The 72,089-nt window shown below is 38.4% G+C and overlaps 2 protein-coding genes across 2 annotated transcripts; both read left to right on the top strand.

Moving 5' to 3' along the window:
* Positions 1-16,012: 16,012 nt before the first annotated feature.
* Positions 16,013-20,652, top strand: LOC133804755 (acyl-coenzyme A oxidase, peroxisomal). The gene is made up of 7 exons (XM_062242904.1): positions 16,013-16,538; positions 17,635-17,750; positions 18,323-19,203; positions 19,492-19,671; positions 19,747-19,913; positions 20,001-20,124; positions 20,325-20,652. The coding sequence occupies exons 1-7, from the start codon at positions 16,084-16,086 to the stop codon at positions 20,478-20,480; spliced, it is 2,079 nt and encodes a 692-aa protein (XP_062098888.1). The 5' UTR covers positions 16,013-16,083; the 3' UTR covers positions 20,481-20,652.
* A 47,805-nt stretch (positions 20,653-68,457) lies between these two features.
* LOC133831793 (uncharacterized) lies at positions 68,458-71,857 on the top strand. The gene is made up of 9 exons (XM_062262208.1): positions 68,458-68,813; positions 69,002-69,077; positions 69,386-69,823; positions 70,014-70,602; positions 70,684-70,779; positions 70,909-71,014; positions 71,093-71,198; positions 71,286-71,734; positions 71,848-71,857. The coding sequence occupies exons 1-9, from the start codon at positions 68,458-68,460 to the stop codon at positions 71,855-71,857; spliced, it is 2,226 nt and encodes a 741-aa protein (XP_062118192.1).
* Positions 71,858-72,089: the final 232 nt, after the last annotated feature.

Here is a 72,089-nt window from a genome sequence, read left to right as displayed (position 1 = left end):
AGAGATCGCCTAAATGGGCACAAAGATCCCCTACGAAGGCGCGAGCCTGGAATTGTGATCAATGATAGCCAATTTCAGGCCAGACCCCATGCAGACCCGGTTCAAGAAAGAATTGATCAGATGGAAAGGGCATTTAGGCTCTTGCAGAATGAGCGAGGTCGGAGTCGGGATGAGGATTCTGATGAGGAGCTCGAACCATTCGCTCCCCATATTTCCAACACTCCGTTTCCTCAAGGGTTTCAGATTCCTCATGTCCCTCCTTTTGAAGGGAAATCCGACCCGTACAGTCATTTGAGTACATTTAACACCATAATGAGAGCAAGTAATGTAGGTTACGAGCTCAGATGCATGTTATTTCCAGCATCGCTTACAGGACCAGAAAAAAACTGGTTTGAAAAATATATGAGACATTCAATCACTTCTTTGGATTAGCTATCAAAGGATTTCAAGAAGCAGTTTAGAGCCATGATCGGGGTAAGACCCGAAGCATCGACCCTGACCAACGTTCGACAGCAGCCGGGTGAAACGTTGAAGAGCTACCTAACAAGATTTAATCTGGAAGTCGCCCGAGCTCAGGATGTAGACGACAGCGGTCATCTAATGGCCATCCAAGCTGGGGTAATGCCGGGAAGTCCCCTCTGGGATGATATGCAGAGAAAACTTGTGAGGTCCTTAACCGAGTTTAATAGGCGAGCTCAGAGGTTTGTCAATGTAGAAGAGGCGAGGTCAACACTGAATATGACCTCTCAGCCCGTAACTACAATGATAAATATAAACTCTGCCTCGGCCTCGGCAGACCCACCAGCCTCAAAACCTCCTGCAGAAAACCCTTCCAAAAGGAAGAAGAACGAAGGAAGTAACCCCGAGGCGGAAGGGGGAAAGAAGAAGAAAGGGGAAAGGTATTTTTCCGTGTACAAAGTGTACACTGAGCTCAACGAGTTTCGGGAGAATATATACCTGGCTAATGAAAACCAGGTCCCTTTCAGGCGTCCAGACCCCATGAGAAATCAGAAATCCAAGAGGGACTCCAGTGTCGATTTCACAGAGATACTAGGCACACTACTGATGAATGCAGGTAGTTGAAGGACGAGATCGAAGGACTGATCTCGAGAGGATACTTCAGACAATATATCAAGAACTAGAATAATAATCAGGCTTCTACTAGCCAGAGGGCAGCTGCGCCACAGCCTGCTCAAAACAATAATTCCCGAGCTAGAGAAGAGGATAGGCCCCCTCCGATTGATGGAGAAGATGTGATAACCATCTTGGGCGGGCCTCATCTCCCAGGGACGGGCAAGAATGCCCAAAAGCGATATGTGAACGAGCTAAAAACTGGGGATAGGTCCCCCTACGAACCTGAACCTAGAGCTCCAAAGTGCCAAAAGATTGAATCTCAACCGATAACCTTTACTGAGGACGATGCGTCCCATGTTTAGTTTCCCCACAATGACCCACTGGTCATCACTCTCCAGCTCGCGAATAAGAGAGTTCACCGAGTTCTCATTGATAATGGGAGCTCAGTGAACATTCTCTATAAGACCACCTTAGAAAATATGGGACTCGCGCTTCAAGACCTGAAAGCTTGTGCAACAACCTTGTACGGTTTTTCAGGAGAGGGGATTGCTTGTATGGGGTCCATTGAACTCCCTGTAACCTTGGGAGACTATCCAGTCTCAGCAACAAAGATGATGGAGTTTATAGTAGTGGACCTGCCATTGACCTACAACGTGCTGCTCGGGAAACCCGCCCTAGTAGGGTTGGGGGCAGTCTCGTCTGTAAGGCATTTGTCCATCAAGTTCCTGACTTCTAGTGGCATCGGGACGTTGAAGGGAGACCAGTTGGCCGAGAGGGAATGCTATAACATTTCCATAAGAGGAAAGAAGCAGGTAAGCGCACAAACGTTCGTCATTATTCAGAATAAAGACGGGACGATCTTGGAGATAGATGAAGAAATCGACCCAAGAATGGAGGAAAGAGCTGATCTCGAACCATTAAAAGAGCTCGAAGAATTAGACCCCACGAAAATGGTAAAGGTCGGGAAAAACCTCCATGAAGAAACTAAATAGCAATTAATTTCCTTTTTGAAGAAAAACCAGGATGTTTTCGCGTGGTCACATTCGGACATGGTAGGAATAAGCCCAAATATAGTGAGCCACGCGCTAAATATCGATAAAAGCTTCCCGCTGAAGCAACAAAAGCGAAGACAACTGGATGACGATAGGAAAAAGGCCCTAAAAGAGGAAGTCGACCGGTTAAAGGCAAACTGATTCATTAGGGATGCTTTTTACCTCGATTGGGTAGCCAATCCGGTACTGGTCCCGAAGCCTAATGGAACGTGGCGAACCTGCATTGACTACTCGGACCTCAACAAGGCTTGTCCTAAGGATTGCTTTCCTTTACCACGAATTGACCAGCTCGTGGACGCCATGGCAGGGCATGGACTAATGTCATTTATGGATGCCTATTCTGGATATAACCAGATTACCATGCATGCCCCTGACCAGGAACATGTGAGCTTCATAACAGATAAAGGGTTATATTGTTATAACGTCATGCCATTCAGGCTCAAAAATGCTGGAGCCACTTACCACCGGCTCGTGAACATGATGTTCTCCGAGCAAATAGAGAACAACATGGAAGTTTATGTTGACGATATGTTAGTCAAATCTCAACTTAACAATAACCATGTTGATGATCTCGAAGAATGCTTTGCCGTGCTCCGGAAATATAACATGAAACTTAACCCTCAGAAGTGCTCTTTCAGAGTATCTTCAGGGAAATTCCTGGGTTTCATTGTAAATGCTCGAGGAATAAAGGCTAATCCGGATAAGATCCAGGCCCTGATCGATATGCCTTCACCTCGAAAACATAAAGATGTCCAGAGTTTGATAGGCAGGATGGCGGCACTAAGTAGGTTTATATCAAAATCTACAGACGGTTGTCTTTCATTTTTCAACCTGTTGAGGGGAGGCAAGAAATTTGAATGGACAGAGGAATGCAAGTTGGCTTTTCAGGAACTCAAGAAACACCTCGCAGAACCCCCTATCTTGTCAAAACCTATTACAGGAGAAGTTCTGTACTTATATCTTGCTACGACCGAGCACGCCATAAGTGCAGTACTCGTACGAGAGGAAGAAAAGGTACAAAGGCCCGTGTATTACGTCAGTAAAAGGTTACTGGGGGTAGAATCAAGATATCCCTTGATAGAGAAGCTAGCTCTCAGCTTAATTCACTCATCTCGAAAACTTCGACCCTATTTTCAAGCGCACCCTATCCATGTACTAACTGATCAACCACTAAGACAAGTCTTGTCCAAGTCGGAAACTTCAGGTCGGCTTCTTAAATGGGCCGTTGAACTCGGGCAATTCGAGATCACCTATCATCCAAGAACGACCATTAGGGCGCAAGCCTTAGCAGACTTCATAGTGGAGTGTACTGGCATGACCAACGATGAAGTTATAACCCCGGCCCACGAGCTGTGGAAACTTTACGTTGATGGGTCATCTAATGAAAATGGATCGGGGGCAGGAGTAACTTTGATCACTCCTGCAGGAAGCAGATTTCACTCTGCCTTGAGATTTGACTTCAACGCGTCAAATAACGAGGCCGAGTACGAGGCTTTACTGGCGGGACTTCATATAGCAAAAGAGCTCAAAGTTAAAGCAATACATTGCTACAGCGACTCCCAGCTAGTGGTTAACCAGATCTTGGGAGAGTACCAGGCTCGTGGTACGAGAATGGCAGCGTACTTAGAAAAGGCAAAATTAGCATTGGAACATTTCGAGTTCTATGCGATAGAGCAGGTCCCTCGAGAGCAGAACTCGAATGCGGACGCCTTAGCCAGGCTCGCTAACTCTATAAAAAATGAAGAATTGAGTGTCGTGCCAATTGAACATCTCTCGGCACCTAGTATTGACGAGCTAGAGCATGAGGACGTGTGTATGATCAACTTCGAGCCTACCTGGATGACTCCGATAGTTGAATATCTCGAGACCGGCATCCTTCCGAAAGAATGGACCAAGGCTTGAAAGTTGATGTATCAAATCCCTCGTTATACCATTATAGATGGAAGGCTGTATAGAAGAGGATATTCCATGCCATTACTTCGGTGTGTGACTCCACCCGAAGCTAAGGAAATCATAGAAGAAATTCATGAAGGGTTCTGTGGAGACCATACTGGGGGGCATAGCCTGTCCAAGAAAATCATACGCCAAGGTTACTTCTGGCCTACCATCAAATCAGACTCGTTTGATTACATAAAAAAGTGTGATAAGTGCCAGCGATTCGCCACAATTCCTCGAGCTCCACCATTCGAGCTAACTATGATGACCTCCCCATGGCCATTTGCGGTATGGGGAATCGACCTCATAGGCTCTCTTCCGACTGGCAAGGGCAGAGTAAAGTACACGGTAGTTGCCGTAAATTACTTCACAAAATGGACAGAAGCTGAACCTTTGGCGACAATAACCTCCAAAAAAGTCCTTGACCTTGTGGTGAAAAACATCATATGTCGATATGGGATGCCGAGGAAGATTGTGTCCGATAACGGAACCCAGTTCGACAGCGATCTGTTTACAAACTTTTGCGAAAAAAAATGGAATAATAAAGAGCTTCTCGTCAGTGGCCCATCCCCAGGCGAATGGCCAGGTCAAAGTTGTAAACAAGTGTTGACGGTGAGAACTCGTCAACGAAGTTAAGTTGGAAAAATTATCAAATTAAGATCACTAATCGGAAAGCTGTAAAAACTTGAACAATAACTCAAGAACAATGATAGAACAATAATGGAGAATTCAGTCTTTCATTCACACTCAAACCTCTGCTACAGTAAAATTTCCAACCCCCTTTCAGGTGGTCTTAGAGTTCATTTTATAGTAGGCTCTAATGGCCTTAGATACATGGTGGTCCAGGAGACCAAGTGGTACATATGTACTGTGTCAGGGGAGTGGCTTCAGAGGTTGTGGTCGTACATCCCGTACAGGAGCAGATGTCAGGAGGATGTCTCCACTACTTGTCTGTACCCGTGTCTGATGAGTAGTGGCAGGTGTAGTGGCGCAGGAGGTAGTGGTTTCGATTCTGTCCTCTTTCCTAATGCTCCAACTACTCGTCTATCAAGGGTGTCAGGATCATGCGTACGGTCTTAACGGTCGTACCCCGTACAAGATTGTACCAACATGATCCTTTTGAATTATTCTTAGGCCTTTCCCTCTAAATATTGAAGTCATGGTTGACCCTTAGAGGAGACGTCCACTTGAAGTGTTAGGGGCGAAGAATAGGCGTGTGCGTGACGCCATCTCGTGAGGCCACTTGGTGCTGGACCTCATGCGCGCGGCCGAGGCATGGTTGGGGCACCATTTCGCGAGGTGCCTCATCAGCAAGGCCACCACCAGAGAGGCCACCACCAGCGAGGCCACCATCAGCGTGGCCACCATGTGCAGCGAGGCCACCACCAGCGAGGCCACCATCAGCGTGGCCACCATTCAGTGAGGCCACCACCAGCGAGACCACTAGCAGCGTGGCCACCGTCAGCGAGGCCACCACTAGCGAGGCCACCATCAGCGAGGCCACCGTGTGCAGCGAGGCCACCATCAGCGTGGCCACCATCAGCGAGGCCACCACCAGCGAGGCCACCGTGTGCAGCGAGGCCACCATCAGCGTGGCCACCATCAGCGAGGCCACCACCAGCGAGGCCACCACCAGCGAGGCCACCATCAGCGTGGCCACCATGTGCAGCGAGGCCACACCAGCGAGGCCACCACCAGCGAGGCCATCAGGTGCAACTAAGGCGTGGCTTCGCTAGGCACGTGGTTGGTGCGGGACAATGGGAGCCCGAGGGCATCGCGGCTCCATCACGTAATTAAGTGCTTATGGGGCCTTAGTGCGTGCCTTTGATCCTTCAAGGGTGTGGAATTTTGAGCCTTAACAACAAGACTCTAAAAAGTTCGCTGAAGAAAAAGTTGGAAGAAGCTAAAGGAAGATGGCCCAAAGAATTGCCCCAAGTCCTATGGGGATATAGGACTACGGCCCGTACATCGACAAGACATACCATGTTCTCTCTGGCGTACGGTTGCGAGGCTATGTTGCCAATTGAGGTCGAAATTCCCACAATTCGAGCCCTCACTTATGATCAACCCTCGAACCACTCTCAGCTTGAAGAAGCTCTTGACCTGATCGAAGAAAGAAGGAACGAAGCTCAATTAAAAAATGTTGCATACCAACAGTGAGCTACCCGGTACTTCAACAAAAGAGTTCGGGATCGAAAATTCGGTATGGGAGATTTGGTGCTAAGGCATGTATTCTTGGCAACGTGGGATCCAGCAGCTGGCGTGCTCGGGCCAAATTGGGAAGGACCCTACCAGATAGAGTCAGTCATCCGACCCGGTGTTTACAAGTTGGCGAGATTGGATGGAAGTCTAGTACCGCGAGCATGGAATGGCGAACACCTACGACCTTACTATCAATAGTATAGGAAGGATGTTGCCTGTAACCATGCTTGTTTATCTGTACTGTTTTTCTATTTTTGGATTTTTTTCAAATAAAGATTGATTTCATTTAATATGCTGTATTTTTTGCAATCTCTCTTAATTTAATAACCTATGTTCTCACTCATAGGATATTAAGGGGGCATCCGTGGCACATATACCACCTGCTTGAAAAAATAAAACAGCATATACGAAACACATATAAGTATTTGGACGTAACCAAATACGCGAGTGATAACTCTACAAAATAGAGTTATTTTACCACTTTTTATGTGCTAATTGTTGCTTAATTCTTGAGTTTTTAAGTAATTTATTAAGTTTTTAAGTAATTTTGAATTTATTAGTCTTATCATGATTTTATATACTTTTGTGTGTTTTTATAGTTATTTTGTTGTAAAATGTTGTAGTTAATTATTTGAATTATTATTGTTAAGTTAGTGGTAAAAAAATGTTGTATTATTGAACTTAAATGTAAAATATAAATTAAGTTATAATTAATATTTTCAAAGAATTAAATTGATTTATTTTATAGTTGAAAATATTGTATTATGATTTATTTTATATTTATTTTGTAAGGAATTTATGCTCTTGAAAAGTAAGGAAAAGAAGGAAGAAAGGTGGTATTTTTGAGAGAAAAAAAAAAGAAATGAAAAGTTGGTATTTTTGAAGACCACCAGCCCCTGGGCCCATGCCTGCCCAAGCCCAACAGCTCCTTCAACAGCCACTTGGGACTCCTTCAGCAAACCAGGCCCACGCCCAGAAGCCCACCTGCCTGCCTTCCCACGTTGACTCCACCTCTCCAGCAGCTTCCACCAACACATTGATGCACCCAGCAGCTTGCCACCAAATCCTTGTCTCACCCAGCCTTCACGCCTAACACTTCCGCCCAACACTCCTTCGGCCCAAGACTGCCATGAGCAGCCCACAATCCCAGCCAGCTGCCACAAAGCTGCCACTTCCCTATTTTTTTTCCTTGAGCCCAACAAAAAAATGCTTTTGTACCATTTGTCCCCTATGACAAAAATGCCAATTTTTCACCACACTTTCTACATATTTTACCCCAAAACATTATAATTATACCCTATAATTTACATCTATTTGCCATATTATAATTAATTAAATTAATTTAATCAATTTAATTACTTTAAATTGATTATTTTAATTCCCATTTTTTGGCTATAATTAAGGGGATTTGGTGTCCATTTTCTGGGGGAGGTTACTATACCATAATTTCTACACATTCAAAACCTCTCAATTCTTCTTCTTCTTCTTTTTGGTTACTTTCTATGTATTTTTAGAGGAAAAATTTGGGGGTTTCTCCTCTAAATTTTTCTATTTATGTTTGTAATTTTTAGTGTGTATTTGCTATTATAGTTATGAGTTTCTAATCTTTTTAAGATTATTAAGGTGATGATGAAACAATTTGTAACTAAATAGTATTTATTTTGTATGTTGATTTCTCATTTTGTGCAACAAAGTTTATGGAATTTTCTTCTTCAAATATCTTCTTTCATCTTAAATATCATGTATTTTGGATTGTTAGCACATATTTACACTTTGTTCTTCATTAGTGCAAAAACATAATATTCTTTGTATAAGATGTGTCATTAAATTGTACACATCCATGCTTAGAACAAAAATATTATGTTTTGCCTTATAAATAATGTTCATTGATTTATTTGTTATTTCATTAGATTGATTTACACTAAATGCTTTGAAATTATAATTTTGAAAAGTGAAGAAAAATCTTATCTTTTTAGAAGTAATTTGTGCTTAAAATTATAAATCTATTTGGAAAATGATAGTTTGATTTATTTTAACTATCACTAAAACTTGGGAATCAATGTACTTATAAATATTATTGAACTTGTATTTTGTGGATTCTAATCCTTAATAATCTTTCTTTTACTATCTTGATTTTTACTTTTAATTTATATTTATATATACTGTCTTTAATTTTTATATTATTGTATTTTATTGTATTTTCATTATTCAAAAATCTCTTCAATCTTTGGAGCTAGGTTAGAATTTGTTAATTTTGGTTTAAAATAGTTTCTTTTTCGATTTTAGACAACTCATTTGGGTTCGACATCCTTGCTTACACGATCACTATTCTATATGAACGATTCGTGCGCTTGCGATTTATAAATTTTTAAACATACCCATTTTGGGTCCATCAGCGAGCTAAGACAGTCTGGATATAACCAAACTGTCAAAAGTACACAAGTATGTAGAAATAACCAAATGTGCGAAATGAGGTAAGTTTGGATATAACCAAGCTGGCAAAAAGATAAAAATGTTTGGCTGTAACCAAATGTGCAAACTAGATTAAAATGTAAGTGTATGGATTACAAACCTAACATGACCTTAATAGGTTTGGAACAAACCAGCTAAGACTAATCGGCAGTAAGTTGGACCATAACCCACTTCGTATAAGCCGAGGTCGAGGCTGGAGTATCTTACAAAAACAATAGTTTCGACCTCATAACCTCGGAAAGCTAACCGAGGACGAGAAAAAGTTACTAAAAAGTAAGATATAACCAAACTATTTGCATTACACACCATATAAGTACCATCGGGTGCATGGTAAAAGTAATATCCGACCTTGACAGATAACGAAATCGGAAGCGGATAATTCGAGCAAACTGTGCATGAATGCATTGAACCTCGAGCTTAAAATCCAAACTATGTTTGTGTGATTAAACAGGCATATATGGCGCTTTAATATAAAAAAAATGCAAAATATTTCAACCCAAGAAATGTAAGGCATAAATATTAAAATGAAGTCAAAAGATTGTATCAGCCCCATGGGCATAAATTAAAAGAAAATTACAAAAAATAAAGGGACGCAGCCCCGAGATATCATCTAAAGAGAAGGAGCAATCTCCTTGGCCTTCTTAGCATCCTCCCGGGCCTTCTCAGCATCGGCGTCCTCCCCGGCTCCCTTTGCGCCATCACGAGCAGCCTCCTCCTCCTCAAGTCGAGCCTGCCATTTGGCTACGAGTTTCACCTCAAGATGGCCTAAGAAGCTGATATCAAGGTCGACGTTGTTGGTCCAGATTCTGTACATGGCCAAGTCGACCACTGGATCCTTTTTCTCCTTAAACTCTTCAAGAAGACGAGCCTTTTCTTCCTCAATAATCTCGAAGGTGGCTGACTTCTCTTCTTCAAGCTTGGCATTGACCTCCTTGACCCGAGCATTCTCCCTCTCAAGCTCTGCGAGCTTGGCACTCTGTGATTCAAGCTCGGATATCTTGATCTTAAGCTCCTCAGCTCCTGCTTCCACCTTTGCTTTTGTGGCCTTGAGCTCGTCACTCAGTTTAAGCTGGAGGTCCTTTGCCTCCTGAGCAAGAGTCATGCTCGAGTGAACTTCGTTGTTCAGCTTATAATTAAGCTGAGCATCGACAGCAAGAGCCTGGCATACAAAGAAAAACCAAATTAGCATATGGACTAAGTGTAAATGCAACTCACTAGTGGGAGAAGAAAGATTACTGCAGCGTGGAGCTCAACACTCTTCTCGTAGAGAGTGTTGCAGTCCTTGGCATTATTCAGAAACTGCCAGTGAGGAGCGTCGAAGCTCCCAAAGCTTTGGCCCACCTGAGACAGGATGTCCGAGCCTAGTGTTGCCCAGTGGGATCCGGCAGCATTGTCGATCACATACTCATCAACATGAGTAGAGATCGAGAGCAGTGGTGTCTTCGAGGATGAGGGTTTCTTCGGAGGCGGGCCAACTGGGGGATTGACTTGGGATGCAAGAGGAGAGCAGGAGGTAGGGTCGACGAGGAAGTCTCGACCTGGGCAGATGGACTTAGGACCGAGCTCGGAGCAACCGGAGCTGAGGGAGGTGGTGTCTTCTCAGTCCTCTTAAGGACCTTGGCAGGACGCTCAGATTTCCGTGAGCCTCTTGGGCGTTTGCTTCTTTTGGCCCCGCCACTCTCTAGGATGTTGTCAAGATCAAACTCCATCTCACCTGTACAGTTACACCACAATATGAGTTATCAAAAAATAAAGTAACTCAGCATAATGCAAACATCCATGTGATAAAAAGATGAGTGGAGAGAAACCTAACTGGAACTCTCCCTTGAGCTTGTGCTCGGCGATCACGAAATTCCCCCATCTTCAGAAGAGGCGGGGGGAGTACCTTCCCTATAGGTGGACATAAACCTCGAAAGGTCCCTATAGTCGTTGGTCCCATATTGGACGATTATTACGTTCCATACCTCGTTCAGGCTATACATGATGTCATACTTCCTGAGCCAGCTATCGAACCTATGAACTCGTTCATCTACCCAAGACCATACATAAAAATGGTTCCTATCCTCCTCACACAATACTAACCTATCGGGTTTATGCTTTAGTAGGGAAGGGGACCACATATTCGAGCTAAGGATGACTGTACCTTGCTCATCCGAGCCTGAGCTTGAGGCCTCGTCGTTGGCCTCGTTCCCTGATTGTGGACTCCTATGACGAACTGGAGGCGGAGGCCTCGCCTCTCTCCTTGGGGGGAGGTTTCTCGTTGGCAGAGGCACGAGCTCCCACTAGCCGTATTTTTTATTGGACCAGTCCGATGTAGACTGATCCTCTCCTAAGAGCCCACAAGCCCGAAGCTTGTCTTCATGCAGGAGATAGGAAAGGGATCTCCTGCCGTAAGGAAGTTGGAGCAGAGTCTCTCTGTGCTCCTTCATCTCATCAGTGGGAGTAGGGCGATGATAGTTGGCTGGAAAGTTAAGCACATTTTAGCTAAGCACGAGCCTAAAGCAAAGTTCGGGCACAAAAGAAGGAGGTTGAAATACTTATGGATCCGTCTGAATGAATAGAATCGAGACGGGGCTAGGCCATCTGTCAATAAGAAGGCCTTCTTGAAGTCAGGAGGATGATTGGGAAGATCTTCAAACATCTTCTTCTCCTTTGGATAGCTCGAAAGATAGTAGAAGTCGTCCCCTCCCCGAGCTCGGGAGGGATTTCTTTTCAAACAAAAGAGATACATGATCTCCTTTGGCGATGGTCTTTTCCACTTTAGCTCGTGGTATAACGACCTCAGGGCAGACAGAACCCTGTAAGAATTGGTGTTGAGCTGGAAGGCGGCCAACCCAACAAAGTCTGTGAAGTCCTTGAAAAAAGACTACAAGGACAGTACCGCCCCTGCCTTCATGTGTTCCTGGCTCCAAGCTGCGTATCTCAGCTTGCTGTCAGGATTTCCATCTTCTGGAGCGCGGTAGCTTCGCTCATGGGAGGTCGGGGCTCGACACCTTAGCGAGCCTGATAATCCCATACCATGAAGGGTCAGGATATCAGTTATCTGGCCTAATGACGTAATCGAGCTCCAATAATGCTCGGCCTCGAAAAATTCCCTCATTGGCTGTGAGGTAGAGGGTTCCCCCATCAGTGAAAACTGAAGATCACCTGGCTTGAAGGCGACTGTCATTTTAAGCGAAGGGTCGAGTGGAATCGGTCTAGGCTCAGTATCCGGATCTGGATGAAGGGCGACCCTTAGTCTTTTTCTTTTCCCTTCTTTGACCTTGTCTATCTAACGTCGGAAGTGATCTCGAGTGTCCTCTTGCTCACGCCTCAGTTCGTGTTCCCAAAGTAAACGTTGATTCCGAGTGAAAGGAGATTCCGAGCTTGGAGTTACTGGCGAATATGGGATTGCGAACTTTGACCCCCACCACTTTCCCGGATTCTACGGCATCTAACAAGAAAGTAAAAGGGTGAGGGCCAAGCAAGCAAGAAGTACAGAGATAAATAGTACCTAAGCTCAAATGATCGAGGCTACAAGGCAAGCTCGATCCAAAAGATACGAGACCAGTCCCAGAGCGTGTGTTCCACCGAAGGATAGGAAGGTGGATTTGTCATGGGAAATCCAAAAATATTAGGAAAGAAAGGTGGCGGTTATTAAAAAGGTGATATTTTTGGGAATCGTGCATTCCTTAAAGGCAAACCCTAATTTTGTACCCGATATCTTCGTGTGCAAGATACGGTTTCTAAAATTTTAAAACCCAAAAAAGGAACCATTTTTGGACCCTTTTTCGCAGAAGCTGGGTTTGAATCTAATCCTAGTGCAATTAAACTAGTGAATTGATAAATGGGACGAGAATAAAATGCCCATGGTGTAACAGAAGCATAAGCATGCATAAAGAAAAAAAATGTATATACGTAACGCAAAGAAACCATAGACTGAAAACTTACACAATATAATCGGTGGAAACAGAGAAATTGATGATTGAACGAGTGGTTGCAGATACGATTTCACTGAATCAAAAAGTCCAATCGTGCTTTGTCTTCTCGGCTTGGAGAACATGCAAGAACCAGGCGAAGAACTGTCTGGTTTTTTCTCTGGGATGTTGAGTATGAAGGAAAAATGAAGAAGACAAATGGTGATATATTTATAGACCCTCAGAGATTGTAAAAAGTTGAATTAATCTGAGCCATTGGCCAGATTCCGTATCAAATCTGATGGCCAGGGACAAGTGACATGATGGTACCATAAAGTTGGCAAGCGAACAATCGTGGGCAGAGTCTCAAGGCACTCGAGTACCTTGAGTAAGCAACATCCAGCTGACGCGTGTCCAGACTCAAGTGTGCGATGGAACGGTTCCTGAAGAAAGTAGTTCAAAAGTTTCATTCTCATAGGATTCGAACTAATACTTTTGAGGGGGCAAAATGTTACACCTAGATTTCGAGACCTGAGGTTGTGACCTCGAAAGCTGGATTCGTCAGGTGTGAGCTTGCGATTGCTAAAGTGCATGTTCGTGATCTAGATGCCAAACCCTCGAAAACATGTGGCAACCTCGAAGATAGGTAGCCTCGAATTCCTTTCTAAGTTCGAAAGACATAACATTGGGGTATATCCATTGTTGGGTGTCTTTGGATCAAGTAGCCCGAGCTTGGCATGGGTGTGAGCTCGAAATGAAGCGGCCTCGGTGGTATTTACCCGCTCCAAGCTGGTCTTGGGGAAAGTTATACAACTCGTAATTTACCTAGAGACCTGGAATGATATGATGCTGATTGTTGACCTCGAACGGCTTAGTGGGTCATCTGATGAGACGCAGTCCATGCATTCAAAAGATATTTATTGTTGTAACTTCCCTACATTAAAGGGATATTAACTAGTCCATTACATGTCTCCTGGTCTTCAAGAAACGTTTCCTTGAATATAGGAGTTACAGAATTTAATGTCATTATTCCCATCAATGAAGAGGGTATCTTCCCGAAATATGTAGGAACGAACTCTGAAAACTCTCTATAAATAGAGATGTCATGAACACTTGAAAGGGACAGAATTTTGTGATTTGAGAGAATTTATAGAGAATTCATCCCTGAAGGATTTCCAGAAAACTCCAAAGTCCTAATAATAAAGACTCGTGGACTAGGCAAAGTTAACTGCTGAACCACGTAAAAAATCATCATTGTTCTACTGTACTATTCTTCTTTGCCATAGTTTTTGTTGTTTACGTGCTCTACATTTTAAGTTGACGAAAAACGGCGTCAACATATAATATTAATATTATAGATGAATTTTAAATTTAAGTTCGTTGCTAGTTTTTTTTTTTTTAAAAAAAGTTTGTTTCTAGTTGATAGTAGATTATATTATGTTATATGTTTAATATGATATTATTCTAATACGTGAAGTGTAAGTTTAAGTTTAATTAAATTTTATTTAAGTTATAAAAAATATGATTTTATTATTTTTACATAATTCTCATTGTAAAATATCTCAAAAATATCATATTTTAATTAATTAATTTATTTAATTTGATTTAAGTTTAAATCATGTTTACAATCTACTGTTAAATATAAGAATATTCTGTTAAAGTTAACGAAAAAAATAAAAAACCGTTAAAACAAAGAATTTCCGTTATCTACACACTTTTTATATAGAAGAGATATAGATTTTCTAAAAAAATATATCTAATCTTAAAAGATTCTCATTATTCTATATATTTTTTTAGATTAAATAGAAAAAAAAAGATAATACATTCAACTAAAATTCATAAAATGAATAAAAAAATAAATTAAAGAAGAAAATAAAAAGAGTGTTTTGAAGAGATTTTAGAGTGTCACATTATCTCAATAAAACTCCCATATATATATATACATATATATATATATATCTTCTATATAAAAAATGTGTAGATAACGAAAATTCTTGGATTTAACGGTTTTTATTTATTTTCCGTTAATTTTAACGGAATATTCTTATTTTTAATAGAATATTATTATATTTAACGGTAGATTGTACATATGACTTAAACTTAAATAAATGAATAATTAAACAAATTAAAATATGATATTTTTGAGATATTTTACAATGATAATTATTTAAAAATAGTAAAACCATATATTTTATAACTTAAATAAAATTTAATTAAACTTAAACTTAATATTATATGAAATATATAATATATAATATTTTGTTGTCACTGTCAAATTCAAAAATTAGGACAAATATAAACTTAAACAAAAATAAAATAAAATAAAATATTTTATGATAATTTAATTAATTAAATCATATTTATTTAAAAATAATAAAGACATACCTATCACTTTTTTATCTTATAAATTTGTGTGATAGTTTATTTTTTATCAAGTGATTGTAACTCTTTTTCTTCATCGAATTTACCAAAGGACATTGTGACATATATTAGAAACTAAAAGTAGTTAATGCATGTATACTACTGTCTACATTATGACTTTTTCTATTCTTATTCTATTTCTATTATTAATTTCTTTTTAAATATTATTGTATTTTATATATATGTCATGTAGCCAAGTAAATATATATGTATGTCAACAGTGTATTTAGATGTCATATATGTAGAAATTATTGATATAAATATTTATATATACTATAGAACTATAATTCATTATATTGTATATAGTTAAAATAACAATGAACAAATTTTTATTAAAATTATTGATAATATTTACAACTTTAAAACTAAGATCAATGTTAATCATTGGATTAAAATAAATGATTCATATTTATAGTTGTTAATTAATATTTCTAAAAATAAATTTTGATTTTTTTAAATTTTTAGAATTGTTACCTCATGAAAAATGTGTATTTATTTTGAGAATATAATATTTGTAAAGTTTTCATTTTTTAAATATATGTCAATTTTTAAATATAATTAGTATGTTTTATTAGTTGAAAATACTATTAATTATAGTAAAAAAAATTAAATTCAAAATTAATGTAATATAGTAATACCAAATCACTATATTGAGACGTAATCTTGATAGTATCCATTTATATATTCTTTCTCTATTTTACTAAATGTTGACAAGAAATTTGAATTAATATAGAAACAAAAATATCGTCATAAGAGAACTAAAATAAATATAAATAACATATATTTATCGTCAATCCCATCCATATTGGAATGCGCGCCAAAACTAAATACCAAACTTCACACCAATTAAAATACGCCACGTCAGCACCACACCAATTAAAATACGCCACGTCAGCACCAGTTAGGGAGCCACGTCATCATCAGTTCCGTATAAGTAAAGTTTGCGATAAATTCCTTATTCAATTCTCCCCCCACCTCTCCCATTTCCCGTCGGATCCGTCTAGCTGCGTCTAATACTTCAACTAAAAAAAATGGAAAGCCCCGATCAAGATCGAACGGCCGAGAGTGAGTCTCAGCCCATCGCTAGGCGAATCGAACGGCTCTCGCTTCACCTGAGCCCCGTACCGCGTCCCTTTTCCGGTACCGACGACGACAGCCAGCTTGAGGTGCTGAAGTGCTCCAGAGGAGCGCCGAAGATTAGCGTGGACACGGAAAATCTGTCGAATTACATGAGAGGAAAGCACCGAGAGATTCAGGAGCGAGTTTTCAACTACTTCAACTCCAGGCCGGAGCTCCAGACCCCGATTGAGATCTCCAAAGACGATCACCGCGAGCTCTGCATGAGCCAGCTTCGTGGGCTGGTCCTGGAGGCCGGAGTTCGGCCATTTCGCGCCTTGCTCGAAGACCCGGCTCAATACTTTGCCATTCTCGAAGCCGTTGGGAGCATCGACATGTCGCTTGGAATTAAGACTGGGGTTCAATTCAGGTAGCTAATCTTTATTCGTATTTCGTCTTTTTACTTATTTATTTTTTGTTGTGGAGTATTTCTGAAAATGATATGGAGTTTTGAACTTATGGAGTGTTCTATTGAAAAATTTAGAGGGGGTTTTGCGATATGATGTTTCCGGGAATTTGACGGATAGGATTACCCTTTCAATTTTTAACTTGTGTATATTCCAAAACTAAACATCCCGATTTAAATTTTATGTTTCATCCCATCTGAAATGGTGCTAAAGTCTACTCTATCCAATTTGTATAAATTTTCGATTACAGTTGATTGGCTCACACAGAAATTTCTTATTTTGGATTCTGAGAGCTAACATTGTTGTATCTATTTTTCGCTTTTTTTTTTGTTGGTTTTTTAAGGGTAAATTATGCTGGTAGAAGTTAGGTGGGTGGGTGACGTTTGGTTTTGTGGAGTGATGGGTATCTATTATTAGAGTAAGTGGAACATAATAACAGTATTATAAAACTAATAACGACCACCATGAAAAACTAACAGAAAAACATAGAGAAATTAAGATCTGTGTTTAAAATGCTACCGATTTTTTTTACAGTTTCCAAGTGGATGAGGTACAACTATAATGGATAATAAAGTCAAAGAGATGCCTCTCAAGCCGCAACTATTTTAATAATGTATAGCTCACTGGAAATTATTTAATTTAAAAGTATATGGAAGTCCAGGTTGTGAGATTTGCTGTAGTTATGTTGAGGTAGGGAGTATTTTTATGGTTATGAGACTTTCAAATTTACTATAGTAAAGACAAAAAAAAAAAAGACAAAATTGAAAGCAAGAATACGCATTCCAAACTTTGCAACTGCGAAGCTCCATTTGCTTTTCTGATAGTTCAAGATTACGGACATTATGTGGTTAATCATTGCTCCTTACAATCCCTTGTATTCCAAAAAGTACGTTTTTCATACTTAAACTTTGGTATGTTTGAACTTGAAAAATGTAATTATTTTGGTGTTTGTATATAAAATTATTAGGTCTCTGTATCTAAGCTTTGCTTATTCTACTTTATTTCTACAACTCTTATTATTTTATCTTGCATTAACTTTTTCTTTTCCATTTTGGGCAGCCTTTGGGGAGGATCTGTAATAAATTTAGGAACCAAGAAGCACAGGGATAAGTACTTCGATGGTATTGACAGTTTGGAATATTTAGGCTGTTTTGCTATGACTGAGCTCCATCATGGTAAGTCATAGTATTAAGAATTGAAAGTTTATTGACCTGGCATCTCTAGTATCTTCTAGTCTGTTTCTTTGGGTTAGTTAAATTTTCTGGTGGAATCTTTCCTAGCTCAAGCTTTTTATAAAGAAGAGCTACCCTGTTTGCAGTATTGGCTGATTAATGTAGTTTAAGTGGAAACTTCATACAAATATTCTCTTTAGGAAACCTTGCTATACAATGGCTCGAAATATTATGACATTGACTCTTAGGAGGGTTATCCTGTTGCAGCTGAAGTTACTTCTTTTCATGTGCTTGAGTAGGCACCTATTAAGTCCTGTAAATAGAGTCAGAATTATAGGAAAGCAGTCATAATAATTTGATTATATTTTAAAGGTTAAAGGTTGAATGGTTGAGAACAGTTTATGGATGACTTTGCTTTTTTTTTTTTGTTATGTTCGTCATTTATGCAAGTGCTTTAATTTTTTCCTTTTTGTATGTTATATTTCTCATGTTTCTGTCGCATGCTGTTGTTAAGCATAAAATCTGCGTTTATGCTTGAACTAACACCCTTTTCTTTACTATGAGATTGATAAAAGGTTCAAATGTTCAAGGCCTCCAAACAACAGCAACATTTGATCCATTCACAGATGAGTTTATAATCAACACCCCAAATGATGGGGCCATCAAATGGTGGATTGGTAACGCTGCTGTCCATGGAAAGTTTGCTTCTGTTTTTGCTAAGCTGATGTTGCCAACTCATGATTCGAAAGGAGTTTCAGATATGGGTGTCCATGCCTTCATTGTGCCAATAAGGGATTTGAAGACCCACCAAACTCTTCCTGGTATTGAAATACATGATTGTGGTCATAAGGTTGGTCTTAATGGTGTAGATAATGGAGCACTTAGATTCCGTTCAGTCAGGATTCCTCGTGACAATCTTCTTAATCGATTTGGAGATGTCTCTAGGGATGGTAAATACACAAGTAGCCTCCCCACAATAAACAAAAGATTTGCTGCAACATTAGGTGAACTTGTTGGTGGGAGAGTTGGCCTGGCATATTCTTCTGTAAGTGTCCTCAAGCTTGCTTCCACAATTGCAATACGGTATTCATTACTTCGCCAGCAGTTTGGTCCTCCCAAGCAGCCTGAAGTCAGTATACTTGATTACCAATCTCACCAGCATAAGCTTATGCCAATGCTCGCTTCGACATATGCATTCCATTTCTCAACAGTATATTTGGTGGAAAAGTATGCAGAGATGAAAAAGTCCCATGATGAGCAATTGAATGCTGATGTCCATGCACTTTCAGCAGGCCTCAAGGCATATGTGACATCATACACGGCAAAGTCATTGAGCATCTGTAGGGAAGCTTGTGGAGGCCATGGGTATGCTGCTGTTAACCGCTTTGGTATGCTGAGGAATGATCACGACATTTTCCAGACATTTGAAGGGGACAATACAGTGCTACTGCAACAGGTTTGCAACAGATTTTTGTTGATCATTCTTCTAATTTTGTTGTATAAATGACGAGTTCTAGTATGCTCACACTAGAGGAGGGAAGGTAGGAATAGAAAACAAAAAACTTGTCTTCAGTGGCACTGGCAATTCTAGTTTATGGAAACAATGCCTGTGAGTAATCCGAAGTGCAGCAAGTGTGAACTACCTGAAGTCTTGTCAATATTCATATTATGATTATTATTGAAAAAGATAGGTGTTGGAAAAATCTATTATACAAATTGTGAACAAAATTTATTTGTTACACAGGTGGCAGGTGATCTGTTGAAGCAATACCAGGAGAAGTTCCAAGGTGGCACTTTCACAGTTACATGGAACTACCTGAAAGAGTCCATGAACACATACCTATCTCAGCCAAATCCTGTAACTGCTCGGTGGGAAAGTTCAGACCATTTGCGAGATCCTAAGTTTCAGTTAGATGCATTTAGAGTGAGTATTATATTATATTAACTAAGTAATGTATTCAGGTATGCGAGTACTTTTCTCTAATATATATTGTTCCAGTATCGAACATCACGGTTGCTTCAAAGTGTTGCTGTGCGACTGCGTAAGCACTCTAAAACTCTAGGGGGTTTTGGTGCTTGGAATAGATGCTTAAATCACCTTTTAACACTGGCGGAATCCCATGTAGAAACTGTCATCCTTGCTAAGTTTATTGATGCCGTGGAAAGGTACTTCCTTAACTCAGTCTAGGAAGTTTTTTGCTGTTCTAGCATTTTGGCTTCAAGATTTTTATAAGTTTCCCAACTCTGTATCAGCTGTCCTGTTCCAAGTTCTCGGGCTGCTTTGAAACTCGTCTGTGATCTGTATGCCTTGGACCGAATCTGGAAGGACATAGGAACCTACCGAAATGTTGACTACGTAGCTCCCAACAAAGCTAAGGTACGCCTAAATTAATACTTCAATTGCAAAACATAAAGATCAAGATTGGTTGAAACGAATACATATAGTTCTCGTAATCAACAGTTTTGTTTTAGTTAATACTAAAAGTTTGAATATTAATCATTGCATTATATTTGTTGTGGACGCTTTGAAACTTGTATTTCAGGATTTTGACGCATAAAACTTGTATGTTTATTCAGGCAATTCACAAACTGTCAGAGTACCTGAGCTTCCAAGTGAGAAATATTGCAAAGGAACTTGTAGACGCGTTTGATCTTCCGGATGAGGTCACAAGGGCCCCAATAGCAATGAAGTCAGACGCCTATGCTCATTACACCCAATATGCGGGGTTCTAAGCCCCAAAATACAAAACATACAGCACCAAAGTAGATGTTTAAAATAACCAAATTTGGTGAAAACTTGCAACTTGGGAGATGATGTTATTTCTCATTCTCCCATTAAAGATGTGAACACTTTCTTATTTTTTATTTTTTTTGTTTCCAGATATATATTTATAACTTTCATTAACCACCACTGTTACACAATTAGATGAGGTAAATCAGCGATTGCAGCTGACATATCAAAAGAAGCTAACAAATGAGCAGGGACATCATCCCCCTTTTAATATGAGAAAAACCTCTTAACAGACTATTACAACGTTAAACTTTTAAACGAAAAGACACTAAGAATGGAAAATAGAATGGAGTAAGAATGGAAAATAGAATGGAGTGCATGATAAGAAGTATAAAGTTCTATTTCAAAATCAATTAGTGATAAATAGTATAACCATGCTATTATAAATGGCATAATGATCACACTCTTTTATGTGGGATTATCTAACTAGTCTCAATGCCAATCTCTCCTTTTCCCTTTGTCTATAGTCGCATCCCTGTTGATTATGACATAATCATACATGGGCAGCATCCAATTGATATTGTCATCTTCATTAACCTCCTTTTTAATGCCGGTAGCAGCTCAAAATTCCATCAAATAATCCTCTACCTTGTCAACAAGGTTCAAAATAGATGGAGTTGTTTTGTCACGAAGAATATCATTTCTCACATGCCAAAGTAGCCAAGACAGTTAAAAATTGCGCAAAATCCAGAACATATAAAGCTTGAGAAACTTGATATGTGTACCAATAAATTAGACTAGGTGCCCACTTTTAGATAACTATTTTAATTTTTACCTATTTATTAATTTTCTTACTTTTATATCCAGATCTATAATGAATGTTTTCATTATACCATTTCTCTACACAAGGTGTCCACGCATGTTATAAAAAAAATTGTATCAATTGTAGTTGCCAAGAGTCGAACACATGCCCACTGGATAAATAAATTATATTCAAGAAAGAAAAGGGGAAAGAAACCAAGCAAATTTGTTTGTTGGCAATTGTTTTGGCTTTGTCCAATGAACGAAGAAAAAACTCATAAGGGTCCTCCGTAATGATGGTTTTAATTTGATTACTCGATGGTTACACTTTTAGTAGACTTAATTTCTTAATTTTATAAATAAAATTGTATTTTAAATATAATTTTTTTGAATTAATCATAAAAGTGTCACTCATTGAAGATATGCCTCCGCACGTTGTTGTGTGCATTGAAGGCAGCCTGAGACTCACATGCATTTAATGAGTAACAGTGCAACAATTGAGCAATGTTGGGGAATGGTAAATTGCGGATAAAATACTCAATATTTTTAAAATGTTGTACTTTTATATTAATTTTTTTCGACGGTAAATGTACTTAGTATATTCAAAATGTTGCACTTTTATACCCATTTTCTTTTGCGGTAAATATACTCAATATTTTTAAAATGTTGCACTTTTATACTTACTTTATTTTATTATTTTGAGAAACAATAAGAAAGTTAAGGAAAAATATAGATTTTAAATTATTTTTAAATTTAAAATTATTTTCTCTTTCTTATTATTCCTTAAAATAACTATTTTAAATTAAAAATTAATAAATATTTTATTAAAATTAATAAAAAAAATGATTTAAACAATTAAAAAAGTGTTTTCCCATCAATTTAAAATATGTTTTAATTATTTTGATTAATTTTAAAATCTTAAATGATTTTTTTTATTATTTTGAGAAAGAATAAGGAAGTGAAAATAATTTAAAATTTAAAATATAATTAAAACTCTATATTTTTCTTTAACTTTCTTATTATTTCTCAAAAATAATAAAAAAAGGTAGGTATAAAAGAGCAACATTTTAAAAACATTGAGTATAATTACCAAACAAAAAAAATTTGGGTATAAAAGTGCAACATTTTGAAGACACCGAGTATATTTACTACCGAAAAAAAAGATTGAATATAAAAGTGCAACATTTTGAAAATATTAGATATTTTAGTCACAATTTAAAAACTATAACGGTCAAATTTTTAACCGTTGTAGAAAAAAAATTTAAGTGGATTTTATTTAATTTAATTTTTATGTTTTTCTTCTATAAATACTAATACATCTTATTCTTTTTCAACACAATTTCATTTAATCTCTTTTAATTTTTTTTTTAATATCACTTATAATTTCTCTTCTTCAATAAATTCTAAATATTCTCCCAAATCTACATGTACAAAACCCCCCAAAATCTGAATTTTCAATTAACCCAAGTTTCTTGAAATTCCTGAAATTCTCTCCATACAAAGGTCTAATTTTTAATATGCTCAAGTTCACCAATTTTTTTAAAATTCTGAAAATTATCCTTGTTTTCTCATTCCCTTACCTAAAATTTGGCTCTTTTGAGATACCCTAACATGTTTCATTCTTCATACTTGGGAGTTCACAAGCATAAGTCTTTCATACGCTTTCCCCACACCAACCTGAAATAGTTTCAAATTTTTTTAGATCAAGTGTGGAAAAGTCTAGTAATGATTTAGATCTTTAAATGTCATCCAAACCCATCTCCAAATCCCAACCTACACAAAGTGAAGAAGGGTTGGAAAATGTGGTTCTAATAAGTGGATGACTTAATAAATCTAAGAATGCCATCATTGGGAATGACCAAACTTCTACAAGTTTATGGAATCGAATTACTGAATACTTCAACACCAACCACAAAGGTGGGGAAAAAGATTAGAAAGACAATGCAACAAGCACACCATAGCAGTGGAATACATGTTGGGGTTTTTAAAACTCAATTTCTTTGTAATCTCATTTATTATCAATAAAAGAATAGAAATAATTTTTTTGACTTGGTCAATCACTTTGCTCACATGTTTTATTTTCATGATTATTTGTTTAATATAAACTTCTATTAAATCCCGAGCATATAGCTCATCGTATTTATAGTGACGTAATCACAGTGGAATATAAATATGATTATATGTTTAAAATAAGTTAGTTCTAAGATTAGTTAGTGACTTGCCAATCTACGATATGATCTACTTACACACCGTAGTGTTATGTTCTTTCCAGAACATTAGCAAAGTAGATAAGATCGGATGTATTTGTTACATTGGACTAGACCGATATTGACAGTAGATAGGATAAGTAAACATACCATTATTATCTATTCTAGTCAAATCATATAGTTGACCATAGGTCATTTCAATCTCAATTCTGAGTGGTTAATATTCTAACTGATTGTATTATTTGAGTTCTTTGACTTGTTCGTTACCAGCTTACCCTACGGATTAGCCCATACTTACATCTTGGGAACTCAGTAGTATAATTGAGTGGGAGTGTTAATCATAGATATGAACATCTATAGCTTCTAATGAAGAAGTGAAATGATAGTTTCCTTTTAGTTTGGTTCAAGGTGCTAAATGATCGAGATCTCATTTCAGTAATTAATATTAGTTTATTGAAATATCATTTACAAGGAACTAAGTGTTTTAAGGATAAAATACAATGAGAGGTAAAACAGTATTTTAGTCCAATCTCATTGTAGATCGTCTATAGAGGATTGAATGACAATTATGGTTGTAACAATGGATAATTAATAATGTATCTATATTGCTTATAGAGCATTCTATGAATTCAAGAGTGCGATTTCGAGTCTTTAGTGGAGTCACGAGAAATTAATAAGTTAGTAAATTTATTTGTTAGATTTATGATAACTTATTGGAGCTTGATTTCATAGGCCCATGGTCCCCACTCTACCTTGGATAAAATAATCTAGATAGTCTCAATTAATTTATTTAATTATCAATTAGAATTATCAAAGTTGACCAGGTCAATTTTGGATAGTTTTACAAAGTTATGTAATTTAGAGAAGAAAAGAGAAATTAGGACAGATTTATTAATTAAGATAAATTGGTATCTAAATTAATAAATAAGTTTAAATCAAGGTTCAAATTATAAATAATTAATTTGATAAATGTTTAAATAATTAAATCAATAGAAAATAATACATGCTTTGATTTTAAGTTCAACAGGCTTATAATTAAATAAGAAATTTCATGTGCCTAAAGCCCATGATAATTTTGACCCAGGGCTAATATTATCTATTATTTTATTAATTTTTTTAATTAAATTAAATATCCTAATTGAGTCTATAAAAGGAGTGCTAAGTGAGAGATGATAGACACAAGTTTCTAAGAAGATCAGAAGATCTATTAGGTTTTAGATTCTCTCTACTAGGGGTGTTTGTGGTGCGGGTGGTGCGGTTTTTCTCTAATTTTTTGGACCGCACCGCATATGCGGTTTGAATAATTTTCCAAACCGCAACCCACACCGCATAGACCTCAAACCGCATAAACCACATCGCAAAAATGCGGTGTGGTGCGGTGCGGTGTGGGCGGTTTATACCTATCGCCAAATAATTTAACAATTAAATATTATAGTTAAGAAAGATTCATAATAAATCTCATAACCATAGAGTGTTTAAAAAAATAATTAAATGTACAACAAGCTAATAAACTTTAAGCAAAACAATAAAAATATAACAAACTAATAACAAAGAAAAAATGTAATTTAAAAGTAAATATGTGTTAGCATCCTATGAAACATTATATTTTTTTTCGAGATAATGTGTATATTATATTATACTATATAAATATTTATGCATTAACTTTAAATGTAGTAAAATTAAAAAAAATAATATATAATGATGCGGTGCGGTGTGGTTTGAACCGCATTTATAAAATTTAAAACCGCAAACCGCACTGCACCGCGCGGTTTGGCAAAAATACAAACCGCAACCGCACTGTGAAGGGTTCTAAACTGCAAATTGCGGTGCGGTGTGGTGCGGTGTAGGCGGTTTGTGCGGTGTGGGAGGTTTTATGAACACCCCTACTATCCTTTCTAAGCCTCATTATTATTTTATCTTCTTCTCTCTGTATCTATCTCATGTGTTGAGAATTGCCCACCCTAGTCTAGGTGATTCTACGGATACTTTGGAAGGCTGTGAAGAAAATTGAAGATCGGTTTGGTTTCTTGGTGACACTCTGCGACAGAAAGGATACAAGGGTTAGAGAAACTGAAGGAAGGACTCTATCATTCCGCTGCGTATAATGTAAGTGTTCTTATCATTATCTCTGTATGAATTCAATTTTAGAAACATGTTTTAAGTTTTCTTATATTAATTCGTTTAATATAAGATCTACATGAAAATAAACAAGATATTGTATAAGTTTTCCCAACAATACAATGTACCAACCAGAGGGTGCAAAGAGAACAAAGGTGTCAGAATTAGGGATGTAAACTTCATCGTCCAATTCAAACATGAGTGATGTGTTGGCCATGGTGCCCTTAAAGCAATGAAAATAGTTTGTTAATTATGAAATTTATAAAAGAAATATTTTTATATAATTAATGTGTATTATTATTGAATAATATTTAGATAAATATAAAAAAAAATTTAATTCATTAATGTATCTATAATCTTGTATGCATGCGAGAGGATTAAGATTATATATAATGAATCAAATAGTCTGCAGTTTATATTAAAGTTATGGAATCTCTAATCAAATATTGCTAGTACGGGTCCACTGGTATTATGAATACATGTGATCTAGATTCAGATCACTGATGTAGATAAACATCTCGGCAGATGTGCTTTATATAATAATGATTATATAGAACTAGACTCGTTGTGTATTTAACTATTTACTAAATACCATTATTTTCATATCAATTGTTGATATGCAAAACCTTAAAGAGTTATAATCATATCACTCAATGACCATATGCAAAACGATCAAAATCCTGAAGTTATCATGAACTCCTATTTATGTTATTTGGGTCATTTGATTCACTTGTTAGGGTTTGTTAGAATGATAAGGCTAAATTTTTTTGTTTTGGGGGCTCATTGATGTAGATGGTCGGGGACATGATTTACAAATATGAAATCCAAGCCTTCTTCATAAGAAGATTAAATAATAGTTCCCTTAAGTATTGTTGACACGGTTTGCCAACGGTTGATTAAGAAATCTAATAGGGATATTAGTGCTAAATTGTAAACCATAACAAAATAATAAGAACCCTCTCGTACACACACAATTTTTACGTGGTTCAGTTGTTAAAATCCACCTAGTCCACGAGACAGTATTATTGCTTTTCTCTCACAATTTTTGTAGAGGTTTAGTAATACAAAAAGGCAGTCCCATTCTCTGTCCATTATCCCTGATATTTATAGGGGAATTTTCTAGACAGGTTTGGGTAACCGCGTGAATAAATAAGATATACATTTAATACAGATTATTCTCATTTACATTGGGATATGATTTGATAACAGAATATAATATACTCCTGCTATCTCAGATAATAAATGATAGATATGCAATACAACTTGGGCATTAATGAGCGTATAAGGAGCCTTCGAATCTCTTGGGATCCTTCAATATGCGTTCTGACCTGGTTTCCACGAGCTGGATATCTCACCCGAGATGGTGTTTAAAGACTATCTGAACTTTGGTTTGTATTAAACTCAGAGCGTCCAAATGTGGATTTGGCCACTATAAGTCTCGAGCTGGATTGTTATCCTAAGAGGCGGTCTGATAGCAACCTGTACACCGTGTACGAACTGGATTGAGTTTCGAGCTGCTCACATCATTGTTAACCATATATCTTACATGGATATTTTTCCACATATTCATCTGTCAGCTGTACCTGAGCTGAGTAATTGAACTCGTGCTAATTTTAGGGTACAATATTTGCCCCCCAAGCTCCTGCTCGTGCTTGATGACGTCACTTTCTGACATGGACTAAAGTTTCTAAAGAGATCACTATCGAACTGAGTTCCGTTGTCTGACACGATCTTTTTCGGGAGTCCAAATCGACGTATGATATTTTTTACAACAAAATCCAGGGCTCTCTTCGAGTTGATGGTTGTCAAAGTTTCAACCTCTACCCACTTCGTGAAATAATCAATGGCGACTACTGCATACCGAACTCCTCCTTTTCCTATTGGCAGAGAACCAATTAAGTCAATTCCCCATGCTGCAAACAGCCAAAGGGATGAGATCATTGTTAGCTCGATGGGCACAACTCAGGGAACTATGGAAAAGCGTTGGCATTTGTCACACTTCTGCACATACGAGATCGAGTCCTTCGTCAGAGTGGGCCAAAAATAGCCCTATCTCAATATCTTTAGAGCTAGGTTTTGCCCCCAGCGTGGTCCCCACATAAGCCTTCATGTATTTCTTGCAAGATAGTCTGTGCCTCCTCGGGCAAAACACATCACAAGAGGGGCAATGAATTCCCTCGTCGATATAGAACTCCTTCAACCATAACATACCGCAAAGCTTGGTATAGTAGCTTTCTTGCATCCTTTTGATCGTCAGGTAGCTTTCCAGTTGTGAGGTACTCCACTATGGGGGTCATCCAGGTCGGTTTTGTGTCAATCATTCAAACCTCAACCGTTTCTGTTGCTAAGAACTCCATCGGAACTACATTCAATGTATCTGCCTATTTGGTGGTAGCAAGTCGAGCCAGAGCATCAGTGTTGGATTTATGCTCGTGGGGTACTTTCTCGATGGAGCTAAACTCGAACTCAGACAACTCGCCCTTTACCTTAGGAAAATAGGCCGCCATCTTGATGCGTCAAGCTTGATATTCCCCCAATATCTAATTGGCCATGAGCTAAGAATCACTATAACATTGGATGGCTTTTGCCTTTATCTCCTTCGCCACTTAACCCTACTAGTAGGGCCTCATATTCCGCTTCATTGTTGGATGCTTCAAACTCGAACTTGAGAGATGTATGAAATCGATGTCCTTCAGGTGAGATTAAGATTATCCCAGCTCCCGATCCATTTTCGTTAGACGATCCATCAACGAAGATTTTCCATAATTCCTACACCGGCTCCCTTATCAGCTCGTCCTGAAAACCTGTGCACTCAGCCACAAAATCAGCAAGGGCTTGGCTCTTGATTGCCGTCCATGGCATATATAATATCTCGAACTGGCTGAGTTCGATGGCCCATTTCAATAAACGTCCAGACGTTTCAGGTTTTTGCGAAACCTGCCTTAAAGGTTGGTTGGTTAAGACTGAATAGAATGGAATTGGAAGTATGGCCTGAGCTTCCTTTAAGCCAAAATGAGACAAAATGCAAGCTTTTCTATCAATGGGTACCGTGATTCAGCTCCGAGAAGCCTCTTACTTACATAATATATGAGTTTCTGCGCTCGATTTTCTTCTCGAACTAACACAACACTGACTTCATTTTCTGTCATGGTTAGGTAAAGAAACAGGCATTCTCTGGATGTTTTTGACAGTATGGGGGGTTCAGCTAGGTGCGTTTTCAGGTCGCGAAATGCCTGTTTGCATTCTTTGGTACATTCATCTTTCTTGTTTCCTTTGAGAAAGTTGTAGAATGGTAGACACTTGTCAGTGGATTTTGAAACGAAGCGGTTTAAAGCCGCCACCTTTCCAGTTAGGATTTGTACTTCCTTACGCGACCTGGGCGAAGACATTTCTAACAACGATTTGATTTTTTCTAGATTCGCCTTGATCCCCCTGGTGTTGACATTAAACCCCAGAAATTTTCCCGACGCAACACCGAAAGTGCACTTTTGGGGATTTAGCTTCATGTCGTACTTTCTCAATATGCCAAAACATTCTTCTAGGTCGGATACGTGGTTACTGGAAGTCTTTGATTTAATGAGCATATCATCGACATACACTTCCATGTTTCTCCTGATCTAGTTAGCGAACATTTTGTTGACAAACCGTTGGTATATAGCTCCAGCGTTTTCAGCCCGAAGGGTATAACTTTGAGCAATATACGTTATGTGCGGTCATGAAGTTGGTATGCTCTTGGTCTGTAGGGTTCATCACGATCTGGTTATATCCAGAATACGCATCCATGAAAGACATGAGCTCATGACTGACCGTGGCGTGTACCAACTGATCAATTCTTGGTAATGGGAAACAATCCTTGGGAAAAGCCTTGTTGAGGTCGAAGAAATCAATACAAGTTCTCCACTTTTCGTTTGGCTTCGGGACCAGCACGGGGTTAGCAACCCAGATCGGGTATTTTGCTTCCCTGATAAATTTGCATTTAAGTAGGCGAGCTACTTCTTCTACTAACACTTCAGATCATACTGTCCCCAAAAGCCTCAATTTTTGGGACTTTACAGGCACATTCTTGTCCAAGTTTAAAGTATGCATTATCACACTCGGACTGATTCCCACCATATCCTTATGCGACCAGGCGAAGACATCCAAATTCTTCTTTAAGAATTAGACCAGCTCCTTCCTTCCGGTTTCAATATTTTTTTTCCAATTTTGACAACTCTTGAAGGTACTTCTAGGTTGATGTTTATTTCCTCAAGCTCTTTTATTAAATCCTCTAACATATATAAATATTAAATTACATATAAATAGATCAGGGATTACCTCTTGTAGCCTATCAAGTGTCCTTTAGTCTTTTTGTATAAATTAACGATCTTCTGATCCAGTGTTTTGAGATCTCACACCCTGATCTTCCAGGCCAATCCTCAAACACACAAGGTCGTGTGTGAGCACGTAAGATTCAAAATGTTGATTTATGTGACTTCCTAGATGAACTCAACACATGAGATCTAGAGAGTTTTAGCAGAGAAAGTTTATAATAGTTTTCAGGTTTATAGAAAACTATCGCTTTAGAGAGAGAGTCTGATTAACCATCATTATCTGAATATCACATATATCATATTTATAAATATATTTAATCTAATTAAATAATCTTTATTTTATTAAAATATAAATCAAATTAAAATTGATTAGACATTTTCATTTAATTATCTATTTAAATCATATTTAAAAAGAATAATTAAATAACTGATTAAACAAATTTATTTGAAATTCAAAATTCAAATCCCAGGGATAAAAACCCTGATGCTAGGCGCCACTATACAGTGTGTGTCGCCCAGCCCTATTAGGGTTGCCCTAATTTTCTCATTTGTTTATTTAATCAACTTTTAAGACAAGATATTTATTCCAACATAAATATCAGTTAATTTAAAATTAACTTTATCTTAAAATATAGATTTAAATTAAATAAATAAATATGATATTTATTATTTTCTCTCTTTATATTAATCCAAAAAAGATTCATATTAATTTTAACCTATAGTTTTTCAAAATAAAAACTATATAGTTAAATAATTAATTAATTCACAATTAATCAATTACCCATAATTATCAAATAATTATTTCATTGCCCTAGAAAATTAATTCCTTTTCAATTTAGTCATTTCTCTTAACAAATCTTTCTTTTGACATCCTTACCCTTGACAATGTAGGATAGAGGTGATATGGAGACCATGGACCTAATACGAAGCTCCAATAAACCTGATTATTAATTAAACTATTTAATCTAATAATCTTATTTATTAATTCCATGATTACTCCACTATAAATATGTAATTGCACTCTAAGTATTTATAGAATTATATTTACAGAGTTTTTTCTAGTAGTCAATATATTTAGTTATGTCCTCCATTTATTGGTTTGTTAATTAGAGTTGTTAAAAATTACTGTTTTACCCTTCTAATTACCTCTTGATCCTTAAGTACCATTAATTCACTAGCGAATAATTAATCTATAATCTAATTATAGATTTGAGCTCAATAACTATTCAGTCCAAAATCAACCCTTAAGGGAACCAATATTCGACCCGTTAGGAAAGCATGGATTCCAATATTGTAATTCATGTTCCCAACCATCCATGATATTGAATCTCCAAAACAAAAGTCATTAGCCTCATTATTCTAAGAGACCTTAACGAGTGAATCAAAAGATCCAATAAACATAAACAGGAGTTCATGAATACTCAGGATTTAGACTGATCTACAAATGATCATCTATTATGATAAGAATTAAATCTTTATGTCAAACGACAAGTTTATAAAGATAATTAATTCTCATCGGCCCTGGCATATATAATCTCTATTATATACAACACCTTTAATAAGATGTTTATCCACATCAGTAATCCGAATCTAGATCACTTGCATCTCGTATGCTTAGCAAACCGTACTAGTAACCATTCATTAAAGATTCATTACTTTAATATGTTACTGACCATTTTATTCATTATATATGATCTTAATTCTCTCGTACTAATACAAGATCATATCCCATGAATGAATAGGGAATTTTCTTGATATTGTTATATAATTAATTCAAACAATAATTGTAACATTCAAATATAATAAAATTGTACTTTTATTTAAAACCAATAAAATGTCTTTACATGCTTTTAGGGCATTAATCCTAACATGCATATTGCCGAGGTTGAGGGGAATTTCATTGCCAGGTGTCAGATCGAGGTGATGGCTTCAAAAGCCATCAGTGCGGGTCATCCCAAAATTGCGTTATACGTGGCTGGACAATCAATTACCACGAACTCAAGTATTTTAGAGACAGTTTGCGACTCTTCTCCCAATGTAACAACCAGTCCGATCATCCCTATGGCCGCCGTTCCTTCACCAGAAAATCCATATAGAGTCATTGAGGTCGCCTTCAAATCGGTTACGAACAATCTTATCTTTTCTAGGGTAGACCTGAAAATAACATTTACGGAACTTCCATTGTCCACCAGTATCCTCCGCACCCTTCAGTTAGCGATCTACACGGTTACCACCGGTGGGTTATTATGCAGGAATTGAACATGACTATCGTCCTCTTTTGTGAAAGTGATTGGTTGTTTTTCATACCGCTGTTGTTTTGATAACTGTTGTTTCGATATACATCTTTTGGGCCCCGCTGCTCGTGCCCGCCAAATGAGGTCCTTCAGCAATTGTAGTTATATCTCCTCCTACTATCGGGGAGGGTTGACTTGATTCTTCTGAGCACCAGGCTGACTTGTCGGGGCTTTTGAAGCTGGATGAGGATTTTGCTAGGCAGATTGATTGGGAACTACCTGATTTTGGGCGTACTGGGCTAATGGTCAAGCCTGAATAAGAGTCTCACTCTCATCCTTCAGCTGTCAGCAATCATTGGTGTTATGACTGATGCCATTGTGGAATCAACAAAACTTTGAAGGATCTCTCTTTGCCCTCTGATGCCTTAAAGGCTCTGGTTTCTTCCACGGGAGGTGATTACAATTTGCCAAGAAGATATGTTCCCAGGTATCCATTTGGTCAGTGTAGGTGGCATAAACAGGCTTGAATTTCTCCACAGACTTGTTCTTCATCGTGTTGTTCTGGTCGCCCTCACCATTTCCCTTCCTCTTGTTGTTTCTCGCTTGGTTATTCTGGGTAATAGGTTGAGTCGTAGCTCTAAGATCTATCACCGCTCCAGCGGGTTGGATAGGGGCATGGCTGGTTCCTGCGACAGCAGATTGCGCCTCTTTCAGGTTTATCCATTCCTGAGCTTGGGCCAAGAATTCATCTACACTTTTAACTCCATTACGTTGGAGTTCTTGCCATAGGTCGCCTCCCACCCGGATTCATGTCCTCATCTCCATGAGCTTGGAGCTATCATTAGCTTCCCTAGCTCGTGCTGTAATATTGGCAAATCTGCTCAGATCTACTTTCAATGATTCACCAGGTTGCTGTTTTACATTGGCCAATGAATCAGCCTCTACACGAGTTGCAGATAAAGCTCAGAGTGCTCTCTTAAACTTGGAAGAGAACTTCTTCAACAAGCTTATCGAATGCATCTTGTATTGTTTAAACCACTGTCTGGAATGTCCGACCAGAGTCACAGGGAATAACATACAACTTAGGTCGAGCCCGACATTGTGGGTCATCATCATTGTGTTGAACATCCCGAGGTGATCAGATGGATCTGTGTTTCCATAAAATGTCAGATGGATCCCTGGAAATCACCTAGGGAGTGTGGTGGTCGGCCCATGATTGGAACCCTAAGGTGCTCAATCCATGATGGGGTATATAAGCCTGGAAGTCGCATAAGGCAAGGGAAATTCAACAGAAGTCCTAGAGGTGGTCAGCCCATGATGGAAGCCCTAGGGGTGGTAGGCCCATGATGGAATTTATATCCCTGGAAATCGCCTATGCCTGGATTTGAAACCCTGAAAATCTCCCAACCTTAATGTTTATAAGCCTGGAAATCGCCAGGCCAAGGGAACTTAAGGGTGGTTAGCCTAAGGTTCTATAAGCCTAGAAATCAGCAGACCAAGGGAACCTAAGAGTGGTCGGCCTAGGCCAGAGTTTTACAAGCCTTAAAATCACCTATGCTAGGGGTTGGAACACTGGAAATCGCTAGGCTAGTGAATCTCAAAGAAGTGGTCGACCTAGGGTTTTACAAACATGAAATCGCCTATGCTAGGGTTTGGAACCCTAGAAATCATCCAGGCTAAGGAAATCATAGGCTTGATTCAAACAAGTCAATTATTTTGGATCAAAATAAAACAAAACAAGGAGATTCAGATAGATTCCTCAAAGATTCAAAGTATTTCTTCTAAATCTAAGCACATTTAAATTAAATGATGTAAATATTAGGAGAAAATACTTACCCAAGTAAAGATCTGAGTTTGATGAAGAATTGAAGAAATCACACTTGGAGAACCTTACAGCTTAGGCGCATAGAGCAAAGAACTAAGAAGTGTATACCATACTTATAGCCTCTCAGGTTAACCATATATTTTTAGGAATTCAAAATCCTTGAAAAATATATGGTATGGTTAAAAATTCAAATTCCTTGAAAAATATCTTATATTTTTAGGAATTCAAATTCCTTAGAAAATATTTTGTACTTTTAGGAATTAATATCCTTGAAATATATATTATATTTTTAGGACTTCAAAACTCCTTGAAAAATATATTATATTTTTAGGACTTCAAATTTCCTTACAAAATATACTAGATTTTTAGGAAATTAATTTTCCTTGAAAAATCTAATTATTTTTAGGAATTACAATTATCCTTGAAAAATTCGTGCTGAGCAAATTATCGATAGTTGATAAAAGTACTACGTAATGTCCCGTGGACTTTGCTGTTAAAGTACTGCTACGCTATGTTTCTCGGGCCAGATCAAGTTTACTGTAATGTTGAACACATTACGATAAACTTGGGGGGCAAATGTTATCCCTCAAAAATCCAGAGATGACATGGCGAATGAGAAAGCGACACGTGGCATCACAAATCAGGGAAAAACGAAGAAGTATTGAAAAAAGGCCAATGGGCAAACAAGATAGGTCCAGGACCTATAAAAAGTCAACCAGGCCTAAACCCCATAGGGGTGGTTGGACTGGAATTGGCCCCTAGGGGTGGTCGGCCTGACCCCAACCCCTAGGCATGGTCGGCCTAAGCATGCCGAAGAACCCCTTGGGGTGGTCGACCTATCCTATCCTTAATAGGGTGGTCGACCTACACTCCCAAAGACACTTCACTGGGTAAAACTCACACTCATTCAAACTAAGATCAATAGGCCTAGTGTCACGGGCCGACTATTTGGGTGCTCAAAGTAGACGGAACGTGCGGCACTTGCGGGCACTCCAAGTTAGCAAGTCAGCCTACAACACACACCTGCGGGAAAACAAACTCAGTGATTAGCCACAAACACATCTCGGGCATGCAACAGGCAATAATGAAGTATAAGCAAGCACAAAGCAAGTCATTCCTTGGAACGTCCAAACAACACAAAGCACACAACAAGGCAAGTGGTATGCGATGGCCCAACAAAGACGACAAACAAGTAACACATAGGCAATAAAGAAGCATACAAGAGCAAGTATGGATAAGCATCGTTTTATTAATATATAGCCTTGATAGGGCAAGGGAGTACACAGCTTTGGCCCCTATCTGCTGCTGGCCATGGTGCTTCCCTAAGTCACCAGGTCACCTCCCCCTAAGGAGCCTTCTAGGGATACAATGTGTAGAGTCCAAGAACTTTACTTAGCTAGTTAGATAGTAGTATTATAGTATTAATAGTATTATCTTTATGACTGTGGATTTTTGGTTCAGACCGGGAATTATTTGGACACTCACAGTGGTACTTGTAGATTTTCTAAGTTTAACCTATAGTTTAAGAATATTAATGTTAACCTAAGGTTTGATTAATATGGCTGATATTGAGGATAATATTTATTATACCATAAGGTTTAGATAAGAGCCAATAGGATTTTAAGCACATGTTATGTATGGGTGATTAAGGATTAAGTATTTAGAGGATTAAATTTAATAAGGGTAAAATTTGAATGCTCTAAGGTCAGTCAGAAACTTTGAATACGTTTAAGGGCTTAGTCAAGGCTGTTTACTCAATTTGAATTAAGCTAAAAATGTGTAATTTTGTGTTTAAATAATCAGCGAATGCCGATATATCGCAGCACGTAGATACGGAAAACACGAAACGATGCACGTTTGCCTCGGGCATAATGGTCCAGGCGATATATCGCCTATAGGGGGCAATATATTGCCTCCTTCAGCATATTTTGAATGCTTTTGAATTCATTTTCCATTCAACCATTCAACCTTTTGATAAGTCCAGCACCTTTTTGAACGAGTCTTCAGCCTCTGCTGAATGATTATTCAAATTATTTTCACCTAAAAAGCCATTATTTTTATTCAAGTTAAATTAAGATCCTTTCATTCCTAAACTCTATAAATAGGACCTAGTACCCATCCATTATTCATCTTTTGCTCTAAGTTCAGAGGCTGCAAGTTGCTAGGTGAGTGTGAGAGTGTAAACACTTGGGTGGGGAAATCATAAGCTTGATCATCATAAGCTTATCAAACACTTGGGAAAGTAAGGATTTATAGTATTTCAGTTCGAGGTTTAGATTGGTCTTACAAGTCTTCAAGGTAACCCAAACTCTAGTTCGTTTCTGTACTTTTTCTTTAAAAGTTCTCATAGTCTTCTACTTATTCTAACCTTATTCTTATTTTGGTTAGGAAATCTAAGAACTCACACATAAGTTTTTGGTAAGTATTTTCTCAATGGTTTAGTCCTTCCATTCCTTTCAATTCTCTTCTTCTCTATACTCACTTTTTTTCAAATGGTTCTTAGGAGTGTTCCAAAGTCCCACCTCTGTCCTCTTATCCTGGTATTTTGGTAAGGAAAATAGGATAGAATTCATATGTTATATGTTTTATATGTGTTATCTTATGTTTTTATGATATGAAATGTGTTATGATATATATGTATGTAGGCTTGGGCATATGACCCATATGACTAACAAGACCCCAAATAGATTATGGGCATATGACCTACTTAGCTAGTAGGACCCCACTAATCTAATGGGCGTATGACTTGTTTGGTCTATGGGACCCCAAGTAATAATGGCCATTATAGTATGTATATGATATAAGTGTTATGTTATGTTTTTATGTTTCTTATGAAATTTATGTATATGAACTATGTGTTAGATTTTCCTTGCTGGGCATTAGGCTCATTCCTTTTTGTTTATATGTGCAGGAAAATAGCTATAGTGGCGGGTAAGGTTCGTGGATGCTTGGGGAATGTGTATCGGTGATGAATGGATTCAAGGAGTCGAGAGTTCGATTTCGAGGATGTAGTCTTTTATTTATGGTTTATGTGTATTTTTTCGCACCTATTTATGTAATTTATTTTCATTTCAATTAAGATATGTTTTCTTTTTAAAACAATGGGATCCCATATCCTGCTTTGAGTTATGTAAGTTTTAACATTGGTTTTTACAAGTTTTTAATAAAGTATGATCTTTTTCACTTGTAAGTTCTATTAAAGATTAGGGTCTATGTATAGTTTTCGTTAATGGTCCAAAGTCTAGAGTAGTTGGGTCATTACACAATGTCTTCCCAATAACATATATGATTTTTGTCTACGAGACATATGCATTATTACAAAATTGCCACTACCCTACCCCATGAGGTTGCTTGGTGCAAGACTTGACTAATGATTAAGCACCAAGGCATGCTCACTTACAAAATGGCCCCATGTGGGTGTGCCAAAGGGGTAGCACGCCACACTCTCCCCCACTCAATTCTTCGGTGTCCTCGACGAAGTAGCTTGTAGATCTTCAATCTTCTGTGTGAGCTTCTTCAAGTCTTCCGCCCTCTCCCAGCTTATCTCGTCATCTGCGAGCCCCTTCCATTTTACCAGATATTCCTTATGCTTTTTATGATCAGTGGTGACCGTCCTCTCCACCAGGATTTCTTTAGGTTGACGCTTGCTCCTTGGCTGAATGATGAATCCTCCTCTGGTTGGCTGGTTGCACTTTGGATTTGCTGGATCTTCATGATATGGCTTCAAGTTGCTGACGTGAAGGCCCGGGTGTATCTTCATCCATTCTGGTAGGTCGACTTTGTAGGAAGTTAGGCTAACTTTTGAGATGATTGAGATCGGACCCTCGTACTTGCGAACGAGTCTGATGTCTTTGTCCCCTCAGAATCTCAACTGTTTAGGCCTCAGCTTGATTAACACTAAGTCACGTGCTTTAAAATCCAGTGGTCTGCACTTCTGATCTGCCCACTTCTTCATTCTTTTTTATGCTTTTTCTAAATAATCTCAGGCAATCTCTGTCATTTTCTTCCAGTCTTTTGTGAAGTGAAAGGCTTGCGGGTTTCGACCGCGGTATTCATCCACTGTGTGGGGCAACAATGGCTACTGTCCATTAATAGCTTCAAAAGGGCTCTTATGCGATGAAGAACTCTTTTGAGAGTTGAAGCGAAATTGAGCTACATCGAGTAGTTGCGGCCAGTTCTTGTGATTTGCATTGACAAAGTGGCGCAAGTACTCCTCCAACATCCCGTTGAATCTTTCTATCTGCCCATCTGTTTATGGATTGTAGCTCGAGGATATGTTCAGTTGTGACCCCAAGAGGCTGAATAATCCAGACCAAAAGGTCCCAGTGAATCTCCCATCTCGGTCACTAACAATATTCTGGGGCACTCCCCAATAATTGACAATATGCTTGAAGAATTGTCATGCTGTCTCCTCTGCCGAACAGTACTTCGACACGAGGATGAGTGTTGCGTACTTCGAGAATCTATCCACGACCACCAAGATCGCACTTAAATCCCCTGTCTTCGGTAGGTTGGTTATAAAGTCAAGCGACACACTCTCCCATGGTCAACTTGGGACTCGCAATGACTCCAACAACCCAGGTGTCTTGTTCCTCTCGACCTTGTCTTGCTGATAGATGAGACAGGTCTTGGTGTACTCCACTACATCATCTCGCATCTGTGGCCAGTAGTATCCCTGCTTGAAAAGGGCATGCGTCTTCTGCCACCCTGGATGACTTGCCCACAAGGTGTCATGACACTCGCTTACTAATGTCCTCCACAAATCTCCAGCTTTCGGAACATACAAGCGGCCCCCTTTGGCCCACAGAAGATCATTCTCCACCCAGAACTGGCGAGTCTTGCCTTCTTTCATGAGCTTTAGGATGGTTCTGACAACCGAGTCTTTCTCCAGGTTTTCTTTGATGCACTCTTTGAGTGGAGTGTTCACCACGCTAGCCGAAAAAATAGCTAAGATCTTTTGAGTCGCCAATTATGCTTTGCAACTCAAGGCATCAACTGCCTGGTTCAAGCGTCCTGCCTTGTGCTCAAAACGGAAGTCGAATTCTGCCACGAACTTCTGCCATCGAGCCTGCTTAGGGGTCAGTTTCGGCTGGGTAAGGAAATGACTAACCGCTACATTATCCGTCTTCACCACAAACTTCGACCCCCAACAAGTAATGTCTCCACACCCGCAAGCAATGGATAATTGTGAGAAGTTCCTTCTCCTGGGCAGTATACCGCCTCTCAACTTCAGACAGATTACGACTCTCATATGCTACCGGGTGGTCTTCTTGTACCAGTACCCCTCCCAAAGCATAATCTGACACATCTATCTGTACTTCGAAGGGCTTGCTAACATTTGGCAAGGCAAGAACAGGGTCCTTCATCATGGTTTCCTTCAAACTGCTGAATGCTTCAGCACACTTATCAGCCCATGCCCAAATCACACCCTTTTTCAACAACTCAGTCAAGGGTGTCGCTCTTCTTGAGTAGCTGTCCACAAATCGTCTATAGTAGTTGGCTAGGCCCAGGAAAGAGCGTAGTTATTTCACATTTGTGGGGGCTTTCCACTCTTGGATTGCCCTAACCTTCTCCAGGTCCATATGAATTCGGCCACGTCCCTCAAAGTGGCCTAGGAACTTGATGCTCTCCTATGCAAACGAGCATTTCTCGCGCTTCACATTTAGCTGGTTCTCTCTCAACTTCTGAAACACCTCAGCAAAGTGTTCTCGATTCTCTTCAATCGTGGCGCTATAAACCACGATATCATCCAAGTACACCACCACGAACTTATCTAGGTACTCGTGGAATACTTGGTTCATCAGTGTGCAGAAAGTGGCAGGTGCATTCGTCAACCTAAACAACATTACTCAAAACTCAAATGCTCCATATTGAGTAACACACATTGTCTTTGGTTCATCCCCATCTGCGATCCTCACCTGATAATAGCCTGATCTCAGGTCCAACTTTGTGAAATACTTGGCTCTACTTAGTTGGTCGAACAAATCAGCGATCAGAGGGATGGGGTAGGTGTTGCGAACTGTCACCTTGTTGAGAGCCCTATAATTGATGCACAGTCTCAAGCTCCCATCGTGCTTCTTCTGGAATAGCACAGGCGCGCCAAATGGTGCCTTTGACGGTCTGATGAAGCCTGCCTCCAATAACTCCTTTAGTTGTTTTCTCAACTCTTCTAGCTCAGGGGGTGCCATTCAGTAAGGCGCTTTCGTTGGAGGTTTTTCTCTCGGCACCAGCTCTATCTGGTGATCAATCCCCCTTCTTGGTGGCAAGGCTTTGGGAAGTTTATTTGGCATCACATCCCCATACATCTTCAAGACCCTCGTAATTTCAAGTGGAACAATCTCTTCCACTATTTCTTCGAACACGGTGGGTACCGCTAAATAAGTGGGCTCCTGTTTCTTCACACCCTTCTTAAACTGTTAAGCTGATAGAAGCTTCACACCAGGGGGTGGTATCACCTTTGCAGGCACCATTGAAGGAGTCTCTCCCATTATGAGCAAACTCCCAGTAGCAGGAATCGGGATGGTTCCTTTCTCGGTTAGGAAGTCCATTCCCAAAACTACATCAAAGTCGTCCATATGGACCACCATTAAGTCAGTTTTCCACTCCCATGTGTCGATCTTAACTTTTACGCCCTTAACCACTCTAGTTGTGGACAAGGCCTTTGAGTTGACCGCTTTCATGCGACCTGCATCTTTCTCTAGTTTTAGTCTCAGTCGCTTGGCTTCGAGTTACGAGATGAAGTTGTGGGTGGCGCCAGTATCGATCATCACACTCTTAGCCAGCTTGTCGTTGATGGTGGCATCCACGAACATTAGCCCCTTCCCTAGGGTCTTCTTCCCTTTTTCGCCATGCTTCTTGAGAGCATTTAACAGGCGGACAACGCCCATGTGCGCGTACTCTTCATCCTCCTCTTCTCCTTCGCGCTGTTGTTCTTGACCAACAAGGGCATTCAACTTGCCCCTGTAAGGGAAAAATATCAACTTATGTGGTCCTTTGCAGAGCCAACAAGCTAGCAGCTTCTTCCCTGCAGCAACATCTGTACCACTGGAAGAACTGGACTCTGTTGTCCTCTTCTCACCCCCACTCTTGCCCTGCCATGATTTCCCAGACTTCTTACTCCCAACGCTACTTGAGCTGGTTGGAGGGGTAGCCCACTTCGGTAGGTTGCTCTCTGGAGTGTAGTCTGTCAAGCGTTCAGTAGCAGCTTGAGCGGTGGCCAGGTCAGACACACGCTGTCTTTGAAGTTCTTGTTTGGCAGAAGAGCCTGTCTACTTTGGACATGTCTTTTATATCAAGCATCGGTCCTGAAAACTTCTTCACATATTCTCGGATTGTCCCGAGTTGTTTAAGCTCTCTCAACTGGCGTCGAGCCATGTAGGCGACATTTTCTGACAGAAATTGTGTCTTCAGTTATCTCTTCAAGTCTCCCCATGATGTGATGGTGCATCTACCATTCTCAATGTCGTCGTATTTTGTCCTCCACCACACCTTGGCATCTCCAGACAAGTACATGGTAGCCATGGTGACCTTTCCTTCTTCAGAATTGGCCCGCACGACTCTAAAATAGTGTTCAATGTCGAAGAGAAAATTTTCCAAGTCCTTTCCGTCTCTAGCCCCGTTATAGGGCCTCGACTAGGCACTTTGAATCGACCATATTCCATACCTATCGACCCCGTTGCAGGTGCATTCCCAATTGCTCGCATGGTTAGGTTCACCTTTACAGTTAGCTCAGTCATTTCTTCTCTAAGCGCGCCAATTGACTCCCTGCAGTCTTCCGTGGTATCATTTATGGAGACTTGTTTTTCCTTCAACATGCGCTCCACTGCCGCAATCCCATTTAATTAAGAAGTCAAGTGGGCAAGTGGGTAGAAAAGCACTCAAGCACTTTGTGATATTTTGAAGAGTTTTGTGAGTAATTCTAACTCTAAGAACCGACCACTCTCCCTCTCTCATTCACTCATCTGATTTTTGAAGACCTCTCAAAGTGTTCCCTCAATATTCAACCTCAAGAACACCAAGGAAAACTTGGAGGCTAAGTCTTGGTCTAGGAAGTATTTTCCCTATGGTAAAGCTTCACTAATCTAGGCTTTTGTAAAGTTTTAAGCATAGAGTTTCAAATAGCTAATTAACTATGTTGTTGGGGGAAGTTGGTTAGGGTTTTTGAAAGGTTTTGAAGGAGTCAAAGCTTATAGGAAGGTCCAAACCTTAAGCAAGAACACCAAAGAGGTAAAAAGTTTACTTTTGATGATTTTGTTGTAGGGTTTTTAGTTGTAAGCATGATTTTGTATATTTAATGCTTAAAGTTTCTTGTTGGTGATGTAATAAGGTTATGTTAGTTGTTTAATAATATTTATGATGCATGTGTATTGATTTTTGAAAATGGGAACCAAAACCCCCAAGGGTTTTGTAGGATACCCTAAAACAAAACATGTTTTGAGCTGTGACTTCCAAGGGGTCAAGCAGCCACTGTATATTGGTTTTGTAAAATTAAATTGTACTGTGATGTTTTTGAGATTGAGTACATAAAATTGAGCTTTTGAAACACTAAAAAATGTTTAGAAATGAGTAAGTTATGCTATTTCAAAGTTTAGGTAAAAAACAGTTTTTTTTCGTATTCTTATTTTCGGAACCCAGTTTGGACAGCCACTGTATAGGGCAATTGAACCCAGTTTTTTCTAAAATTTTGTGGACATATTTCTGGCATAACCTATTATTCCACTGTAAAATTTGGTAAGAAAATATTGAACGGTTTGAAAGTTATTAACTGTCAAAGTTTGGAAAAAATAAGGACTTGAAAATAAGGTCATTTTCACCTCATTGTTGGAAATGATTTCACCAATAAAAAATACTCATTTTGACCTAATATTTTACAAAGACCTAAATGGCATAACAAAAATGGAATTGGGAAATTTTGGAACAATTGGGTAAGTAAATTTTAAGTTATGAACTAACGAAGTATGTAGTTAAAAATGTGAAAAATAGGTTTTTCACACTTAGTGCAAAAATGAGATTTTGGAACATAAGGTAAAAAGTAAAATTTTGCTTATTTCAAGATATAAATTGGTAAGTCTTGAAATCATATTTTCACTAAAATTACCCCTTTGAGTTTAAATGAATTATTTTTATTAAAGAGTTTTTATTCTTTCTAAAAATAAGAGATTTAATTTATTAATAGTTAATAAATTAAAAGAGGGTTTAAAACCCTATATGTTGAGAAAATAATTAAATGAATTATTTTTCTAGTAAGTAAAATTGATTAATTGATTTTGGAAAATTAATTAGTCAAGATGGGAAATTTTTAACGGTTTTCCTAATTAAGACAAATTAGGCAATTTTCTTAAATCGGTTTTTAGATATTAAAACCTTAAGAAAACTAAAAGGAAAATTTAAAGAGTTTATTTTCTTTAAAAATAATTAAGGAATTTATTTGTATTTTCTGGATATAATACCGGCTAAAATCTTACATATTTTAACCGACTAGTCGAAAGTGCGGGTTAATAGCGATACCTTGAAAGAATAAGATTTTTAGCGGGTTGTGGGGAAATACCATTGTGATACCCGAGCCTAGGTATCGAGACCTTAGGATAGGTCTCCCCGAGACTTAGGGTTTAGTCTTGAATATTTGTATGACTTTCCTTAATAGGTTTAAAACCAAATAAGGATTTTAAATCCTTACAAATGACTTTTATTAAAATGACCAAACTGCCCAAAATAATAATAATGAATTATGAGTGCCATAATTAATCCGAGTATACTGTATGGATAACTACAGTATTGGCTAAGCGTAACTGGACTGAACGTTGGAGGGTGAAAACCTGCTGAGCGCTAAGGACTCCAAGTAAGTCAACTTATATTGTATGGCTACAACATGAAATGATTATTGTCTTGTATGTTAGTATAGGGATACATGCACATATATAGGCTGTCATAGAAAGTTGCTTAGAGACGTTAGTCTAGTGAGTGCTGATTTAGAAAATATGAACGGTAAAAGTCCGTCATATCCTAGACGGTTGATCCCCGTCACACTGCTTGATTTTATTTATGTCCGGTTCATTACCGCGACGAGTGGCCATGAGATGAGGATAAGCTGGTTAAACCTAGGGGCGCCAAGATAAATGGGACCTAGGGGCCCTCATGCTTACTTAATCATTGGACGGTTAGAATCCGAGCTAGTGCTCTGATAAGTTATTCCCAGATAGCAGCCGTGAATATTGGCCATTCAGTGAGAGTGCCTAGAGATACTAGGGGTTGCCAAGATTGAGTGAGGCTGAACACCCTAGGGGCAACTGCTCACCAGCACCACTGATTAACATAGAAGTCTCCGTAAAACCGTGTAAATTGGATTACACTCTTGAATACGTAGCGATGCCCTAGGTAACACGATAGTTACCCTTGATGAGAATATTTATTGGCTAGATCTTAGTATGGAGACTCGGTTCTCTTTTACAGATTAGCAATTATGTTGGAGGGCGCGTTACGCCTGAATTGTTGGAAATTGTCGAGTGTTGGTCTCGAATTATATGGTGATATAAAATATCTGCTTGCTCTGGGATTTTCTGAGTGCAGGGATATAATTGTTGATAAGAATTAGCTGTGATATAATATATCTGCTTGTTCTGGGATTTTTCTGAGTGCAGGGATATAATTGTTGATAAGATATAGTTGTGATATAATATATCTGCTTGCTCTGGGATTTTCTGAGTGCAGGGATATAATTGTTGATAAGAATTAGCTGTGATATAATATATCTGCTTGTTCTGGGATTTTTCTGAGTGCATGATTTTTATCTAGTTATGAATTAATTTATCATTGGTTATCAGGCATGACCATAAGTTTGCCAGGATGCTTTGGCGTTCTTGAAATTGATTGTGTAGGGTCCGGAACCCTAATTCTCTACATGCTTTCTTTGAAAGTTGATCTTACTAAGCGTTTTCGCTTACCTAGTTGTTTCATGTTGTAGGTAAGAGCAAGGGCAAAGCAGAGCAGTGAGCGCTGGAGTCTTCCTTGCAAATGTACATGTGGACCGACCTTTTGGGAAGCCGTTTTATTTTTGGAAATGTTGTGTAATTTTCCTAAACTAGGCTCACTCTACTCTTTATAAAACATGTTTGTAACTAAATGTTAAGTATGGCCATACGACTTTTTAAAAAGTTTTTTTTTCTATGGGTTTTTGAGACATTTTGTTAAATGAAAACATTTATATTTCTGCATTATCGAGTCTTGAAAATCCGGGTCGTTACACAAGGTCTTCCCAGTAACATATATGATTTTTGTCTGGGATACATATGCATAATTATAAAATTGCCACTACCCTACCCCATGAGGTTGTTTGGTGCAAGACTTGACTAATGATCAAGCACCAAGGCATTCTCACATACAAAATGGCCCCATGTGGGTGTGCCAAAGGGGCAGCACGCCACACCTAACACCCAACATATCAACAAGCCTAACACCCAGAAGATCACAGGCCTAGTACCCAGAGGACCAACGGGTCTAGCACCCAAGCTCTAAAGGGTCGTTGAGCCTAGCACCTAAGTCTCATAGACCAATAAAGACTTAGCATTTTCTCAAAGGTTTCAATTGTGCATTATCGACCATGATCTAGAGAAGACAACGGGAAGACCCACAATCTCATAATCAAGGGAAGGTGGACACGTATTGTAACGCCCTGGATAACCAAGACCGTTACACTGTGTGTTTATAATTGTGCAAGACTTGCTAATCAAGTCATTTAGTTGAAAATGTGTCCCTAAAGTCATAATTGAGTTAGGGTTAAGAGATTTTTGTCATAAACGAATAATTTTTCATTTAAATAAACATTTAGTACATGGGATCCCAAATATAGTGTTAAAGGACAAATTTACAAACTTTGAAAAGTGAAATATCCACAAAGGCCACTCTACTGGCAAAATACACATCTTAGGTTTTCCTGTCCCTGTACTATCCCTCGGCTGTGGTGGACGAGCAGCTGACAATGTACAACTCGCCCCCAGAGCTCTCCAACTCATGGTTGATCCATCTTACCCTTGCCTTTAACTGCACAACGTAGCACCCGTGAGCCTAGGCCCAGCAAGAAAACTATATAGAAAAGCATGATCAATAATAACAATCAAACAATTCATAAAATAGTTAACCAAGCATTCAACATGTCATAACGGTCGCCTACTCAATGATAACATACGATGAATCACAAGCCATTCATTTCAACATTTAACAAGCCCTAAGCATCAGATTAGCAATATTAAACACATTAATACTCAACAACTTATCATAATCATCATACAATACCCAGGGTTGATGCCCCTAGGTCACACCCTCTATTTAACCCACTGACTCCAGCTCGCTTAAGCCCAGCTCAGTGGCTGAGCCGCGTCCTGTGCGCAAATATAAGCCTCGACACTCTTAGGCCGTTAATTTCATGCTGACATGGCATATCATAATCATACAATATCTGTATTTAAATACAGGGGACCTTAGTCCCAACACAGCCACACAACTGTGCAGTTTTCTTACCTTCAAGTCCGAACGGAGAAAGTGAAATGGTTCTGAGCACGATCCTTAGCCCCGAGCCTTGGCGATAAATCTAGTCACAAGGGTCAATGGGATCCATCAAATGCCAATCGAAATAAAATACCTAGGAGACAGCAACTAGCCTCCGGGACCTCCATTTCTACTAAACCGGGTAGTAGAAATTGTCTCGAGCGCCTAGGTTCGAACCCCCGAGCCCTACCGATTCTTGAAACAATTTTAAGGCTAAAAACCACAGGCGGGTCGTGACTTGCCCCCAAGTCAGAGAGCAAGGAGCCCATCCAAAAGGGGAGGCGGGCCATGACTTGGGCTTGGTGGGTCGCGGTGTGCCCCCTTCGAACCTAGAAAATCTGGGGTTTTCCTCCTCCTTCCCAGCCAAGAACATCAAATTGAACCCATAATTTTTCCCTATCAACTCCCCTCAATTCAACACCAACCCAGCCACAGATTCAAGTCTAAATTACACATTTTTAATCATCAAAACCTTAACTACAATACCATCATCACTGTCTCAATCTTTAAACTCTTATCACCTCACAAACTCAGCCTAATTCACCACTCAAGAACTCAAAATTCTACCTAAACCAACCCAGCAAAACACATAGATTAAATCAAGGTTCTTACTTCAAATTGTAGCCCAACTTCCCAGTAGAACCTTATCTTTCCTGTCTAAGATCTGAATCGGTCGCTCCTCATAAGATAAATCTGTCTGCAATTCCAGGTCCTCATACTTCAACACATGAGTTGTATCGGAGACGTACTTTCGAAGAATAGAAATATGGAATACGTCATGAACTCCCGACAATGACGATGGTAGTGCCAGTCTGTAAGCCACTTGTCCGATCCTCTCCAGGATCTCGAAAGGTCCAAAGAATCTAGGGCTCAGTTTGCCCTTCTTCCCAAACCTTCTCACTCCACGCAATGGTGAAACTCACAGAAAAACGTGGTCCCTAACTTGGAACTCCACGTCCCTACGCTTGGGATCAGTGTAGCTTTTCTGTCTACTCTACGAAGCAAGCATTCGAGCTCGGATTTTCTTGATAGCCTCATTAGTCTTCTAAACCATGTCCGGTCCCAAATACCTCCTCTCACCCATCTCATCCCAATGAATGGGAGATCTACATCTCCTCTCATATAACATTTTATATGGAGCTACTCCAATCGTTGATTGATAACAGTTCTTGTATGAAAACTCGATCAACGGGAGATACTTACTCCAAGACCCCTCAAAGTCTATCACACACGCTCTAAGCATATCCTCCAATACTTGAATCGTCCTCTCAAATTGTCCATTAGTCTGAGGATGAAAGGCCATGCTAAACTTCAACTGAGTCCCCATAGCCTTCTGCAATCCACCCCAAAACTTGGAGGTAAAGATAGGATCTCAGTCTGACACTATAGACTTGGGAACCCCATGGAGACGTACAATCTCCCTCACATACAGCTCCACATACTGATCCATAGTATAAGTCAACTTCAGTGGCAGAAAGTGAGCTGACTTGGTGAATCTGTCTACTATTACTCACACAGAGTCATGCAACCCCACTGTCATGGGTAAACCTCCCACAAAATCCAATATAATATCCTCCCATTTCCACTCGGGAATACCCAATGGCTATAGCAAACTCGTGTTATATTATTTTATAATATAATGTAATATTATATTATTTTATAATATAATGTTTTAGATTAAATAAATGTGACAAAGTGTGTCACATATTGTAACATATAATAGAGAGTTACAATATTTAGATATATGAGATATATCCAAATAATGTAACATATTTGGTGTTACAAATTTGCAACTTCCAAATATTACCCTTTATTGTAAAATTGTTGTTAAACAATATTGAGATGAATTTCATAAAGCCATATGTGATATGGCTGTTAGAGATATGATTTTAACCCCAATAACGTGTTTTGGGAGTTGCAAAATCTTTTGGGAGGGTTTGGAACCGTTTGGAAAAATAGCACATTTTTTAGTGCTGAAAATGGTCGGTGGCCGCGGCCTGTGGGACAGAGACTAGTGGCCGCGGCCACAAGCCAAAAACTGACCACTTTTTCAGTTTTTTCAATCTTTGTTGAACGGCTCAAAAAACCCAAATAACTCTCAAATCTCATTTTTAATTCCATATTAATCCAATTAAACATTGGTAACAGCCATGGGGGTTGGTGGAATTTGAAATTCAAAGGGTGTCTCTAAACTCTATAAATAGGAGCCTATAGCTCACTTGTAAGACACAACATTTTCTATCCATTAGAGCACTTGGCTAGAAACACCTTAAGGCTTGATTATTCTAGAAAGCATTTCCTATAATCTGTGAGAGATCCCTTAGTGCTTGAGTTAGGGGGAAATAAGATTTTGGACAAAGGTTTCAAACCTTGTTCAAGTTGGTGATCCCCAACACTCTTCACTTTGGTTGTGTGAGTGAGAGTTTATTGTTTTGGTTCTTGTTCTTATTTTTCTTCTATTACTCTTTCTTCTTTTCTTCTTATTCTATTTACTTGTACTTTGGTTTAAGAGTTGTAATCCTTTTATTTCCTTTGTTCAAACATTTCTAGTTTACTTGTATCTTTTTGTAATAGAGTTGTATTTTCTATTTCTATCATCTTACATCTCCTTCTCCTTTTATTTGTATTTTCAGTTATAGTGTTGTAACACTTTATTTAATCAATCCTTGTCTATTGTAATATTTTGCATAGAGTTGTAACAGTTTCTTACCATTTCCATTGAGGCAATATATATTTTCCTAACATTCAAAAGCTTACCCCTTTTTGTTTCAATGGAAGGGGAGACAATCAAGATCATGAACCAAGACCTAGTGAGATTGGATAGGTTTGATGGATCCAATTTTACTAGGTGGCAAGACAAGGTGAGGTTTCTTTTAACCACTCTCAAAATCGCCTACATCCTTGAGTCTTCCTTGGCACCTCTAGCCGAGCCATCCGAAAAAGACACTCCCGAGGAGGTGGAGAAGAGAAGGAAGAGGGAGGAGGACAACCTCCTTTGTAGGGGTCATATCCTCAACGCCCTATCCGATAGGCTCTATGACCTCTACACCGAGACCAAATCGGCCAAGGAGATATGGGATGCACTTGAGAAAAAGTTTAAGGCGGAAGAGGAAGGTACCAAAAAGTTTTTGATATCTCAATACTTCAATTTCAAATTTTTTGGTGATAAACCTATTCTTCCTCAAATTCATGAATTGTAAATTATTGTTAATAAATTGAAAGTGTTAAAGATTAAGCTTCCCGAGGCCTTTCAAGTTGGTGCTATAGTGGCTAAATTACCACCAACTTGGAAGAGCTATAGGAAAAGAATCCTTCATAAAAATGAGGATTATTCTTTGGAGGAGATCCAAAAGCATATTCAAATCGAAGAGGAATCGATATGTAGAGATAAACTTGTGGAGGGGTCTAATGGAGAGACTTCCAAAGCAAATGCGGTGTCACAACCAAAACATCCCAAAAATAAAGGGAAAAAGGGTAATGAGAAACCTTTGGGTCCAAAAACAAACCCAAACAAGTTTAAGGACGAGAAAGGTCCTTGCTTTGTGTGTGGGAAAAAGGGTCACTATGCTAGAGAGTGTAGGCATAGAAAAGACCAACAAGGACCTAAGGTAAATGCAACTCAAGAGGAAAACATAGTTGCTACCCTTAGTGAGGTGAATGCGGTCCCAGGCAAGGTGAAAGGGTGGTGGTATGATACATGTGCCACCGTCCATGTCACCTATGACAAATCATTGTTCAAGACCTTTGAAGAGTCAAAGGGAAACCATGAGATACAAATGGGCAATGAGGGCAAATCCAAGGTACTTGGCAAAGGTACTATTGAAGTCTACTTCACCTCCGGCAAGAAAGTTACATTAGTGAATGTACTTTATGTTCCCGAAATTTGTAGAAAATTGGTAAGTGGTGATTTGCTTGGCAAGCCCGGCATTAAAGCCGTTTTTGAGTCCAGTAAACTTATACTTACCAAATCAAATGTATTCTTGGGAAAATGGTACTCTTGTGAGGGAATGGTTAAATTGTGCACCAATGATGTAACTTTCAATGTTATCAATAAAAATGCTAATTCCGCCTATATTGTTGAGTATGATTCTTTATTTTTGTGCCATCTTAGACTATCGCATATAGGTTTTTCAACCATGAAAAGAGTAGTAAAATGTGGTATGATTGCATGCAATATTAAAAACTATGGTAAATGTGAAACATGTGTTAAGGCGAAAATGATTAAGAAACCATTTCCTAGTGTAGAAAGATCATCTAATTTACTAGATTTAATCCATAGTGATCTTTGTGAATTAAATGGTGTTTTAACTAGAGGTGGTAAAATGTATTTTCTTACTTTTATAGATGATTTTAGTAGATATACCTATGTGTTCCTTTTAAAGCATAAAGATGAAACTTTTGATACTTTTCATTTGTATAAATTAGAAATTGAAAATCAACTAAATAAAAAGATTAAGGTGCTAAGAAGTGATAGAGGAGGAGAGTACTTCTCTAATGAATTCAATACATTTTGTGAAGAAAATGGTATAATTCATGAGTGCACTGCACCTTATACACCACAACACAATGGTGTTGCCGAAAGGAAAAATAGGGCTTATCTAGAGATGATAAATTCTATGTTGGTGTTTTCTAAGTTGAACTTCAACTTATGGGGTGAAGCGCTTTTAACTGCTTGTCACATTCTTAATTGAATACCGATGAAGAAAAATGAGATATCTCCATATGAGTTATGGAAAGGAAGAAAACCCAACATAGGGTACTTCAAAGTGTGGGGGTGTCTTGCATATTGCAAGAAATACGAACCTAATAGAACAAAGTTAGGTTCAAGAGCCATAAAGTGTGCTTTTGTTGGTTATGCCAACAATAGCAAAGCTTATAGCTATTAGACTTAGAGTCTAATATTATGATTGAATCTAGAGAAGTTGAATTCTTTGAGAATATGTTATGTGACAACAATTCTCAAGCTTCAACATCTCTAAAGGAGAATTTGTTATATGAGAACAATTCTCAAGCTTCTACATCCAAAGTTGATTCTCAAGAGGAGAATTCTCAAAAGGATGTAAAGCAACCCTTTGAACCTAGAAGAAGTCAAAGACTTAAAAATCATAAAAGTCTAGTAGTGGATGAGATAGATTCTCAACGAATTTCATTCTACATGGTAGAAGGAAATAGAGAGGAAGTCGTTAGGAAAATTCCTATTGTACTTCTCGTTGAGGATGATCCTAAGACTTATAGAGAAGCTATGTAATCGAGAGATAGTGCATTTTGGAAAGAAGCCATCAATGATGAGATGGATTCCATTCTTTCCAATAACACTTGGGAATTGGTAGACCTCCCACCGGGGTCTAAGCCAATTGGGTGTAAGTGGGTATTTAGGAGAAAATACCACATTGATGGTACTATCCAAACTTTTAAAGCTAGATTAGTAGCTAAAGGGTTTAGGCAAAAAGAGGGTATCGATTACCACGATACCTATGCGCCTGTTGCAAGAATAACTTCTATAAGAATTTTGTTCGCTTTAGCTTCTATACACAACTTGTATGTTCATCAAATGGATGTCAAAACGACATTCCTTAATGGTGACCTCAATGAGGAGGTCTATATGGAACAACCCAAAGGGTTTGTCCTGCCAAAATATGAACATAAAGTTTGTAGACTTGTAAAATCCTTATATGGATTGAAACAAGCTCCTAAGAAATGGCATGAGAAATTTGATCAAGCCATCATGTCTAATGGGTTTAGACATAACAATGGAGACAAGTGTTTGTATTCCAAAACTTGTAAGGGATATGTGATCATTGTTTGCTTATATGTGGATGACATGCTTATTCTAAGTAATAGCATGAAAGGGATAGAAGAAACGAAGAGGTTTCTATCATCAACCTTCAAGATGAAAGATCTTGGAGAAGTTGATACCATACTCGGTATCAAAGTAAAGAAACATAGTGGGGGTTTTGCGTTAGGGCAAGCCCACTATGTTGAGAAAGTATTGAACAAATTTAACCATCTCAAGGTTAAAGATGCCAATACTCCATTCGATCATAGTGTAAAACTAGAGAAGAATGAAGGAAGAGCGGTGGCTCAATTGGAGTACGCTAGTGCTATAGGGAGTCTAATATACGCTGCCCAGTGTACTAGACCTGATATAGCATTTGCGGTAAGTAAACTTAGTAGGTTTACAAGTAATCCAAGTGTGGATCACTGGAAGGCAATTGGAAGAGTCCTAGGTTATCTAAAAAAAACCAAAGGACTAAGCCTTCACTACTCCAAATTTCCTTCGATATTAGCAGGATATACAGATGCAAGTTCGATATCCAATCTTGGGGAAAACTTGTCCACAACTGGTTGGGTATTTACACTTGGTGGAGGTGCAATTTCTTGGGGTTCCAAGAAACAAACCTGTATATCTCATTCCACTATGGAAGCAGAGTTCATAGCTCTAGCTGCTACCGGCAAAGAGGGCGAATGGTTAAGGGATATGTTGATAGAGATTCCCCTAATCAAAGAAAATGTATGTACTATATCGATACATTGTGATAGCCAAGCGACATTGGCTAGAGCATACAGCGGAGTGTATAATGGGAAGTCTAGACACATTAGTCTAAGACATGGATATGTAAGAGAATTTATTCAAAGAGGAGTCATCTCAATATCCTATGTGAGAACAAGTGAAAATCTGGCGGATCCTTTCACTAAGCCACTAACGAGGGATTTAGTGGCTGCATCTTCTAGAGGGATGGGACTTAAACTCCCTAAAGAGATTCACGATTGATGGTAACCTATCTTAACACTAGTTATTCAACTAGTGTTAGGTTTAATAGGTAACAACAAGTCAATCAAGTGAATATTAGTTGTACTCAAAACAAGTCCCATCTGAGATATTGAGTACTTGTGTGTTACCAAGTTGAGGGTTAAAACCGAAAGGTTTTTTTAATAGAATTCTGTCTTGTAAAGAAAAGTATTTTTGGTAACAAAATACTGTAAGAATTCTACCTATATGGACCTAGGGGTGGTGCCGCCTCTCATGAGAATTGTGAGTATTCTCAAGAGCGTCCATGAATGGAAAGTGCACATGGCCATTAACAGTGCAAATCAAGACATAGAGGTCTCAAGTGAACATCGCAAAGGTGTGCGTGTTATCACCGATTTGTTATCATGAAAAGATGGTTCAATGCCTAGTGCAACCTAATTTTCGACAAATTTTGTGATAATTACACTATAGTAAAGTTCAAGTTGAAAAACACTTTGCTTTATGCACTAATGCAATGACTCCTATATGAGAGAGTTCTTATTTAATCAAGTGGGGGATATGTTATATTTCAAAATATAATGATTGATTAAATAAGTGTTACAATAGATAACTATTTAATCTAGTGGGGGAATGTTATATTATATTATATTATAATGTAATGTTTTAGATTAAATAAATGTGACAAAGTGTGTCACATATTGTAACATATAATAGAGAGTTACAATATTTAGATATATGAGATATATCCCAATAATGTAACATATTTGGTGTTACAAATTTGTAACTTCCAAATATTACCCTTTATTGTGTAAAATTGTTGTTACACAATATTGAGATGAATTTCATAAAGCCATATGTGATATGGCTGTTAGAGATATGATTTTAACCCCAATAATGTGTTTTGGGAGTTACAAAATCTTTTGGGAGGGTTTGGAACCGTTTGGAAAAACAACACATTTTTTAGTGCTGAAAATGGTTGGTGGTCGCGGCCTATGGGACAGAGGCTAGTGGCCGCGGCCACAGGCCAAAAACTGACAATTTTTCAGTCTTTTCAATCTTTGTTGAACGGCTCAAAAAACCCAAATAACTCCCAAATCTCATTTTTAATTCCATATTAATCCAATTAAACATTGGTAACAGCCATGGGGGTTGGTGGAATTTGAAATTCAAAGGGTGTCTCTAAACTCTATAAATAGGAGCCTATAGCTCACTTGTAAGACACAACATTTTCTATCCATTAGAGCACTTGGCTAGAAACACCTTGAGGCTTGATTATTCCAGAAAGCATTTCCTATAATCTGTGAGAGATCCCTTAGTGCTTGAGTTAGGGGGAAATAAGCTTTTGGACAAAGGTTTCAAACCTTGTTCAAGTTGGTGATCCCCAACACTCTTCACTTTGGTTGTATGAGTGAGAGTTTATTGTTTTGGTTCTTGTTCTTATTTTTCTTCTATTGCTCTTTCTTCTTTTCTTCTTATTCTATTTACTTGTACTTTGGTTTAAGAGTTGTAATCCTTTTATTTCCTTTGTTCAAACACTTTTAGTTTACTTGTATCTTTTTGTAATAGAGTTGTATTTTCTATTTCTATCATCTTACATCTCCTTCTCCTTTTATTTGTATTTTCAGTTATAGAGTTGTAACACTTTATTTAATCAATCCTTGTCTATTGTAATATTTTGCATAGAGTTGTAACATTTTCTTACCATTTCCATTGAGGCAATATATATTTTCCTAACATCTCGTTGGTCGCTGATGCTCAGCCTTCACCTGCTTACAAGTCAAACATTTGGCCACGTATTCCACCAAATCCTTCTTCATCCTAGGCCACCAATACAACGTCCGTAAATCCTGATACATCTTCGTGGTGCCTGGATGGAGTGAGTACGGTGTAGTATGGGATTCATCCACTATCTCATGTCTAATTCCCATATCATTTGGAACACAGATCCGACCCTGATACCGTAGCAAACCAACCTCAGAGATGGAATAGTCCTTAGCCACTCCCGCTAAGACGTTCCCTCTAACTTCCTGAAACTGTTCATCCACTAACTGACCCTCCTTAATCCATTCCAGTAGGGCTGACTACAAAGTAATATTGGCCAACCGGCCCACCACCAACTCTATCCTTGCTCTGGACATTTCTTCTGCTAACTCTCTCGATATCTGGGTACAACTAAACAACTGTCCCGAACCTCTCCGGCTCAATGCATCTGCCACTACATTGGCTTTCCCTGGGTGGTAAAGAATATCACAGTCATAGTCCTTTACGAACTCTAGCCAACGCCTTTGTCTCATGTTCAGGTCCTTCTGGGTGAAAAAGTACTTCAAACTCTTGTGATCGGTGTATATCTCACACTTCTCTCCATACAGATAATGCCGCCACACTTTCAGTGTGAATACCACCGCTGCTAACTCTAGATCATGGGTAGGGTATTGCTTCTCATACTCCTTCAATTTCCATGACACATAAGCTATAACCTTCTCATTCTGCATCAACACACATCCTAAACCCAACCTCGACGCATCACAATATACCACAAACTTTCCTCCCTCCGAAGGAAGACTCAAGACAGGTGCCGTAATCAGCCGTCGCTTCAATTCCTGGACGCTATTCTCACACTTGTCTGACCAGACGAACTTCAAATTCTTCCGTGTCAATTCTTTCATCGGTGCATAAATCTTCGAGAACCCTTTCACAAACCGTCTGTAGTAACCTGCTAACCCGAGGAAACTCCTAACCTATGAGGCGTTCCTTGGCCTCGACCAATCTTTAACTGCCTCCAACTTAGATGGATCTACCTTAATCCCATCCTCACCAACAATATGTCCAAGGAATGTCACTTCTGGTAGCCAAAACTCACACTTCTTAAAATTGGCATACAACCAGTGCTCTCTTAATCTCTGCAAGACCTGTCAAAGATGTTGCTCATGCTCTGCCTCTGAACTGGAGTACACTAAGATGACGTCGATGAAGACAATCACAAACTGATCCAAGAAGTCCTTGAACACCCTGTTCATTTGGTCCATAAAGGTTGCTGGGGCATTGGTCACACCAAACGACATGACTAGAAACTCATAATGCCCGTACCTTGTTCGGAAGGCTGTCTTCGGTATATCCTCATCCTTGATCCTCAGCTGGTGATAACCAGATCAAAGATCAATCTTTGAGAACACCGTCTTTCCCTGCAGCTGATCAAACAAGTCATCGATCCTTGGTAGACGGTATTTATTCTTGATGGTCAACTTGTTCAATTCCCTGTAGTCGATACATCCTCAGAGTCTCGTCCTTCTTCTTCACAAACAAAATCGGAGCACCCCATGGCTAGTAACTAGGCCTGATAAACCCTAAATCCAGAAGCTCCTATAACTGTATCTTCAATTCTTTTACAAAAAAAATGGTGCCCTCAACACTGACTCTGTCCCCATTGCCAACTCAATGACAAACTGAATCTCCCTGTATGGCGGTAGCCCTGGTAAATCCTTAGGGAACACATCCAAGAACTCACGAACTAATCTGGTCTCTCCCGACCCTGTTGCCAAAACTCTGGTAGTATCAACCACACTAGCTAGGATATCTATACAACCTCCTTGTAATAGGTCCCTGGCTCTCAGCGCTGATATCATGGGTATGCGGGGTCCACATACTGCACCCACGAAAACAAAGGGATCCTCTCCCTCAGGCTCAAAAGTTACCATCTTCTTCTTACAATCAATGGTAGCCCCATATCTGACCAGCCAATCCATCCCTAGAATCATGTCAAAGTCCTCCATACCTAACTCAATCAAGTCTACTGACAACTCCCTACCATCATCCACCACTGGCAATGCTCTAATCGATCTCCTAGATATCACCAACTACCTGGTTGGCAATATAGTCCCAAACCCCGCAGTATAATACTCATTAGGTCTACACAATCTACCAATCACCTTACTAGAAACAAATGAATGTGTAGCACTAGAGTCAATCGATACAGTAAAAGGAGAGCCAACGCTACAAAGCTGACCTGCCACCACCGAGGGACTAGCCTCGGCCTCTGCCTGTGTCAAGGTGAACACTCGAGCTGGAGTCAATCTGTCCACCTTCTCTGCTTCCCCTTTCTTCACTATTGGGCAGTCCTTCTTGAGGTGCCCCACCACCCCGCACACATAACCGACCTTTGCTCGACATTCGACCGGATGGCGTCTTCTGCACCTCATGCACTCTGGGTAGCTTCTCCATGTATCACCGCCTCCCTGGCGACCACCTTGAGCAACCTGACCCCTCCTATCAGGATCAATAGTGGTCGAAGTGTCAGGGGCCTTCCTCTTCAAATCATTGGGGCTTTCGACCCTACTAGATCATGGATATGGAGGCACCTCCTTGCGAACCTCCCGTCTCATAGTGTTTTCCCTCAAAATCTTGTTTTCCACCTCCTCAGCGGTAAGAGCCTTCTCAACAGCCTAGGAATAAATTGTCCCCCCAGGTACTATTGTAATTCTCACATCTCGGGCTATCATAGCATTAAGCCCTCTGATAAATCTATCATGCCTAGCTGTGTCAGTAGGCAATAGATTTGGTGCGAACTTCGCAAGTCTATCAAACTTCAAGGCGTACTCTGTAACTGTCATATTACCCTGTACTAACCCCACAAATTCATTCACTTTCGTTGCCCTAACGACAACGTCATAGTACTTCTGGCTGAACAAATCCTTAAACCCATCCTAACTCAGCGTAGACACATCCCTGGTCTGTGATGCCACCTCCCACAAAATGCGGGCATCCTCTCTCAGCATATAGGTGGCACAGACCACCCTGTCATTACCTTTTACTCTCATGAAATCCAGAATAGAGGTAATCATACTCATCCACTGTTTGGCCTTCAGTGGATCTGGTCCTCCATCAAAGGTTGGAGGATGCTGCCTCTTGAACATCTCATACAATGGCTCCTACCTGTTCCCAACTTCAGGTGTTTGTAAAATGGGTGCCATAGCAGGTGGCATAATAGGTGCAGCACTCCCTGATGGGGCTTGCTATCTCAGCAGACAGAATTGCTTTTCCTGGCTCAGAAGCTGGGCTTGCATGTCTGCAAGTATTTGCTGCCAGTTCTCAGGGATTGGCAGAGGGTTCTGGCCCTGATCATAATCTCTTGCCTCAGATCCAGTGTCAGTTAGTCATATGGATCTCCTTGGACGCATAGCTATCCATGTTTAATCTACAATCAATGACTTGATGGTCAACCTATGATAACAGGGTAACAATCTTTCCATGATCCATCATTAGAAATCAACCAATCACAAGCAATCAAGATATAGACAATTATCCAAATATTCATCCACATGCAACAACAATGCTAATAAGCACACCTTAATATCATCACACAATAGTTAAGGGCCAGGCCCTATCAGTATCTCATTCTCCCTATTAATCATGCAGAGTAAATCATTCATATTCTTTTCACACACTTAAGCATATAAGCACGAATATACAATTTCCAAACCCTGAGTTGAGCTTGTCTTTAGAGGCGAGTGTACATGTCCAGCCAGTCTTCAGGAACCCTTAAACATAGATCACTCTGATACCAAGTTGTAACGCCCTAGATAACCAAGACCGTTACACTGTGTGTTTGTAATTGTGCAAGACTTGCTAATCAAGTCGTTTAGTTGAAAATGTGTCCCTAAAGTCATAATTGAGTTAGGGTTAAGAGATTTTCGTCATAAACGAATAATTTTTCATTTAAATAAACGTTTAGTACATGGGATCCCAAATACAGAGTTAAAGGACAAATTTACAAACTTTGAAAAGTGAAATATCCACAAAGGTCACTCTACTGGAAAAATACACATTTTAGGTTTTCCTGTCCCTGTACTATCCCTCGGCCGTGGCGGACGAGCAGCTGACAATGTACACCTCGCCCCCAGAGCTCTCAAACTCATGGTTGATCTATCTTACCCTTGCCTTTACCTACACCACATAGCACCCGTGAGCCTAGGCCTAGCAAGAAAACCATACAGCAAAGCATGATCAATAATAACAATCAAACAATTCATAAAACAGTTAACCAAGCATTCAGCATGTCATAATGGTCGCCTACTCAATGATAACAAACAATGAATCACAAGCCATTCATTTCAACATTTAACAAGCCCTAAGCATCATATTAGCAATAGTAAACACATTAATACTCAACAATTTATCACAATCATCATACAATACCCAGGGTCGACGCCCTTAGGTCGCACCCTCTATTTAACCCACTGACTCCGGCTCGCTTAGGCTGAGCTCAGTGTTAATCTAGTTGACCTCAGCTCTCAGTGGCTGAGCTGCGTCCTGTGCGCAAATATCAGTCCCGACACTCTAAGGCCATTAATTTCATGCTGACATGGCATATCATAATCATACAATATCTGTATTTAAATACAAGGGACCTTAGTCCCAACACAGCCACACAATGGTGCAGTTTTCATACCTTCAAGTCCGAACAGAGAAAGTGAAATGGTTCCGAGCGCGATCCTTAGCCCCGAGCCTTGGCGATAAACCTAGTCAAAAGGGTCAATGGGATCCATCAACTTCCAATCGAAATAAAATACCTAGGAGATAACAACTAGCCTCTGAGACCTCCATTTCTACTAAAACGGGTAGTAGAAATTGTCCCGAGCACCTAGGTTTGAACCCTTGAGCCCTACCAATTCTTGAAACAATTCTAAGGCTAAAAACCACAGGCGGGTCGCGACTTGGCTTAGTGGGTCGTGACTTGCCCCCAAGTCATAGAGCAAGGAGCCCAACCAAAAAGGGAGGCGGGCCACAACTTGGGCCTAGTGGGTCGCGGCGTGTGGCGTGCTGCCCCTTTGGCACACCCACGTTGTGGAACGTGGCCGAATTCATATGGATCTGGAGAAGGTGAGGGCAATCCAAGAATGGAAAGCCCCCGCAAATGTAAAAGAACTCCGCTCCTTCTTGGGCCTAGCCACCTACTATAGACGATTTGTGGATGGCTACTCAAGAAGGGCGACACCCTTGACCGAGCTTCTGAAAAAAGGGTGTGATTTGGGCATGGCCTGACAAGTGTGTTGAAGCATTCAGGAGTTTGAAGGAAGCCATGATGAAGGATCCTGTTTTGGCCTTGCCAACTATTAGCAAGCCCTTCGAAGTACAGACAGATGCCTCAGATTATGCCCTGGGAGGGGTACTAGTACAAGAAGACCACTCGGTCGCATATGAGAGTCGCAAGCTGTCTGAAGCTGAGAGGCGGTATACTGCCCAGGAGAAGGAACTCCTCACAGTTATCCATTACTTGGGAGTGTGGAGGCATTACTTGCTGGGGTCAAAGTTCGTGGTGAAAATAGATAATGCGGCGGTTAGTCATTTCCTTACTCAGCCGAAACTGACCCCTAAGCAGGCTCGATGGTAGGAGTTCGTGGCGGAATTCGACTTCCGTTTTGAGCACAGGGCAAGATGCTTGAACCTGGCAGCTAACGCCTTGAGTCGCATAGCTGAATTGGCGACTCTAAAGATCTTGGCTAGTTTGTTGGCTAGTGTGGTGAACACTCCACTCAAGGAGCGCATCAAAGAAAACCTGGAGAAAGACCCGGTTGTTAGGACCATCCTGAAGCTCGTAAAAGAAGGGAAGACTCGCCAGTTCTGGGTGGAGGATGATCTTCTGTGGGCGAAAGGGGGTCGCTTGTATGTTTCGAAAGCTAGAGATTTGTGAAGGACATTACTAAGCGAGTGTCATGACACCTTGTGGGCAAGTCATCCAGGGTGGCAGAGAACCCATGCCCTCTTGAAGCAGGGATACTACTGGCCACAAATGCGAGATGATGTAGTGGAGTACATCAAGACCTGTCTCATCTGCCAGCAAGACAAGGTCGATAGGAACAAGACGCCTGGGTTGTTGGAGCCCTTGCGAGTCCCAAGCCGACCATGGGAGAGTGTGTCGCTCTTTATCACTAGTCTACCGAAGAAAGGGGATCTAAGTGCGATCTTGGTGGTCGTGGACAGATTCTCAAAGTATGCAACATTCATCCTAGTGTCGAAGTACTGTTCGGCAGAAGAGACAGCCAGACAATTTTTCAAGCATATTGTCAAATATTGGGGAGTGCCCCAGAACATTGTTAGTGACCGAGATGGAAGATTCACTGGGACCTTTTGGTATGAACTATTCAATCTCTTGGGGTCACGACTGAACATTTCCTCAAGCTACCATCCATAGACTGATGGGCAGACAGAAAGATTCAACGGGATGTTGGAGGAGTACTTGCGCCACTTTGTCAATGCCAATTAGAAGAATTGGCCGCAACTACTCGATGTAGCTCAATTTTGCTTCAACTCTCAAAAGAGTTCTTCATCGAACAAAAGCCCTTTTGAAGTTGTTAATGGACAAAAACCACTGTTGCCCCACACAGTGGATGAATATCGCGGTCGGAACCTGCGAGCCTTTCACTTCACAAAAGACTGGAAGAAAACGACAGAGATTGCCCGAGCTTATTTAGAAAAAGCATCAAGAAGAATGAAGAAGTGGGCAGATCAGAAGCGCAGACCACTGGAGTTCAAAGCATGTGACTTAGTGTTAATAAAGCTGAGGCCCGAACAGTTGAGATTCCAAGGGGACAAAGACATCAGACTCGTTCGCAAGTACGAGGGTCCGGTCTCAATCATCTCAAAAGTTGACCTAACTTCCTACAAAGTCGACCTACCAGCTTGGATGAAGATACACCCGGTCCTTCACGTCAGCAAATTGAAGACGTATCATGAAGATCTAGCAAATCCAGAGCGCAACCAGTCAACCAGAGGAGGAGTCATCGTTCAGCCAAGGAGCAAGCGTCAACCTGAAGAAATCCTGGCGGAAAGGACGGTCACCACTGACCGTAAAAAGCATAAAGAGTATCTGGTAAAATGGAAGGGGCTCGCAAATGATGAGATCAGTTGGGAGAGGGCGAAAGACTTGAAGAAGCTCACGCAGAAGATTGAAGATCTACAAGCTACTTCGTCGAGGACGCCGAAGGATTGAGTGGGGTAGAGTGTGGCGTGTTGCCCCTTTGGCACACCCACATGGGGACATTTTGTAAGTGAGCATGCCTTGGTGCTTGATCATTAGTCAAGTCTTGCACCAAGCAACCTCATGGGATAGGGTAGTGGTAGATTTTTAAAATTTCATATGTCTCCCAGACAAAAATCATATATGTTCCTGGGAAGACTTTATTTCCCTAGAAGGCTCCTTAGGGGGAGGTGACCTGGTGACTTAGGGAAGCACCATGGCCATCAGGAGATAGGTGCCAAAGCTGTGTACTCCCTTGCCCTATCAAGGCTATATATTAATAAAAGAATATTTATCCATACTTGCCCCTGTGTGCTTCCTTGTTGCCTATGTGTTACTTGTTTGTTGTCTTCGTTGGGCCATTGCGTGCCACTTGCCTTGTTGTGTGCTTTGTGTTGTGTGGACGCTCCTTGGAATGACTTGCTTTGTGCTTGCTCATACTTCGTTATTGCCCGTTGCATGTCCGAGATGTGTATGTGGCTAACCACTGAGTTTGTTTGTCTGTAGGTGTGTGTTGTAGGCTGACTTGCTAGCTTGAAGAGTCTGCAAGTGCCGCACGTTCCGCCAAATTCGAGTACCCAAATAGCCGGCCCGTGACACGACGTGCCCCCTTCGAACCTAGAAAATCTGGGTTTTCCTCCTCCTTCCCAGCCAAGAACATCAAATTGAACCCATAATTTTTCCCTATCAACTCCCCTCAATTCAACACTAAACCAACCACAAATTCAAGTCTAAATTTCACATTTTTAATCATCAAAACCTTAACTACAATACCAACATCATATTCTCAATCTTTCAACTCTTATCACCTCACAAACTCAGCCTAATTCACCACTCAAGAACTCAAAATTCTACCTAAACCAACCTAGCAAAACACATAGATTAAATCAAGGTTCTTACCTCAAATTGTAGCCTAACTTCCCAGCAGAATCCTTGCACCAATTCAGCTCAATTCCTTGAGTTTTCCTCTATTTTCCACACTACAAGAATTTTGAGTATATATTACATTAAGATATTACATATTTGTTAAAGCGTTATTATTGATATAGCTATAAAATTAAAAGGGCTGAAATTTTTGGCGCCAAGTGAAATACTAAATGTCGCTTGTTACTTTTTATTTTTTTTATTATTTTACACTACTCTCGTTCTCTCTAAGCTGAACGAAAAAGGTAAAAAAAAAACCCCTTGCTGAATATGGGTTTCTTTAACACCTAAATCCCTCATTCTCACAATCTAGCTTCTCTCATGATCCACCAAATCTGTTACCAGAAAAAGGAGCTCAACAAAACCACACGACAACCTCTTCTTCTCTCACGATACAACCACCCACCCTCTTCCTCATGACTTCGTTCTCCTCCACTGGCGGTCAGATCGGTCTACTCCAACCTCACGAAGTCGCTCTCCACCCCATTGGCTCGACTTAGCAAGCATCAAAGGTACTCTTTCTTGTCCTAACCTCACTCTAATAAGTTTTTTGTCGTCCACCCCTGGTCAAGACAAGTCGTTTTTACATGGTAGTTAATGTTCTATTTTTACATGGTAGTTTAATGTTCTATTTTTTCCAATAAAATCTATGAAGAGAAGAGAATAAATGTTAGTGAACTGGTATCATGGAATTTGGTTTTGAGATTGTTACCTTTGGAGTAAGATAATGAATAAGTTGCATTTTCAGCCCCATTTCGTATGGACAGACAGGAGCTTTTCTCAATAATATTATATTTCTGTCTTATCTCTCTCTCTATATACTCATCAATGGGTTCTTACTCCTCAAAACAATTAACGGTGTGACCCATTAGCTCAAACTTTAACTTGATCTTCAATACATGTGCATAACAAGTATTGAGTGCAAATGGATCAAAATGATTATGACTATAATCATCTCTACTAATAGTGTTGTGAATCCTTAATCAAATACAATTGATCAAATAGCTTAAGAATAATCTGATAGAACTTTAGACAGAGAAAATTAAAGAACAGAGGTGAGAAAAAGAAGAGAATTTGAATGAAATAGCCACTTTCTTTATTGCTGAATATCAATCCACATTACAATCTTGAAAGCCTTCTATATCAGTTTGTTTACAAGATTACAGAGCTAATACAATGTAAATTGACATTAAAAATAACCTGTACAATGTAATGTCTATTTATAGACAACTATACTTAACTAACATTACTAAGAAGAGTAAAACAATTAAGTTGTTAGTAACTGAAATGAACAGGTCAGCATAGCTGACCGAACCAATTCCTACAGATAGTATTAGTGATTTTTAGAACAACCAGATACTGCAACATGTAGTAGCTTAAATTTTTCCTATATAGTAGTTCCTAGATGTTGCAATAGATCATTTCAATTATCAAGTGTAATTGCTCTGATGCATGGGCATATGTTATTTGCAGTGCATATAAGTAGACTATTATGGATTTAATAAAAAGAAACCCATTATAATTCATATACATCTTGACCACTATAGTTGCATCACATCTTATATAGTCAGTTGCTAAAATACTAAAACCAAACTAAATCACACCTTTATAGTTCAGCAGAATATTCATTCATAGAAGAGAATCCTCTGAGAGTCAAAGTAGAGTCCAAGCCTCACTATATTTAGGCACAAAGGAAAGAAAGAGAAAAACTGATAGTCACAATAGAATTAGAAATTTATATCAGAAAATAGAATCAAAATTATGATCCAGAAACATAAACATGAAGGAAACTGTCTGTCTATAACTGTGTACAAAAACCATTCTCCCTTCTAATAGTACAAAAGCTAGAACCAATATATAAAACTAATAATTAATTCTAAGATGCAGTTTGAATAACCTGAAGAGTATATATGGTATAATACTACCTATACATATTAGGTCGAACTGCTCTTTCAATAACAAACTGCTCTCCTTGGGTTTTATATTTGTAATGAAATAGTGCATGTATGAAAATTATCTTATTCCATTAATAACATGGGTGACAACAACATGTTCCTAAAATTAGTTCACTAACTACTCTTGCTCTCAAAACAAAAGAAAGAAGAAGAAAAAGTAAACTTTTAAAGACATAATAAACAACAAACAACATCTAAAGATGTGATAATATATAATAATGTAAAGACAAGAATTGATCAACAATTATATCATAAGGATATCATCAAATCATTTTTATTAAAAACTTAAAAATACATTAACTCAAAAATAAAAATTCCCAATAAAGCAAAAGTAATACATATTTATATATATATATATATATCAGTACATGGAAAAACCAGTTTAAATAATTAAGAGGCATGCATTTATGTATATATATATATATACATATATATAGTACTGACCAGGTGTAGGAATGTAAGTGACAGGAGGGTACACTGTAGGACCCCTCCTTCCCTGTTTATTCTAAGCCTAACTAGCTGCGTATGAACACATATGTATATGCTACTAACATTGTCTTATCTTCTTCTCTGTTTTTCAAATAATAATAATAATGCAATACAGTTTTATGAGATTAGTGAATAGTAGTTTGAGTAGACAATTATTAAAAAATTAAATCAGAGCTCGGGTTGATTGTCTAAAAATTTGGATTTATGAAATGTTTTATTCAATATCTATGTGTCTTTGAGTGAAGCCCAATTAGTTGTGTTTCTTTTGGTTTGTGTGAATGAAGTTTATTTTTTCTATTTAGTGGCTATAGTTTAGGTATTTATTAAGATCTATTTAATACTTTATATTTTATTAACTAAAAATACCCAACTATTGTTGAAGCCATGTGAGTGCCATGGCCATTTTAATCTCTTGGGGATAAATATTCCCCTGTATTGGTTCTGTTTATAGGCTTATTTTTTTCTGTCGTGAATTTACTTATGAATCTGTGAGCACCAATAATTTTTGTATTGTAGATTGTATGGTTAACCTCATCTCTTTCTTGGCAGGTACCTCTCTTTTATGATGGGATTGGGGGCATACGTTTGTCATTAAAACTTTCTGACTCTAGCCAAACACCTATAGAGGTATGGATTAGTTTGAGTTGTAGTATCAATTATAGTTGTTATTTCACTGATATTTGCATTAGAATCAATGGTTTTTTTTTGTGCATTTTTAGTTTCTTGAATTCATATCAACTCAAAGTTATAAAAGCTAATACTTTACTCACTTTTTCAGTTTCATATGGTTTATATATAAATAAGCCAATCATGCACTCCTCCATTACTAATATAGCTTAGAAAGTTATAAAAGGTAAAATGTTTCAGTGTAAGTTGGAAGAATTCAAAAACATATTTTCAAAATTTTCAAATATATACATGTATTTAGTTATGCATTTATGCCCATTCCATGTATGTAATAAAATTTTTTTTTGTAATAACCATCTTTATTTATTTTTGTTGATTATTGATAGGATATGGACATATATAGATATATAGTGGCTATTTTTGGGAAAGTTTTCCATTTGGTAAATTCTTGTTTACTCCTGCATCTGATTGATGCTAGCTGCATCATATATACATGTGTGCAATACAAGATATCTTGGAATAAATCCTTATATTGTATTCTATAATTATATGCTAAGAATTTTATTAATAAAACATATCTGTTTGTTTATTATTATTAGGCACATTTAATTGTTCATGAAATTGTTTAAAAATCATGCTTTAAAGTTTAATTAAGTGCTTGTTTTCTTTGTTTTACATACAAGTTGATGAAATATGTCGGTTATGTGTGTCGATATCTGTCTGTGAGTATGTATTTAAGAGTTTTGTTGTTCTTTTTCTTTTGTGAGCTCTAGTTTCCAAGGACTCTGTAGTGGGTTTGGATATTTTCTTGGTTGTAAGAGTTGTAATTTTTTTAAATTATGACTCCTAATTAAAGGTCCAATGATGTTGATAGTTTATTAATTGGTATGTAATTTTTCTTTCATTTTAGCGGCTTCATTGGATTTCAAATTGGAAGGAAACTTTATTTACAATAGTTTGCAAGAGGTATGTTCTCTTTTATTTTTGTTAAAATATTTTGCAAATGTAGAGGAGTTTGAATATCTTAGATATTCATCCATAGTGAAGTAGGTTATGAGATTATTATTGTGCGCTGCGGTGATAACGGAAGGTTGAGAACTTGTGTGTCTTAGTGAAGTAGGATCTGAGAAATTTGTGTGCTGCGGTGAGAGAAGGAAGACAACTTTTGTGTTGTTTGAATATTTTGAATTGATAATGGTAGATGGTTGGTTAATAAATCTGTTATATTTAGTCGAGTCTTTTAACTTGTGTGCTGAGGCGAAACGCAGGTATAGTATTTTAGTCCTAAGTCGAGTCTTTTAAACCCTAAAATTTAAGTTTTGCTCGACTACTTTTCACCATGGTAGCACAAATCTGTTAAGGCATATGATAATTAAAAAAATAAAAAAAAAGATAGTAGTATAATATGTAATTGTTATGAAAAAAAAATGTAAATAGCAGAAACTTAAAAAAAATAGCTAGCAAATATTTATATGAGACATCATACGGATAAGCCTTAAAGATGTATATATCTACAACATATCTCTAGAAAAATTATATATGAGGATAAAAAAAACGTATAATATAAGACATAAAAGTAGATCAGCTAGCAAACATATTATACATGTTTTATAAATATCATATATATATACACCAACATAGGAAAGAAAACATACATAAAAAAATAAAAATATTTGTCGACCTATGACTTGAAAATGAAGATATGACCGAGGCGTATGCCTCATGAGTTTTCTGCCATTTTTTTAAACCATGTTATAGATGAAGCCAAACAAGCATGATCTTGAGAATTTGTGAAACCAAATTCTACATATCATATATATAAACTCTGACATTTTGCTTGTTTAGGTGTTTTAAAATGGAAGTGAGTTACTCTTTGATGTGTACTTTTTAGGTTTATAAACAATGCAATTATATTTTGGTTGATACAATTATGTATTTACCATTACATAGTCTTATAAAAAATTTCTTTTTGTTGGTTAGAACAGGACCAATTAAGTTGGTGATCATGTTGGATAAAAGTTGGTTACGCTTCAGTAGGTAATAAGAATTAGGGATTTAATTAGTGCCAACTTAGTAAAATTAGTAACTTACTATATGTAGCTACTAATATATTATAAATATGAACTTGTCTTAGAATTGTAGAGCCTCGGATGAGTATAGAGAATGCGCTAAGAATTTTGTAGAAATGGCAGAAAAGCTGATTGGTTATCCCGAAAAGTTATTGTGTCCATGCAAAGGTTGTCGAAACTTAAGTCACCAATGTATTAGCATTTTGTATGAACACTTAGTCATTTATGGGATTGATCCAACATACAAAATCTGGTTTCATCATGGGGAAGAATTATCAAGAGATGATGATATAGAGACAATGGAAGCCTTTGATTCTTACAACTTGTTTAGGGCAACAAATATCGATGGTTGTGATTTTGAAAGTCATGTAGAAGGTCATGATGACACTTTTATGGGAAAAATAGAAGATGCAGACACTCTATTATATCCACAATGCACTAAATATACTAAGTTATCATCAATTGTTGCATTGTATAAGCTTAAAACTACTAATGGATGTCGGACAAAAGTTTTGATGAATTGTTAAAGCTTTTGAAAGATATGCTTCCTTTAGATAATATGATCCCCAAGTCCATGTACGAGGTTCAAAAATTTCTTCGATTATTTGATTTAACATATGAAAAGATTCATGCATGTGTTAATGATTGCTGTTTGTTTAGAAAAGATAAAGAAAACTTGCAAGAATGTCCAACATGTGGAACTTCACGTTGGATGTTAGATAAACTGACTAAAAAGGTTCATTAACACATGCATGAATTTCAAGGTACTTTCCTATAATCCCTAGGTTGAAACGGATGTTCATGTCCAAAAGAATTTCAAAGGAATTAAGATGGCATCACAACAATAAAAGTTGCGATGGAAAAATGTGTCACCTAGTGGATTCAGCAGCATGGGAGCTAGTCAATGATAAATGGCCATCATTTTCAAATGAAGAGAGAAATATTAGACTTAGCCTTTCCACAGATGGATTTAACTCTAAGTATAGTGTTTGGCCTGTATTGTTGGTCATGTACAACTTACCCCCATGGTTATGCATGAAACAGGAGAATATTTTATTATCAATGTTAATTCCAGGACCTAAACAACCTGGGAATAATATTGATATATACTTAGAACCTCTTGTAGAGGACTTGAAATTATTATGGAATGAGGGAGTTGATGCTCATGATGCATTGGACAATACGAATTTCAAGTTGCGGGCTATTTTGATGTGGACAATCCAAGATTTTCCAGCATACGGGAACCTTGCTGGTTGTAAAAATAAGGGACGTTTCAGTTGTCCCTTATGTGGTTATGGTACTCATTCAGAGTGGCTAAAACATAGTGGGAAGTTTTCATACCGAGGTCATCAGAAATTTCTTCAAGAAGACCATCCATTTCGGAGTAAAAGAAGTTGGTTTGATGGAGAAGAAGAGCATGGAAATCCGCCAAGAATCATGAATGGGACTACAATTGCTGAACACCTTAAAGATTTTGTGAATGTTTGGGGAAAATCCACTTCAAAGAAAAGGAAACAAGATGATTCAAAAGAAATGTGGAAAAAGCGATCCATATTTTTTCAGTTACCTTATTGGAAGGTTAGCACATTCTTACTATTTATATAAAAGATATTTGTGTAAATTGTTGTCTTTGGAGGAATTTCATTAGTTATTTCTTTTGCAATTTTTTTAGGAATTGTATGTTCATCACAAATTGGATGTGATGCACATAGAGAAGAATGTTTGTGAAAGCATTTGTAATACATTGCTAGATGTTGCTGGAAAAAGTAAATATGGACTAAAAGCTCGCTTGGATTTGCAACATATGGGTATTAGGAGTGCATTGCACCCACATGAGAAGGGGACTAGAACCTATCTTCCTGCAGCTTTACACACACTATCAAAGCTTGAGAAAGAATTATTTTGTAAAAGGTTGTTCTCATTGAAAGTACCTGATGGATATAGCTCAAATATTCAAAATTTTGTTTCAATGGAACAATGCAAGCTCATGGGCCTTAAGTCACAAGATTTCCACATTTTGATGCAACAATTACTATCAGTGGCTATAAAAGGATTGATGCCAGTGGGTCCAAGAGATGCTATAATGAGATTATGCTTATTCTTTAATCGAATATGTCAACGTGTTCTTGATAGAGAAAGCATAATGGCATTAGAAAATGATGTTATTGAAACTTTATGCTTACTAGAGAGATTCTTTCCACCATCATTTTTTGATGTCATGATTCACTTAGTGGTTCATATCGGACGAGAAGCACGACTATGTGGACCAGTCTAATTTCGATGGATGTATCCATTTGAGAGGTGAATCACTAAAATTTAATTGTTTTGTTTATTCTTATTAGTTTACATGGACATTATATTAATGATGAGCAATTGTGTGATTAATAGACGCATGAAGATATTGAAAGATTATGTCAAAAATCGAGCAAGGCCTGAAGGTTGTATTGTAGAGTGTTATCTTGCAGATGAGTGTGTGAGATTTTGTAATGAATTCACTGACCATTCAATTGAACTAAACACAAAAGAAGGTTGAAATGAAGAGTGGTCAAATGATGTGATACTTGAAGGTCGTCCAATTTCTAAGAGGAAAGAAATTATATTGACAGATGAGTTGTTAGAAATTGCACATCGATACATTCTGTTAAATACATCTGTTGTGGAGCCTTTTCTAGAGTAAGTGTGTGATATTAGAAATTATTATTTTTTATATTAAAAATGTAGTAATACTAACTCATTGGTCCTATAAATTAGGATTCACCTAGATGAGTTGAAAAAAATGAACAAAATATATGAGAGAAATAGTGGATTACTTTGGAAGAAACATATACAAACTTTTTCAACATGGATGAAGGAAAAGGTAAATTAATTGCAAACTAACTAGTTCATATAAGTTGTTTTAATTGTCATTCAGAAAATTAACAATGCCATACTGTTATTTTTATAGGTTCCTATGCATTCCTCAAGTTGTGATGAAACTGATTTGTTGAAATGGCTAGCATATGGACCCAGAAAACATGCTGCTTCTTACACTGGATATATTATCAATGGTCAAAGATTTCATATACATGACATTGAGAAGTCCACACAGAATAGTGGTGTCTCAATTGAAGCAACAACTATGTGTAGATCTAGTGCCAAAGATGTATCTCAAGTTCCTAATTTAGTTTCATACTATGGGGTTATAAGGGAGATAATCTTGTTAGATTACTACATAGTTCAGATTCCAATTTTCAAATGTGATTGGGCAAATGTCCCTAATGTTGTTAAGGTGGAGGATAGTCTTACTTTAGTTAATCTACACCAAAGTCAATGGTCTGTTGGTAGAGACCCTTTTATTTTAGCCTCACAAGCTAAACAGGTCTTCTACTCAAGAGAACATGATTCTTCCAATTGGTATGTGGTGATTAGGGCACCCCCTAGAGGTTTTTATGACATGGAAAATTATGATGAGAAGGAATTCATTCCTATAACGTCTGAAGTTACTGAATCTAGGTTACATAATGTAGTGGAAGATGATCAATATGTTAGAGATGATTGTGAGGGTATATTAGTTTGATTATTGTTGTTTTTTTTTTGTAAATTGTAGAAGATGTTGCACCTGACACTTATAATTTTTATTTCTTCGCTGCCAAGAATGACTGTTTATTTCTTTATTTCTGACTTTTATTACAAGTGATTATTTTGTGATAATTGATAATATGTTGCTGTTATATATGATGATCTTTTGTGACTTATCAAAATTCATACT

Source organism: Humulus lupulus, chromosome 1, assembly GCF_963169125.1.
Source record: "Humulus lupulus chromosome 1, drHumLupu1.1, whole genome shotgun sequence".
Lineage (NCBI taxonomy): Eukaryota > Viridiplantae > Streptophyta > Magnoliopsida > Rosales > Cannabaceae > Humulus > Humulus lupulus.
This window is presented reverse-complemented; position numbering and strand designations above follow the sequence as displayed.

Excerpts from the sequence above, each read along its gene's own strand:
- LOC133831793 (XM_062262208.1), top strand. The coding sequence starts at position 68,458 with ATGGCAGAAAAGCTGATTGGTTATCCCGAAAAGTTATTGTGTCCATGC. Across the intron at positions 70,780-70,908 it reads AAATCGAGCAAGGCCTGAAG|GTCGTCCAATTTCTAAGAGG; the intron begins GTTGTATTGTAG and ends TGATACTTGAAG. Across the intron at positions 71,015-71,092 it reads GTTGTGGAGCCTTTTCTAGA|GATTCACCTAGATGAGTTGA; the intron begins GTAAGTGTGTGA and ends CCTATAAATTAG.
- LOC133804755 (XM_062242904.1), top strand. The coding sequence starts at position 16,084 with ATGGAAAGCCCCGATCAAGATCGAACGGCCGAGAGTGAGTCTCAGCCC. Across the intron at positions 19,204-19,491 it reads ATACAGTGCTACTGCAACAG|GTGGCAGGTGATCTGTTGAA; the intron begins GTTTGCAACAGA and ends TTTGTTACACAG. Across the intron at positions 19,672-19,746 it reads TTCAGTTAGATGCATTTAGA|TATCGAACATCACGGTTGCT; the intron begins GTGAGTATTATA and ends ATATTGTTCCAG.